The sequence below is a fragment of the Benincasa hispida genome, chromosome 10, assembly GCF_027475165.1.
Source record: "Benincasa hispida cultivar pf3 chromosome 10, pf3_genome.v1.1, whole genome shotgun sequence".
Classification (NCBI taxonomy): Eukaryota; Viridiplantae; Streptophyta; class Magnoliopsida; order Cucurbitales; family Cucurbitaceae; genus Benincasa; species Benincasa hispida.
Genome location: NC_143487.1, coordinates 49,765,790 through 49,837,878, shown reverse-complemented (window position 1 = coordinate 49,837,878; position 72,089 = coordinate 49,765,790). Strand labels below are relative to the sequence as shown.

Sequence of the window (72,089 nt, the reverse complement as noted above, 5' to 3'; positions counted from 1 at the left end):
TTTTTTTTCGGTAAATGAAAAACTTTTGAAAGATTTTTATACTTTTTGAGGGTTGATCAAGCATCAATGTTTTAATCAATTAAAAGGTTTATAGGATATGTATTGGAATTTATATGAGAGGTTTATGAAGGTTTGAGATTTAGACTACCGGATTGAACTATGTAGTCTAGCATATGGGTAAAGACTAAGGATAACTGATTTATAGGTTTTAAAAACATATTTTGATTTATGCATTCAGTTTTATTATATATACTCTTAGGGTTTATTAAGTATCCATGACTTAATCGACGTGTTGGGTTTCTCTATGCTTTAAATAATATTAAATATATTGGAATATATATAAGAAGCGTTTATATGATATATTTTAGTAGAAATGATCAAAAGGTAAGGTTAACTAATATATTCTACAATGTCATATAAGTATTCAATGAGGCTTACACCACAAACTTTGGTCCTAATCATGTATTTCTTTCAATCAATTTGCTTGATATATTCTTTCAATTGAACTATAGGAAATGTCAATTATTGTTTACATAATGGGGTAATAATTAACATATATGTTCAATTTTTATACGGAACTGTTAATTATTGTTTCTGTACTAAAGTATAACTAACATATATGTATAATTTTTATACAGAAATGCTAATTATTGTTTATGTACCAGAGTATAATTTATATGGAATGTCTGCTATGGGAAAATGTTTATCCATATATATTGTAATGTTATAGAAAAGTTTTATACGAACGGAAGACTCGAAGCAGAACTGAGTATAATTTATATGGACTATCTGCTATAGGAAAATGTTTATACATATATATTGTAATCTCGAACGGTACTGGATGATGAACAACAAACTCAAACAATGTGTGACTCAACTTGGATAGCAGACGCGACACGACTCGAATAAGGGTGGACACGTAGCGAACAGTTGAATGGCGGTTAACGGGCATGGACAGCAGACGGTCGAACAACGACAAAGATGAAGAATGGGAGACTTTTAACGATATATATATCCTCAAGTATGATAAATACTGTCATATATCATATATATTATGATTTATGTTGAAAATTGAGTTCATCTAGGATTTATATACTGTACTAGATATTTTTGTTTGTATCCGACTACTATGAATTTATGATATACACTGTGATATAAATGAAATCTATAATATATACAGTGATTTATATTAAACATTGAGTACTGAAACTTTTGAATGATTCAACCATCTATTTGAGTACATTTATATTTCATATATTAGTTAGACTATTTGTAAATATATAAATACAATATTCTAAGGTATATTCAAACAAGACCATGAATTCGCCAGAAAAACCAACAAGTTGGAAATTAGTTGTATTTGAGTATATGTCAAATATATTTATCAGTATATTTCATATACTGGTTAGAACATTTGCAAAAATTTATGATGTAAGCTGCGATTTAGGTTGAACTTTTAGTCAATTTGTGATTTATTGAGATACATTTCTCTTTATTGTATTTCTTTTGATATATATTGTGTTATATATTCATTTATTGATATAAATTTTGTGTGAAAGGTATTTTTTTTTAGACTTCCTATTTTATGATATATAATATACCGTGATATATTGAAATTGTTAAATTAATTTTGAATTACATCTCTCTTAAGGGTTATCGTTAAATTTTGATATATTGAAATTTTTTATTACTTAAATGGAATGTATGATGTATAATGTGTTATAAATGAATTCATGATATAAATTGTGATTTATTTAACATTGAGTCAAATTTGTGATTTATATACTGAAGTATATTTCATATAATGATTAAAATACTTTCAAACATCTAACACATTGTTCTAAGTTACATTTATAATAAAAAAATGCTTCATATGTGAAAAAGTAAAAGAAAATCAAATTAATTGCAAATTGAAAAAAATTTCTCAATTAATTAATAATCTTATATATTCTCTTTCCAACACCCTATTTAATATATTTTATCATATTCTCTCTTCATTATTAAGAATATTTGGAAAATATGAAAATATTCCCATCCTATTTTTTAAGTAAATCCTTATATTGAAAATATCCCAAACTTTAAACATTTACGAAAATAAGGGTCTACAAGTATAATTATCCCAAATCAAATTACCCAATAAAAAACGTGAATACTAGCTTTTAAAAACCCAATCAAAATATTACACGTGTCTTTAGCTCATTGGTTCTATCGTTTCCCTTTCTTCAAGCAAAACACAGATAAGGCGTGGGGAATATCTCCTACAACATCAGAAACAAACTCCCAAATCTACACCGTTTGTTTCTCTGTGGGACCGGCCAATATTAGAAAAGAACGGTTAAAATCGAAACCCTAAAGCTGAATTACAATGGAAACGGTTACACAATGGTTTGACTCTCCTCACGAAGCATCAGCATAAAAAGGCATTCTCTCATAGTCATATTCATCTTCTTCTTCTACATTTTCTCACCTTCGATTCTTAGCGGTGAAAATGGTAAAGTGTTTCTCTCTCATTGTCGCTCTCTCTCTCCTCGCCGTGGCGGCGATCGGCGCCGAGGTCTTCTCCGGAGAATCGGACGGAGATTTTATAATCCGTCAGGTTGTTGACGACGGAGTAGTCAACGGAGGGAGTAACGGCGACGATCTGCTACTCGGAGCCGAGCACCACTTTTCGCTCTTTAAGCGGAAGTTTGGGAAATCGTACGCTTCCAAGGAGGAGCATGATCACCGGTTCAGGGTATTCAAAGCCAACTTGAGGCGAGCTCAACGCCACCAGGCCCTTGATCCGTCTGCTACTCATGGCGTCACCCAGTTCTCCGATTTGACACCATTGGAGTTCAGAAGTTCGTTTCTAGGGCTTAGAGGTCGTCGTCTTAGACTCCCGGCGGATGCTAACAAGGCCCCTGTTCTTCCTACTGATGATCTTCCAACTGATTTCGATTGGAGAGATCATGGCGCTGTTACAGAAGTTAAGAATCAGGTTTGTGTTTTTTCTTTTTGTTTCCCTGAATTTGCTTTTATCTTTTTTTGAATTCGGGATAAGAGTCGTTTTTGTTTAATTTTGACATGGAATATAATTCTTCTGATTTGTGTTATATCATCGGCTATTTCGTTTACGTTAGCTACTTTGAACTCGGTCTTCTGTATCTGCTATTCCTTATGTTAGCGATAACTTCCTACTGATTCTTTTAGGAACAGTTATGACTTTTATTTATTGAACCGAGGATTTGATAGTCGTGATTGTTTTTGTTTTTTGTTTTCTTTTTAAGGGTTCGTGTGGATCCTGCTGGAGTTTCAGTACAACTGGTGCTCTTGAAGGCGCGAACTTCCTCGCTACCGGCAAACTTGTTAGCCTTAGCGAACAACAGCTTGTAGATTGTGATCACGAGGTAGTCTTTGATTTGCTGTTCTTTAGTGAAATTTGCAGCTTTTTCGTGTAGATAATGATCATTTATAGTTTTGTATTGGGTGGCATATGTTCTTTGCACATGATTCCAGTGTTTTAGAAAGCAATAACCCTATATACGACTCTTGTTTATGTTGATGGTTGCCCTCTATTATGAGATGCCGTGAATATGTTTGTTACTGCTGTTGCATACTATGAGGCAATTCATAAATCTTTGGGTTTTTTTAGTATTGGCTGCAATTAGATGATCTGTACTAGCAAATTTGGCAGACTCGAGAAGATTCATGTGCAAGCTTTGGCCTTGCAGGTTGCTTGAACTACTTGATAAATAATTCTTCTGTACTATATGAATGATTTGATTTATTTAAACTTGTGGGAATTAGGAACTTCAATTATATATTTGATATTGCTTAATGTTGATGATCATTTGTGGAGATAACTAAGTTTCTGTTGGTTAATCACGTGTTAAATGATTCTTGCATATATTACATTCATGTCAATCCCAACATTAAGGAAGGTGTTTCTTTCTATTTTTCATACAAATTAAAGCAAATCTATACTTTTTTTCAGTGTGATCCAGAAGAAAAAGATTCCTGTGATTCTGGCTGCAGTGGAGGGCTAATGAATAGTGCATTCGAGTACACATTGAAAGCTGGTGGACTTATGAAAGAGAAAGACTACCCATACACTGGTACAGATCGTGGAACCTGCAAATTTGACAAGAGCAAAATTGCTGCATCAGTGGCCAACTTCAGTGTTATCTCCCTTGATGAAGAACAAATTGCTGCCAATCTCGTGAAGAATGGCCCTCTTGCAAGTAAATTACATTCAACCATGCTTTCTTAAATCCCATTCTTTTTCTTTAGCTTAGTATAGTTGCTGACTGCTTAATTTCTTTTGAATGTAGTTGCTATCAATGCTGTGTTCATGCAAACATATATAAGAGGGGTCTCTTGCCCTTACATTTGCTCAAAGCATTTGGATCATGGAGTTCTGTTGGTTGGTTATGGATCTGATGGCTACGCTCCCATCCGAATGAAAGATAAACCATACTGGATCATTAAGAACTCTTGGGGAGCTAACTGGGGGGAGAATGGATACTACAAAATCTGCAGGGGTCGCAATGTCTGTGGAGTCGATTCCATGGTGTCGACAGTTGCCGCAGTTCATACCGCCGCTAACTAGTTTCCGAACAAAAATTGGTGGAGATCACTTCACATCTACAATTTCTGTATATATTGCTGCAATATGATCACCTGCCATTTCAAGAATAGGATGTCTCTCTAAAAGTAAAATTTGAACTCTATGTTTTATGTTGGTTTAGAAACTTGATAAAAGTAGCATAATATATGCATATTTATATTTAGTTCAAGCTATTGTGGAGAAGGATTGCTGTAAGGAAACAAACAAGACTCTGTCTATGTATTGTGGGTTGGCTCACCTACTCAATTTGACGTGTGATGCCAAAGAAAAACTCTCCCAATGTAAATGTCAACATTGATAGCGAAAAGATGCTTTTCTGATGTGTTATCTCTTATCTTTTCTGATGCTGAACGTCAACATTGATGATAATGATAATTAGTCTTGTTTATTGTTTAAGCTTATTAAAGTAAATCCATTTGGAAGCATTCTCTTTTTCTATTTGTTTTCTTCATAAATGTTGGTTGTTGTGAACTCTCTCAATTGTATATTGAAATGTTATTTAAATTGAATTGAAGTTCTTTTGAGTTGTGACTTTGAATTATATTGACTAGAGCGAGTATAGCTTAATGGTAATTGGTGTGATTTTTCTCTCAATCTTTTGCAAATGATGTGTGCTAAAAAACAAAACAAATTGGCTATCTATTAAAGTCCAACACAATGAGCTATTACATGTGGTAAATATCAAAAGATCATCCCCAAGGCAAAGCTCACCATTGCCAAGGACTTGCTTGAGGGGAAGCAATGCTCACCAGTACCAAGGTTCCTTATGGGGAATGTTGTATGATTTAGAAAAATAATGTTGCTTATTTCGATGGACATTCTTGTAGGTCTCGTGATCAATTTGCAAAATATCACATTTGAAGTGGTTCAAAATAAGTTCTTAAAATATCATTTGATATGGATTCTTAACATGTCATTTGATCATGCATGGTCTATGAACTTTTAGACAATAATTAAATTGTCCTTCCATGATAAAAAATGAAAAGAAAAGAAAAACTAAAACCCGTTTGGTAATTTGGTTTTTTATTTTTATTTTTGAAAATTAAGTCAATTTCATTCACATTTCTTATAATGATTTTGCATCTCACAATAGTTGAATTCTTAGCCAAATGATTTTGCATCTTCCTTAAATACAATGGTTGAATTCTTAGTCAAATTCCAAAAACAAAAACTTTTGAAAGCTACTTTTTTTTGTTCTCAAAATTTGACTCATTTTTTAAATCATTGGTACAAAGTAGATAACAAAGAAAGAAATTTGGAGGTGAAAGTAATGTCCATAAGCTTAATTTTTAAAAACAAAATAAAAAAACAGAATGGTTATGAGACGGAACCTAAGTAATAGATGATTGGACAAGTCTACAAAATAAATATAAATTTATAAAAAAGACTTGTACCATTAAAAACAAGACTTGTAGGTTAGTGAATTATTACTTCATTCTAAAATACTCACAACCTCGCTCATTATGTCTTATTTCAATGGACATATTGTACATATTGTATATGATCTTTATAAGATTCTTAGACTATCATTTCATTTACATAAGATGTTTAAACCTTTACCCTTTTACTTGTATTATATATTCTTTACAATACAAATATCCCATGTAGCAAGTACTTGAAAGAGTATTTTTTTACGATAAAATACTAGTATATAAAGTTCTAAGTTTGTGTCCATTTGGTTATTGAAATTTGAAGTGTGCAATAAGTCTATGAACTTTTAATTTTATGTCTACGAAATTCCAGACCTCGTGCCCTTGCTTCTCCAATAGCACACCTTAAATCTCATGTCTGACAAACATGCCTTTGCATGAGAAATACAAACCACAAGATTAGACCCACCATCGTCATAAGAAACACACCCTTTAGAACTCAAGAGCACGCCCAACTGTACGGTTTTGAACAACATATCCAAGCAAGGTCGTAAAAAGCACTTCTCTACAACTGATGTTCAAATGCACGAAGTCATAGAAGTTCTAGAAAGAGAAGGATGCAAGAGAACAAAATAAGCAAACGGAAGCTCACAAAAATGTTCATTTTTCACCAAGCAAGAAGCTCTGGCCGTATTACAGAACGAAAATTGGAGTAAGGGTCCTGCAAGCATTAATAAGATGTCATGTCATCCCTAAACAATGTATTCATATAAAGCCCTCCTGTATTTGATCTCATCATACCTATCATGAATAGCCTATTCCAAAATTCTGAAGACATTATTACAGATATATCACAATCGACTAGACAAAAAAAAAACGAGAAGAAATTCTAAGTAGCAGACAACAGAAATTCTTTTCAAGGTAGCTTCGATAGCTGTTTTACTCCACTTCCTTTTACCTTCCACAAGGGGACATGAATACTCAACAACAAAACTCCTGTTCTTCAAAAGATAAGTGAGATAATTGGGAGAAGATATAATTCCCAGAGTTTGATCATCGATTTTGGGTGGGAGAACAAAGTAAACCAGAAGCATCTGCTCCAATAACAGCAAGATCACAAACAGAGCAAAGTTGCCCTTCCTGACCTGGTACAAACCTGGAACTACAGTAAGGGCAAGAAACGTCCTTCTGACCTCGGTAAATTGGCACATAAGTTGAACCACATGTCACAAAAGGGTTTCTAAAATCATAATTCAGTTGGGAGGCATCTGTCATATTCCTCTCTGCAGCCTGCAGCACTTGCCTCGCTGTCTTAGCTTGATTCTCAATTGAGGGATTAGTCTCAAGAAGTCTGCGAGCGAAGTTTGCAGCACTGGCAAGGTTTTTAGCCTTGTAACAGACAGTCATAGCATTTAATAGAGCAAGCCTCAAATGCGGCAACTGAAGGTTGCAGTGGGTAAAATAGGCTGCAAGCTCCATCTGGCGTACTGGATTGTCCTTGAGTTCCCTCCTCTTCAGTTCCATTTGCAAACCCAAAACATATTCTTTAACGATAATAATTAACTCCTTTACCTCATCCACTTCCCTCCTAGACTCGACAACAATGAGAGGGATGGTATGAAGAATAGTAAGAAAAAGACGAAGAGCATCAGAAAACTTCCCTGATGTTGTGGCCTTGTAACCAGCTTTAAGCTTCTCCTCCAACTGAGTGAAACTGTAAATAAGTGCAGGAGATCCTTTTGCATTTGCATTACTAGATTCACTGAATCCTCGTTCCACTGCTAATGATATTATGGGAGCAGATGAAAAGGCACGAAGATAGGTTTGACTCCCAGCATGAAGATCAAGGAATATGGGTCTCAAAGGAGCAAAGTTTTTAATTCCTAGTTGCCTGTTAAGCAACCGCATTGCTGTATCAAAATTACCGGCTGCAGCATGCTCTGCAGCAAGGGATGACCTCTGTATCCAAGCCTGGTTGGCAGGCAGGCCAGGAGTTGGAGCCACAAAAACTGAATTGCGAGAACTGACCGATACTTTTGGAGTGTCAGCTTCAGGTGGGAGCTCCAAATCTTCAAGGTCCCATCCCCCTTCTTCCTCATTTTCTTCTCCATCTTCCTCAGCCTCCAAAATTGCCGTCACATCCCCATTCTGTAAGCCATCAACATCAACCACATCCAGCTCCTCACCCCAATCACCATCTGCAACCTCATCATCGTCTACGTCAGCACGACCCGCACCCACATTATCCAGCCCACCTTCAAATATTCCTTTCATGACTCTCAGAAGTGGCCAATCACCACCGCACATGACTGGAGTAGGAGGCAAGAGGAGGGATGCAGTCTTGCCTTCTGTTAAATATGGAATGTCATCTCCCAATTCGGCAGCTAGCCTTTCAGCTACATCATGTAAACCATGGGTTGATGCTGTGATGTACGCAAGAGGTAGGTGGCCAACATTCTCCAAGATCTTTACGCGCTCACGAACATCACCAAGATATAGAGCATTGTGAAATTGACCCATGACATCATTCTTAACTTCAGCAATCTTTAACATCTTGGATAGTTTCGCTGTGTTGCCAGTTATGAGATAGAGGAATGATAACCTCTCAAAATTTTTTGTCTTCTGGTAGGCGTATTCCACGATGCCTGCATTGCCCTGACGAAGAGCCTCCACACCCAGTCTATACCAATGATCTTTCTCATCAATTGCTGTAGCAGATGCAACTGCAATCTGAATGTTTCCACTCTCAAGAGCCAAATTGAACCTGGTTCTCTCATCCTTCACAAAGTGAAGTGCAACTTCAGGAAATCCCTTTTGTTGCAAATATGCAATCATTGCTTGCCCACAGAGCTGTGAGTTCCTTATCATGCTCATGACATGGTCAAATCTCTTCTTCAAGAGAGAGAGTTTGAATATGTATTCTGTTGCATCAATAATCAAAGATCGAACTGTTCCATCCCTATCCAAGCAAAAAAGAGTATTGCCAGAAACCTTTGTAATATATATTGGAACATCGAGGGTTCTGATTATACCACTATCTCCATTGGGCAGGCAATACTTAATGTGGTTTAGGGTCGTGTAAATAAAAACTCCATTATCATCCCATGCTCCACTTTTTACGCGAATTGTTTCATGAAGTGTGCACTGGTGAACAAGCTTCTTGTTAGCAATGATAATTGCATGTTTGCTAAGCAATGCAACACTCTCCATATCATTGGACCAAACAACATACTTAACAAAAGGGGTTTGAAGATCACCAAGAATAATCCTCTGTTGAAGATCATATATAACAACTCTATCCTCTGCTCGGCACAATATATTACCAGTTCCAGCATAAAATATTGCATCTGCAGTAATGGGAATAGGGACCTTCTTAACAACCTCATTTTTAAGATTTTTTAACAAGACTTGGTTGTGACTTTTATCGAGTACGGCAAACCTATTCCGAGCCACAAACACTGCTGATCCTCCAAGTCCTCTCTTTGCATCTTGGAAGCTATCGCTTCTACCAAAGCTATCCTTAGGTATGGTGTAAAATTCATAGCACCCCCCATCCAGATCTGAGCAAATAAGAACTGTATTTTCTGTAGGGCTAAATGAAAGGGTCCTTGGGCTCTGATTCAAGCTAGTGGAACCAGGCCTTCGAATCGGGATGACCTGTGAATCTTTTTGAGTGGAGAACTCATAGAAGCGCAAAAAGCGGTCCTTCACATAAAATAGAGAATCGCCACTAATAGCAAAGGCTGGTCTTTCTCTCTCCAACTTAAAGACTATCATGCCACTGTCATGCCCAGCTGCCAACAAATTCATCTCAGGATGAGCAGCAAGAATCCAAAATCTATCATGCTCCCTACGAAACGTCTGAAGTCCAGTTCGCTTTGTAGCATCCCAAATACGAATGCTTTTGTCCTCTGAGTTGGAAACAATAATATCTTGTTTAGCATGGAACATCACACATGAAACATTATTCATGTGCCCCCTTAGTGTGTCCACTTCCCATGCTTTTGTGTCTACAAATAAAAATAATTAAGTTAGCTATAAAAGTCACTTTTTATCCCATTCCATGTGAGATGTTGCATTGATAAGGCTTACTAGCAACTTTTAACCCATTTCCTTCCTTCTATTTTTGTTTTGTTCATGTTGAGTGAGATAAACCAAGAGGAATATATAACATAATGGTTCCTGCAAATTCTATACTAAAAAAGTGTAAAAGTCCAAAAGGTTTGTCTATTCAATGAATTACTCAATAAATTTCCAACCCTTGTCCAAGCCACTCCCTATTACTTAACAAATAAATTACAAGCAGATAGTATCTTATATCTTGTTGAACATAAATGCTCGGTGGATAGAGAGATGATGTGACCACTCTCCTACAGTCTATGAACTAGAATGGTTGATCATAAACAAATATCAGGCAGGATGACAAAATGAAATCTCAAACGTAACCAATTCAAGCTAAAAACTAGACTCTATGGAGAAAGCGCATGTTCTTAGATAAGTACCGTTCATTCGCCACAATTTCACCTGTCGATCATCAGCCCCAGAAACAATCAACGGCAAGGTAGGATGGAATGCTGCCCAATTAACCCCTCGATCATGACCTTCCAAGACATATTTAACAACAGCATCAACTCCACCAAATAGATCAGCATTCATTTGACTCAGCCGCAAGATATCATCTGCTGGAGATACGGTCTTCTTCCTCAAGGCACCAATGTCCCAAACACGAACAGTCTGATCTAGGGAAGCCGACACAACAAGATCTTCCTTAGGGTGGAATGAAGCACACATTACGTAGTGATTGTGGCCCGTCAACACAGAGATACATGTACGTGATTGCCAGTTCCATATACGAATAGTCTGATCATCACTAGCACTCACAATCCATGGATACTCATGGTGAAATTGCACAGTACGTATATAATCCAGATGTCCAAGAAGAGTAAATAGACATCTATGAGTCTTATAGTTCCACACTTTAATCTTATAATCATCCCCTGGAAGAAGAAAAACCATCAGTATTTTAACACAACAAATCTCATTTATAAGAAGTGCTTGAAATGACATAATTTACAAGGGCATACTAAAAGGCAGCCAAAGAAGAAGCTAACCAGAACTAACAATACAAAAGAAAGGACTTCACTGCAAAAGGATAAGGTGAAACTCTACATCAATTTGGGATAATTTCAGAAACCATAAGTAAAAGTATCAATAATTGCTCAAGTGATAGCACTCAGCAATAACTATTCTAAAGCAGAGAAGAGGAAAGATGAAACCTCCAGACACAAAAAGAGGCTGCGACTTGTGAAAGTGAACCCCACGAACAGGCCCCTCATGCTCATCAAATCTATCAATAAGCGTGCCCATCCGGTAATCCCATAGCTGGATCACTCCGCTGTGAAGACTTGCAAGGATCCATGGCCTCTTACTGTGGAAACTCAACCCTTTGACTCTATTACTCTTGGTTTCAAACTTCGTCAGCATCTTCTTCTTCACCCAATGAATTCTGCAACAAAACACGTCGCATTAAAACCCAAAACAGATTGCCCTTAATCTCCCACACCCAAGTGCCAAACTCCCAGATCATACAATTCCACTTGCCAAACAAACTTACCACTAAAGAAAACAAAAGACCTAACCATGCAAATTGGTGCCAGATCCACACAAACTTAGAACAAAAAACAACGTCATTAGCAAGAATTCATCGTAGTTGTACCTCAGATCCGATCAGAATGCAAGAAATGAAGAAAATCCCAGAATTACATCAACAATCAACACTCCAGCAGAAGAAAATAAAGCGTAAAATGAAAAAGAAAGGCGCAAATGAATTGGGAAATGGAGAGATTTAGAGGGCGTAAGATGATGATTTGTGAATGAGAAAATAAAATAGTAGAAAAAGAGTAACAACGAAGGAGGGCTCGCGGTCTTCTCCTGGATCTGGCCCTCGAGTGTCAGCCCCTCATATTTTAAGGAAAATGAAAGAAAAGAACAAGGATTAAAATTTTTAAGTTACAGTATGGATTTTAAGAATTAATTGATATATTGTTTAATAAATTTATAAACAAAAGCTAAATTATCCCAAATATCCTTAAAACTTTTTAAGGATTAGTATTCCCCCAATTTTGTTTCTAGTTTCTATTTGATCCATAAATTTTAAAATATTACGCATTTTAGGCCTCATTTGGTAACATTTCGTTTTTTTTAATTAAGTCTATGGATACTACCTCTACTCCCAAATTCATTCTTTGTTATCTACTTCCTATCTAATTTAAAAAACTAAGGCAAATTTTAAGAACTAAAAAAAAGTAGCTTTTAAAAAGTTAATTTTTTTTTTTTTTGAAATTTGGTTAAGAACTCAACAATTGTACTTAAAAAAGATGCAAATCATTGTTAGAAATGTAGATAAAATAGACTTAAATTTCAAAAACAAAATGAAAAAAAAATCAAATGGTTACCAAACATGGTCTTATTTTTTAAGTTTTGAGTTTTATTTCAATTTAGTCTCTAAGTTCCAAAATGTTACAATTTTCATTGAGATTTGAGTTTTGTTTCTATTTGATCCATGAGATTTAAAAATTTACATTTTAACCTCAATTTTTCATTAGATACCCACTTCAATTGTTGACATCAATTTCTATCAATTAATTAAAAATAATTATGAAGTGAAATTTTAAATTTAATTTTAATAATGATAAAAAAAAATAGTAAAATTTAATTAATGAGTTCCACAAATACTTACTCTCTCGAGTAACGAAGTGCATTTACTTCAATCAACTGGTCAGGTGGGTTCAAACAATATACTTTATGCAAATATCAAGTAAGTAAACTTCACAAAAAAAAAAAAAAAAAAACTTAGTAACTCAACAGATGAAAATGTTGAAATAGAGATTGAATTGAAAAAATATGTTTTTTTACATAGAATCTCAATTCAATTAAGTAAGATAATGAATGAAAATGTTAAGTAAGGAAGGAGAGTCAAGTCGTAGGATTCAATCTCTTGTTCTCTGTGGCTCGTTTTTGTGCTTGTTGTTGACAACTAAGTAGAAAGAATGAAGGAGATGTCTCTCTCGAGCATTTCTCTGACAACACTTCGTTACCAACAGTGAAAAATGGCAATTGTTCCTTTTTTTTTTTTCTTTCTTTCTTGCAATCGATAGAGATGAAGGATTTACAGAAGTTCTAAGCTCTAAAATCTCTAAGTGTCTAAGTGTCTAATTATCTAACTCCCTCTGCTGTAGGAAGATTCTCCTTATATAGGCAATTAGCTCAGCCACTTGGTGATATGACTGCATTAAATTCCATACCCTGAGTTAGCTGCTTGCAATTATGCCTTGTTCAGACGCTGTCAGTCAGTTGTCCATGCTTGTAAGTTGTGATTTGACGTTAATTGTACGAACCAAATGTATCTTGCATCGGATTAGCTGGACGCATGCTCCTTGCGTTGGCTTTGTCTGCAACACTCAGTAAATTCTTCTCATTCCTATATTAAAGTGTGTTAGTGATGCAATTTTTACTTAAAGGGTATTTTTGCATGATTTTCACATATATGCAATTTCATGCGTTTTTCCTTTATTATGAATGTGTTTACATCATTTTAATCCTAATTATTCTAATTTTGAGAGAACAATAACTTGTATTTATACAAGTTATCACACTCTCAAATTTTGAACAATGCATGTCCTTAAGCATTCCCAAAATAATTCCTTGGTATACTCACATAGCCTTAATGCAACTAACTCCACCTCTCATCATGTCTTTTAACTTAGAGTGTCTGAGATTGAAATCTAGAAGTGTAATTTTGTTCCCTTTCTAAAGAAATATATCCTTGATCTCTTATGCGGTAAGCACATTCCTTAAAGTTCTTTTGCTTTCTAAAACATTATCGTCTTTCAAGTTCAGAAATGCGTTAGAAGATTTCTCCTTATAAAAAATCTTTTTCAATATAAGTTCTTATTACTCTTTAACGATCACTCATGTGTCGATTCAAGTAACTCAAGTTCGTTTTGGCTTGTCCCACAGGGGTCATGCATGTTGGGGTTGATGCCCTAAATCTCGTAGGGTTCCATAGTCTGTAATTGTAATGTACAAACATTTTATTTATTTAATAAAATATGCGATGTTTTATTTCAAAAATTAGTTGCCTTAACCATAAACCAATAAACTAACATCCAAGGTTATCTTGTAGCTTAAACATGTATGTAGAGACATACAGATGGATCATGTTTAAGTGATAACCTAAATAGTCTGTTGTATATGGATAAGGCTAGATAACTTATCCTGGTGACATTACGAGTATGACCCACTTTGTAGATGTTACAATTGTTGTAAAGTGCTACAAATGATATGATCTTGATTATTCATGTGAAGACATGTGAGCGGAGATATTCTATATAAAGAAGTTTGTATAAGATCGGACCACAAAATGTTCAGTCTCATTATATAACGCCGTTTATAATAAAGACTTACATTTCACCAGGATGACCATAGGTAACATGACCTGAATCTTGAGTGAGTTGTGAACTTCTGCCTATGAAGGCAATCCTTTGATTTGTATGGGTGAGAGTAACCAGATCGCCGACTCAACAAGCCTACCATTTTGAATATTCGTCTGACTGGGGAGTTAGGAACACAACTACACAAGAAGGAATTCACTTCTTCCCCAATGTCGGGGCAAGTAGATAAATTATTCCCTTAAAGGCTAATTTTAGGGCTTGAACTATAATTGTATAATTGTGAAATTTGGAACGATCATTCCGCTGTTCATGGAACTCCCCATGTCTGATTTTCTTCAGTATCATAATATAAATGTTATAATTTAAGATGCATGATTTAATTTTATAGCATGCTCATGCATCATATAATATAAATGTTATAATATATACATGCATGCATTAATAGCATATCCCTGCATCATTTATATTATAATGTTATAATATATGGTTCAATGTATGTATAGATGTATGCTATTGTATGTTTCATTACTTTATTATATAAATGTTATATATGTTAATAATGAAATGAAATTGCATGAAGCATGACAATTCTTTATGTTAATTTATAAATGTTATAATTTACTAAAATATGTCAAACATGCAATGTATGGTTTTAATTTATTTCTTTTGTTTATAATTGTTATAACAAAATGAAATTAGAAATTAAAATCAATAATTAAGAGTTGCATGCAAACCTTAGGTTATAATCATCTTTTAAAATTGTTTTAAAACATGATTCACATCAACCTAAGATCACTTTTCTAATATATCATAAATTTAAGTTTAATATTTTAATCGGTTTAATAGGATTACATTGATCTTAATTAAAAGATTAAACATTGTAACAAATTTATCTATAAGGGACCTTTTGACTAAGACTAATTCTGTCTAGGCTGGGGTATTTAAATTGACAGAAATCAGTAGTCGAATTTTTCTATGTTAAACCCTAGGTAAAACGCTCAGTGGGAGAAAAATGGGGTATATGATACTTCATTTCATCCTATCCATGTTTCTCCTTAAATTTCACAACGTTAGATCTATACTCGATCTCGAGGCACCATAGGTGTCCCCCTATGGGTGGCATTTATATAGATCAATATCAAGATGAATGGATAAAGTGTTTATAGTAATTGGGAGCTGGACGTGTGATAAACATCCTTTGGTCTCTCTCATTAGTTTAAAGTAAAGTTTCATGCATGGCCTCGTGGCACCATGGGTGTCCCCCTAAATGCTGATATTTTTGCATGAGACTTTATTCAACCTCTAGAAATGGATAGAGTTGCTTTAGTTTCATGTCCCAATTGATTTTTCCCTACGGTTGGATCATTGGGGTGGAACTCTAGGACCTAAAATGAGGAGTTACACTTATAACAATTGTTAAGCAAGTTTAACAAATTCTGGACTGACAATGGTGACTAATATTGACAATAACAAGAAGTTGTTCCGTCTATTAGTTGAGATTATCTCATTTCAGTGAAGGGACACTTGATTACTCTATGGTGACTTTTGTCCTGCCTCACTGAAACATCATTGCAAAATAGATGTCACTTAGGGTAAATTAGACTATTTTGCTAAAATTGATTGGTTGTCTTTATGGTTTAATGCAAATAAACTAATAATAAATAATTTGTATAGTTTCAGCAATCTTTTATCAATATGTCTTTCGCTACCTTAAATCTACTCGCCACTGATAAATTAATGGATGAAAACTACTATTCTTGGAAAAACACGATCAACACAATCCTTATAATCGATGACCTTCGTTTTGTCCTTTTGGAGGACTGTCCTCCCATTCCAGCTCCTAATGCTGCTCGAAATGTTCGAGAAGTATATGAGTATTGGATATGGGCAAATGAGAAGGCCCGAGTGTACATCTTGATGAGCCTTTCCAAAGTCTTGGCCAATAAGCATGAGCCCATGCTCACAGCCCGTGAGTTCATGGAGTCCCTGAGAGGAATATTCGGACAACCGTCAGCATAACTCAGACATAACGCTCTTAAACACATCTTCAATGACCGTACGTAAAAAGGGGTATCTGTTCGAAAACATATTCTCAACATTATGGTCCACTTCAATATGGCGGAGATGAATGGGTCTGTCATTGATGAAGCCAACTAGGTTAGTTTCATTTTGGAATCTTTACCTGAAAGTTTCCTACACTTTCGTAGCAATGCTGTTTTGAACAAGATTGACTACAACCTAACCATCTTGCTCAATGAGCTATAGAACTTCCAATCCTTGATGAAAAGCAAGGAACAGAAGGGTGAGGCAAATGTTCCTTCATCCTCTAAGAATTTTCACAAAGGTTCGACCTCTGGGACAAAGTCTGTACTTTCTTCCTCTGACACAAAAAAGTGGAAGAAGAAGAAAGGTGGAAAGAGGAAAGATAACCCACCAGCTGCTGCCCAAAAGGGCAAGAAAGCCAAGGTAACAAAGGAAATTTGTTTTCATTGCAACTAGAAGGGACATTAGAAGAGGAACTATCCCAAGTACTTAGCAGAAAAGAAGAAGGCCAAGCAAGGTAAATGTGATTTGCTTGTTTTAGAAACCTGTTTAATGGAGAATGATGATTTTGCTTGTATTATAGGTTTTGGGGCCACTAACCATGTTTGTTCTTTATTTTAGGGAATTAGTTCATGGCGGCAACTTGATGCTGGTGAGATGACGATGTGAGTTGGAACTGGGCATGTCATTTCGACTGTGGCAGGGAGGTCCCCAGTTAACTTTACAGAATAAATTCATTTTACTAGAAAATGTGTATGTAGTTCCTGGAACCTAATTTCTATAAAGTGTTTACTTGAACAATCTTATTGTATCATTTTCCATGTAATAAAATGTTTATTTCCAAAAACGGTGTTGATATTTGTTCTGCAAACTGGAAAACAACTTTTATGTGCTAAGACTGTTAGCAACTAAAGTTCTCTATGACACTGAAATGTTTAAAACTGCGGTAACTCAACATAAAAGACTTAAAATTTCTCCTAAAGAAAATGTCCAACTTTGGCACTTAATATTAGAACACATCAATCTCAATAGGATTGAGAGATTGATGAAGAAAGGACTTTTAAGTGCGTTAGAAGAAATTTCTTTGCCTGTGTATGAGTCATGCCTTAAGGCAAAGTGACTAAAAGATCCTTTACTAGAAAAGGTCATAGGGCCCCAAAACCTCTAGAGCTGGTACATTCAGACCTCTATGGTCCGATAAATGTTAAAGCAAGGGGAGGTTTTGAATATTTCATCACCTTTACTGATGATTATTCAAGATATGGGTATGTTTATTTAATGCAACACAAGTCTGAATCTTTTGAAAAGTTTGAAGAATTCAAAACTGAAGTTGAAAATGCATTAAATAGAACAATTAAGACATATCGATTTGATCGAGATGGAGAGTTTATAGATTTAACATTCTAAAACAATTTAATAGAACATGGAATTGTATCCTAACTCTTAATACCTGGTACACCTCAGCAGAACGGTGTATCAGAAAGGAGAAATCGAACCCTATTGGACATGGTTCGGTCTTTGATGAGCTACGCTTCCTTACCTGACTCATTTTGGGTGTTATGCAATAGAGACTGCAGCGTATATTTTAAACTACGTTCCATCTAAAAGTTTTACCAGAATACCTTTGAAGTTATGGAATGGTTGTAAAGCTAGTTTATGTCATTTCAGAATCTGGAGTTGCTCAGCACATATGCTTGAAGCAAATCCTAAGAAACTGGAATCTCATTCAAAATTTTGCTTATTTGTAGGCTACTCCAAAGGAATGAGAGGTGGTTTCTTCTTCGACCCTAAAGAAAATAAAGTGTTTGTATCGACAAACGCTACTTTTCTTGAAGAAAACCATATAAGGGAGCACAAGCCTCGCAGTAAAGTTGTGTTGAATAAACTTTCCAAAGAAACTACTGAACCTTCAACAAGAGCTGTTGAATAACCCAACACCTCAGTAAAAGTTGTTAAAGTTGGATCATCTAGTAAATCAAATACACCTCAAGTGTTGAGGGAATCTCGACGCAGTAGGAGGGTTACAAACCCACCTATTCGTTACATGGGTTTAACGAAAATCCTAGCTATGGTAACTGACGTAGATGTTGAGGTTCCATTGTCTTACAAGAAGACAATGGAGGATGTTGACAAAGAGGAGTGGATCAAAGCTATGGATCTCAAAATGAAGTCGATGTACTTAAATTTGGTTTGGGATCTTGTAGATCTACCTGATGGGATTAACCCTATAGGTTGCAAATGGATCTTCAAGAGAAAATGGGGTGCTGATGGGAAGGTGAAAACCTTCAAGGCTAGACTAGTGGCAAAAGGTTATACCCAGGTTGAGGGAGTCGACTATGAGAAGACTTTATCACCTATTGCCTGTTGGGGTTGATGCCTTAAAGTCTCGTGTTCTGTAGTTTGTACAAACGCTTGTGTTATATAATATATGATATTTACTTCACATCTTGTATTTAGCTCAATTGCTTGTTTTATTTGCTTTACCACAAACCAATAAACATAAAATCCCTGGTTATCTGTATATGACTCAAGCATGTATGTGGTGACATACAAGTGGATCATGTCTTGAGTGATAACCAAAATGGTCTGTAGTATATGGATATAGGAGGAAAACCTTATCCTGGTAATGCTACGGATGTAGCCCGCTTTGTGGAATAGTCACAAGTGTTGTGACTTGTCACTGATGATCTGATCCTGATCATTCGTGTTGGGGACATGCGAGCGGGGATGTCCTATACAAAGAGTTTGTATAAGACCTAATCACGAAGTGTTAACGTCTCGTTATACCACACTGATAACTGGCAGAAATGCCAGTTATTATAAGCCTTTTATTTAGAATTATGAGGGCTAACAGGTAGAAAACGCAGTGATAATACTTAGAATTTGTGAAAAATTGAGTTTTGCATCGATAAGAACCTAAAACCTCACTGACCCAATATTATGCGTTATTCCGTGTCAAAGTGTCTATTTTTGTAGCTATCGCAAGAATCAAACACATGCGTTTGTAATAAGCAATCATAGATAAATGCATGTGCTGAAGCCAGGCGACTGCAAAAGACGAACGTAGACGGCAACCCCATGCGTCCAACACATGGAAGTTGCAGTAATCGCATGCGTCCAATGCATGGAGAATGCGGTGAACAAATAGAGATTGGGGCCACGGATTGACAGCCATAATAGAAGATTGTAAGATGGGTAGAACGCGTTGATAACTTCAGCTAAATTCAGCTCGGATGCATACCTTGGGAGTATCAACAAGATAAGGCGATGTGACAATGTCCATACCGCGACAAAAGCAGCAGTGAGCCATACCTTCATCATTACAGCTGTCGGCGTCCTAATTCTATAAATAGCCCTTGAGACCTTCATTTTGAGACATCTGAGCTTCTGCCTCAAGGCAGAAGTTTGTGATCACAGATGAGAGCTTGAAAGAGATTTCCAGTGAGAATTCTTCATCTCCACAACCTAGACCGAGTGACGATCGGAGTATTCGCTGGAGATAGAGCTCGAGAGAGACATCTCCACCATTCAACCATGGCACCACCGACAGCCTTGACGCAGAGTCCTTCATCTCCTTTCTAATCTCTGTATTGTATTATATTTTAGCTTGAGATATTAAGATATTTTGTGATCAATGCAAATCTTAATTCCTTCATTACCGTCTTCTTTATCATCATTTCTATCATAGTTTATCTTCAACATTTATTTATCCAAGAAAATCGCATGCTTAATCGTGTAGCCTAGAGATAGGACACATATAGCAACCCACCGAGAGGTGTGCATTGTGCGAGTATAGTGAGTTAATCCTCTTTGCTTGGTGAAAGGCTGTGGCACGCCTGTCTATGGGATGCTGCATTGCTTGTCTATAAGTTAAGTAGCCGCATCTAACTACCTTAGAAGGTAAGGGATGGAACGCAATAAGCAAGGTTCGTATTATTCCTATAGATAGGCACAATCTTATGCTCGACGCAACCATACACTATAGAGATATAGTCATGCGGCTGACCACCGAGAGGTGTGATGTATTAGTGCAACGAGCTGGGATTACTAGGGCGATTTAAGATAGTAAACATTACTATACGCTATTGGTTATTGTATTTCTACTTATACTCATTGCAAGTCTTCTATTGCTCAATCTGTTTAGTTAGGAGTAGGAGTAGTGTCTAAAACATTTAAACCTTCTTCGTTTTATTTTTATTCTTATTCATCACCTCAAACGCATCACTTCACAAATATTATTGAGTGACAAGTCCCCGTGTTCGACCTCGGATTACCTGAGAAACTTGCGTTTGTGTTATACTTGGCGCAAGCGTAAGAATACTTGTGATATGAACGCGTGATCATTGCATGCTAAGATTAACGCATCATCATTCCTACGCATGGGAGCAAACACATCAGTTATGTCTAACGCATGATTTCATGTTCAAACCCATCCGTCCTTAAATGATAAAAACAAAACAAAACAAAACACGTCCTTAAATTATCCCAACAAACACTGTTCATGATCAAGACTTTACTTCACTAGGATGACCATAGGTAACATGACCTCAATCCTGAGTGAGTTGGGAACTCCTGCCATTGAGAGCGGTCCTTTGATTTGTATGGGTGCAAGTGGCCAGGTCGCCGATTCAAACCTACCATTTTGGGGATTCATCTGATTTGGGAGTTGGGAACTCAGCTACACAATATGGAATTCACTCCTTCCCCGAGGTAGGGGTAAGTAGATAGATAGCTCCCTTAAGGGCTGATTTCGAGGCTTGAACGATGTAGCGCCACACACATTCTCTTGGCCCGAGAGGTGTTCACACATAGTTGGACTATGTTGTATTATTCATTAGAGGAATCAATGGTACTTAAGGAGTGAGATGTAACTGCAGGGGCAAAACGGTAATTTGGCTCAATTGTACTTATGAGCATCTGTGAAGGATTATCGTACTCATGATTGGTTATATCCGCTGGACACAGAAATATATCTGTGGTAAGAAGAGTTTAGCTGTTGGTCTTTAGTGAAATGCCTGACAGTTAACGGATGGTGGATCTCGTGGCTAAAGAGTTTAGTCAGCTATTCATGGACCGTTGGAGCTTCGAGCCACAGGTCCATTAGGTCCCCTGGGTAGCTTGGATAAAGTCGAGAAGCAGTGTTTGGATTAATTTGAAATGTTTAAATTGACAATAGAAAGTTCGATTATATATGATATAATTGGACTGGTTAATTATATATAATATAATTGGCTAAATGTATGAGATACATTATTTTGGAGGAAATTAGATATAAATATGATTTATATCAAGTAGAGGAGAAAATACTATAGTAGATATGTGATATCAAACTATAGGTTAAAAATATAATATGATTATATTTATTATTAATTAATTGGTTAATTATATGATAATTAAGCCAATTTTTCACGTTCGGACGTGGGTTAGTGGGGTAACGTCGGTTATTGTAACCGATGAATTAAAATGAAAATAGTTTTCATTTTGAATCACCCGTCCAAAAAGAAAAAGAGATCGCGCTGGTGAAAAGTAATCGGTCGCTTAAGTATTTCGAGAGCCTATACGATAGTCACTCTCCGCCTAAACGATCGTTCACCTCGCACCTAAACAATTGCACACTAGTTCCTACACGATCGGATAGCTTCCCTAAACGATCGTAGTGTGTGTCGAGTTTGCTAAACGATCGTATACCATTTCCTAAACGATCGTTTAGTAAAATCTACACGATTGTGTAGTTTCTCCTAAACGATAAGCATCGTGCTATATGATAGTGTCTTTTTCTCTTCTATTTGCTTATCGCCTACACGATCCGTGTTTCCTCCGTTGACTACCAAATTCACTAAAGATCACGCTTTGGGTTCTCACTCCGAGAATACTTGGGGCTCTTTTCTGGTGGTGTCGTCCCCGCAATGTTCGTTCGTGCGGTTGTTCGTGCTGCTCTAGTCGACGCTGCTGCTGGGCGTTGGTTGATCAAGTGGAGGGTTCCGCTGCGTTGAGTTCCAAAGTTTGAAGACCGTTTTCAACTGGTATGGCAACTCATTCCCTCGTGTATTTCTTATTCAAAGCATGCCTTTAATTGACTGTTAATGTGCATAACTATATGTTTGAATGTACATTGTTGTATTTCGGTCACTGTGAAATTTGAGCGACCCGAACATGCTCATGGAACTCTTCGATAAGAGATCCTTCATTACCATGTTAAAGTCTACCCGAATCCTCTTGTCCATTTCCTCATATTATGATTATGAGATTTGGCAAATGGACATCAAAACCGCCTTTCTAAATGGAAAGCTTGAGGAGACCATCTACATGGAGCACCCAATTCCAAATGAAAGATTTGGGGGAGGCTTAGTTTGTTCTAGGAATTTAGATCTTTAGAGATTGAAAGAACAAAACGCTAGCTCTGTCTTAAGCATCATACATTGACAAAATGCTTGTCAAGTATTCGATGCAGAACTCCAAGAGAGGCTTACTATCCTTCAGACATGGAGTGATATTGTCTAAGGAGCAGTGCCCTAAGACACCTCAAGAAGTTGAGGAAATGAGATGGAACCCCTATGAATCGGTGTTGACAGTTTGATGTATGCGATGTTATGTACGAGACCTGACATCTGCTATATGATGGGAATAGTCAGTAGATATCAGTCTAATCCAGGATATGATCACTGGACCGCCATTAAGAATATCCTCAAGCATCTACGGAGAACGAGGGACTACATGCTCGTGTATGGTTCTTAGGATCTGATCCTTACAGGATACACGAACTTTGATTTTCAGACTGATAAGAATTCTAAGAAATCCACATCAGGATCAGTATTCACTCTTAATGGAGGATTAGTAGTTTGGAGGAGCACCAAGCAATGGTGCATTGCTGACTCCACTATGGAGGTTGAGTACATAGCAACTTATGAAGCTGCTAAGTAAGCTGTTTGGCTCAGAAAATTCTTGACTTATCTGGATGTCGTTCCAGACATGTCAAAACCCATCATACTTTATTGTGATAATAGTGGTGTTGTGGCTAATTCTCAAGAGCCTAGGAGTCACAAGCACTGGAAACACATAGAGTAGACATATAATTTCATTCGAGAGATTGTGTGTCAAGGGGATGTGACAGTCACGTAGATAGCTTTGGAGTACAATGTTGCTTATCCATTTACAAAGGTCCTCACGACTAAGGTGTTTGAGGGTCACCTGCAGAGTATGGGTCTATAGGACAAGCCACTTTTAGATTAGGGTAAATGGGAGATTTATACAGGGCAGTTTGTGCCCTAGTTTATTTGATTTGTGTACTTTGTATTTTAGTATGACTTTTATATTGTACGCCCCACTAGCTTTAGGTCAAGTGGGAGATTGTTGAGTGCCCTAAATCTCGTAGGTTCCCATAGTTTGTAATTATAATGTATTTATGTAATAAAATATGTGATGTTTTATTTCAAAAATTAGTTGCATTAACCATAAACCAATGAACTAACATCCAAGGTTATCTTGTAGCTTAAACATGTATGTAGAGACATACGGGTGGATCATGTTTAAGTGATAATCTGTCTGTGGTAGATGGATAAGGCTGAATACCTTATCCTGGTGACACTATGAGTATGGTCCGGTTTGTAGATGTTACAATTGTTGTAAAGTGCTACAAATAATCTGACCCTGATAATTCACGTGGAGACATGTAAGCGAGGATATTCTATATAAAGGAGTTTGTATAAGACCAGACCACGAAATGTTTAGTCTCATTATATAATGCCTTTCATAATAGATACTTACATTTCACTAAGATGACCATAGGTAACATGACTTGAATCCTGAGTGAGTTGTGAACTCTTGCCTATGAAGGCGATCCTTTGATGTATGGGTGAGAGTGGCCAGATCGCCGACTCAACAAGCCTACCATTTTGAGGATTCATTTGATTGGGGAACTGGGAACACAACTACATAAGAAAGAATTCACTCATTCCCCAATATCGGGGCAAGTAGATAAATTGTTCCCTTAAGGGTCGATTCTAGGGCTTGAACAATGTAGTGCCACACCCTCTCCTGGCCCAAGAGAGATTTTGGTCATAGTTGGACTATAATTTATTGTTCATTAGAGGGATTAATGGTACTTAAGGAGTTAGATGTAACTATAGGGGTAAAACGGTAATTTTATCCCAATTGTACTTATGAGCAATTTGTGAAGGGTTGTTGTACTGTTGATTGGTTATATCCAATGGGCACAAAAATATATCTGTAGTGTGAAGAGTGCAACTGTCGATCTTTAGCGGAGTGGCCATCAGTTAATGGATGGTGAATAATTTAACTAAAGAGTTTAATTAATTATTTACTTATCGTTGGAGCTTCAAGCTACAGGTCTATGTGGTCCCCTCAGTAGCTCAATGGGAATAAATGAGAATCAGTTTTTGGATTAATTTGAATTGTTCAAATTAATTGAGGGAATTAACTACATATGATATAATTAATTAAATTTTAATTATATGTGATATACTTACTATAATGTATTTGATACATTATAGTATTAACTATTTATAAGAAAATAAATATTTGAATGTGATTTAAATATTAATTATATGAATTTAATTTATATGACTAAAGTTAATATAAATGTGATTTACATTAAAATCCATTAGTAAGATAAAAGAAACTATAGGTTATATTGTATATGATACAATATCAAAACTATAGGTTATATGTTATATTTGATATAACATATAGTTTAATATATATTATATGATAAGGTAGTTATGATAGAATTACCGCATATACATTTAAACATACTTTCATAATGCTAAAGGGATCAAGAAATCATACCAGATGAAGATTTCTTCTTCACAGTGAGTCTGAAGCCCAACCGTCTACCTCGAACAGTCACCACTTGGACGAAAGGAAATGGAGAAGACAACACCACTCAGAGCCCTCAGTATTCTTGGAGTGAAAATCCAAAGTGTGGGCTTTATTCGGATTTGGTAGAGGGAAGGAGGAAGAGAGACCATACACAACGATCAAGCAAATGGGAGATGCGGTCGTCTATCACATAGACAATATTCTTGATCGTTTAGGTGAAGTATATGATCATGTAGTAAAAGTAAACGATTGGCTAGACGATCGTGTAAGAAAAGGTAGACGATCGTCTATACGATCGTGTAGGAAAAGGGTGAGCGATCGTCTATACGATCGTTTAGTAAATATTAGGAGCTAAACGATCGCTTAGGAAAAAGGTAAACGATCTTTAGATAATAGCGCACGACGGTGTAATCAATATGCGATTGCTTAGCAATATCGTATATGTAAGCGATCGTGCAGTCACTATCGTATAGGCACTGATTTTCTAAACGATGACACTATCTTTTTCACAATATTTGCGCACACCGAGGTCAACACACCATCTGCTATTTATAATGCACTCATTCATTATTTCGAACGAAGAGGCGCCTTCCTATTTCCTTTATAATCGTCCCATGAATGTGATCTTATCACATTCATAACTTATAAATTAATATCATATATTAATTATAATATATTCCTCTACTAGATATAAATCATATTTATATCCAATTTCCTCCAAATTAATGTATCTCATACATAAAGTTAACTATATCATATTTAATTAACTCGTTCAATTATATCATATATAACCAAACTCCCTCTTGTCAATTTGAACATTTCAAATTGACCTAGAAATTGACTCTCAACTTGTATCCAAGGTAACAAAGGGACCTTATGAACCTATGGCTCGAAGCTCCAACGGTACGTGAATAGCTGACTAAACTATTTAGTCACGATATCCACCATCCGCTAATTACCAGGCATTCCACTAAAGACTGATAGTTGAACTCTTCTTGCCATAGATATATTTCTATGTCCATTGGATATAACCAATCACCAGTACGATGTCCTTTCAAAGATGTTCGTAATTACAGCATGCCAATTTACCTTTTTGCCCCTGTAATTACATCTTCCTCCTTAAGTACCACTGATCCCTCTAATAAACAATACAACATAGTCCTACTATGTGTGAACACCTCTTGAGCCATGAGAAGGTGCGTGGCACCACATCGTTTAAGCCCTGGAATCAGCCCTTTAGGGAGTTATCTATCTATTTACCCTTGCCTCAGGGAAGGAGTGAATTCCATATTGTGAAGCTGAGTTCGTAGCTCCCAAATCAGACGAATCCCCAAAATGGTAGGTTTGAGTCGACGTTTTGGCTACTCGCACCCATGTAAATCAAAGAACCGCCCTCAATGGTAGAAGTTCCTAACTCACTCAAGATTGAGGTCATGTTACCTATGGTCATCCTAGTGAGGTGAAGTCTCAGTTATGAACGGTGTTATATAACGAGACGTTAACACTTTGTGGTCAAGTTTTAAACTCTTTGTATAGGACGCCCCCGCTCGCATGTCTCCTACACGAATGATCAAGATCAGACCATCTGTGACAAGCCACAACACTTGTGACCATTCCACAAAGTGGGCCGCATCCGTAGCGTTACTAGGATAAGGTTTCCCTCCTATATCCATATACTACAGACCATTTTTGTTATCACTCAAGACATGATCCACTTGTATGTCACCACATACATGCTTAAGTTACATACAGATAACCAGGAATATTAAGTTTATTGGTTTGTGGTAAAATCTAAATGTGCAAAGTCAAGTAGTGAAGTAAATATCATTTATATATACATCATAAGTGTTCGTACAAAGTTGTTTACAAACTACTGGACACGAGACTTTAGGGTACAAACCCCAACACTAATAGTGCACTCAATTGACGTGTGATTTGGGAAAATTCCTTGTCAAATCTTCGATAGAAACCTACACTAAAAAGCTTCTTAGAACCTTAACATTTGCAGGTGCCGACAACTTTGCAATCACATCTATCTTTGGGTCATCAACTTCCGATCCTGCCTTTGAAATCGCCAAGCACAATACCTTCTGTCACCATAAAGTGATATTTTTCCCAATTAAGCACTAAATTGGTCTCCTTGCATATGGCAAGGATAGCTTCAAGATTGTTGAGGAAGATCAAGTAAGAGTCTCCAAAGACCGAGAAATCATCCATAAACATTTCAACAGATTGCTCCAAAAAATCTGAAATGATAGCCATCATACATCTTTGGAACGTTCCTGGTGCGTTATACAGCCCAAAGGGCATGCGTCGGAATGCACGTTCCAAAAGGACAAGTAAATATTGGCTTGTCCTAGTCTTTTGAGGCGATGAGGATTTAATTATAGCTAGAGTATCCATCCAAAAAGCAATAAAACTCCTTTCCAACCAGTCTGTCTAACATTTGTTCAATAAAGGGGAGTGGAAAATGGTTCTTCTTGGTCGATGCATTCAATTTCTTGTAGTCCATATAGATGCGCCATCCAGTAACAGTTCTGGATGGAATTAGCTCATTGTTGCTACTAATGACCACAATCGTGCTGCCTTTCTTTGGCTCCCATTGCACTAGGCTCACCCAACTACTATAAAAAATGGGGTAGATAACCCCTGCGTCGAGCCACTTGATTATTTCTTTCTTCATTACCTTCTTCATAAGAGGATTGAGCCTATGTTGGGGCTCAATTGATCATGTCTTCCCTTCTTCTAATCTGATCTTGTGCATACAATAAGATTTGATCCCTCTGATGTTAGCCAACATTCAACCTATTGCGCGCGTATGCGCCTTTAGTATCTGCAATAAAAGTTGTTCATCAATAGGAGAAAGTTTAGATGAAATTATAATAGGTAAAGTATTTGTTTTGCTAAGAAAAACATATTTAAGATGGTCCGGAAGAGGTTTAAGTTCAAGCGTAGGTGGCTCCTCTAGAGAAGGGAGTGTTGTCTTTGATTGCCGCTCATGTCGCTGATCTAGACATAACGGCTCAAATTTTCTTGTGCCCTCACTCAACGCATGAACCTCACATCCTTAGTCCATTTCCTAGTTCTCTCTTTCCTCAAGTAGTTGATCTGATTTAATAAATGGACAAGATTCTATGTCATCGAGGAACTTCAATGCATTAAACATATTGAATTGTACTTCCTGCTCGTCTATACGTATGGTCAATTTCCCTTTATGTACATCAATGAAAACTTTTACAGTAGCTAAAAATGGGCATCCAAGGATGATTGGATGTCTTTGTCAGCTTCATAGTCTAGGATAATGAAGTCTACCGTAAAAAAAAACTTGTCAACCTTTACTATTACATCTTCGATCTTCCCCTGAGGGTATGTGATGCTGTAGCATTATCGTGGTAGGCGTTGCTTCACTAATCCTGAGCTTTTTGAGGATTAAGAGGGATATCAAGTTGATACTAGCTCCCAAGTCACATAACGTATGACCCACATCTATTCTTCCGATTGAGCATGGGATTGTGAAGTTACTTGGGTCTCTTTACTTCTTAGGAATATTTATTTTGAATAGTACACTACACTCCTGAGTCAACATCATGGCCTCAAGCTCATTGATCTTCCTTTATTTAATAATCGATATATGTTCTAATGCTTCAATGAGTGTAATGTTGATGTATAGCTGCTTAAGAACATCAAGGAAGCATTTGAACTAATTTTCATTATTCTTCTTTTGTAGGCATGGAGGGAAAGGTGCATCTAGACGCACATCAGGTACTTCCACTGTGTTGGACGTGCTTAGTTGAGAATGACTACTAGAGCCAGGTGCTCTTTTTGATCAAACTCTTTTAGGTGCTGTAGTTACTTGAGATGTTTGTACAAGTGTGTCTGTAAATGTTGTTGAAGGATGACGATTATCTTTTCTTGGGTCTTTTCTCTTTTCTTCCACTAATGGCTACTGCTGCTCAATGTCACTGCTTGACTTGCTCTTTTCCATTGTTCTTTCTGGGTGCTTCAATGTTGCTGGACAAGGAGCCATGCGGTTAGCTCTTCAGCTCACTTGCAATTTATCCAACCTGCATCTCCAAATTTCTAATTGACGATGCTTACTTTTTAATAACGCATCATTTTGGGCTATGTACTCTTTCAACAGGTTCTCAAGAAGAGAAGACAAACTCGACGCATTGCCTTCTCTATTGAAAGACTGGTGTTGTGGTTGCTGTTGCATGGGTTGGAATCCAAGTGGCGGTCCTTGCCTATGTTGCAGATGCATTTTAGATTGATCTTGATTCTGTTGGTGACCACCCCAAGAAAAGTTCACATGTTTTTCCTATCCAGGGTTATATATATTGAATAATGGGTTGTTCTTTATGAACAAACTGATTGCAGATTTCTGGGGTAGTCATTATAGGCATGCGACTCTCGTAACCCACACAGCTTAACATGGGTTGCCCGAATGCGTCGATCTGATGCACGCTCTGCGTCTGGGTTGCATTGTTCATTGTTAAGTTCTTCAACAAGTTTGTCATTGTAGCCACTTATACTAAAAGATTAGTTATTGTGTTAGTGTCAATCATACTCTATTGCCGCCGCTTATTGTCTGTTCTGGAATCATATGCGTAGTCAACCCACTCCATATTATGTTTGGCAATTCTATCCAAAATCTTCTTGGCTTCATTGTAAGACTCACTACTACAAAAACCCTATTATTTGACACTTGAAACTTTTGAGTACTTGATGTTTTTATTAAAAAAAAAATCAAGTAACATGTAAATTTGATGAAAAACATCAAGAATATTGAAAAAAAACAGAGGTTGACAAAAATTTCTGGATTTTTTCATTCCGTTTTTACTTGACATTTTATAAATGTCAAGTAATTTGTTTTAGGGTTTGATATATGCTTTAGGGTCGAATTAAAAAAATCCCTAGATCTTTTTTCTTCCCCTTCTTCTTTGTGCAAGACTCCTTCGATATTTTCCTCCATGTTTGTCTCTTAGCCTTCTCTCTTGATCTTCCACTTTTTGCTCCTACCGCTTTCTCGCCTTTTGTTTAATACCTCCGTTGTTGTCTTGCCTCTTCTTCCATTTTACCACTTTCCATGTGAGTTTTTGCTTAAAACCATTTGAGGATCGAATTTTGATCTTCTATTGCAATGGTATTGGTGAATTGGGTAAACTGAAAAGCCATTTGGCTCTCATATATTTGACTTTACGCACACACAAACCTTTGTCTATCTTTTTTTTTTTTTTTGCAAAGGAAATCTCCATCTTTCATTTTGCTTCCTCTTGATTTGCACTGAAGCTCATTGTTTTGACTCGTTATTCTTTGGTTGGCTAGAAAATATTAGATATGTACATAAACAATCATTGACTATTTATTGAAATTTACACTAATAGTTTTGTTCATGTTTTTCTAATTTTAGTTTTAATGTTATATGTTCATGTTTTGTTAATTTTAGATGTTCGTTTTAATTTGATGGCTTTGTTGACACTCTTAAGTTTAGATATGTTAGTTAAGTTTAGTGGTTTTAATTGTTCAATGTACGATTAAGAGTGTGATTATAGTTTAATTTGGGATTTATGATGTGATTAAAGTATGCTTTTGAGGATTTTTGTTTCATTAAATTACTGTTTTTCATTGCTTTTTTATTTTTTATTTTTATTTTTATATTGTGCAATTAGTAGCTTGATTTTTTTTCCTTCTTTGGATTTGGTAAGGCAAATGGAGGTAAGTAGAGGTTTAATATTGCGTACTTATCTAACTAAGTGTATGTTGTGTTTTATGGTTATTGAGAAGATCTGTTTCTCATTGCCCTTTTTACTCTCTATCATGTTCAGTGTGTTGAAAGATTTATTTTTCATTACCCTTTCTTCTTGACTTCGTGTAATTATAAGTAGCTTTTGGGAGTTGAAGTTGAATTTTCACTTTTGGGAATTCTAAAGGGCATGTTTATGGGATTTTTTTTTCTTTTGAGATTTAGATTGTTGGAGTTAATGTCCTAAATAGAGTGTATCTTGTAGTTTGTAAAGATAAATTATATATCTAATAAAATAAGAGGTATTTTATTAATGTTTAGACTGCATTAAATCAATCTAATAAACTAAGATCCAAGGTTATTTTATGAAACTTAAATATGTATGTGGAGACATACAGGTGATGTGTTGTGAATATGACGAAATAATGGTGTATATTGTGATGGTGGTGTATGTGTTGCACATGCAAGTTTCCCTAGTAAAATCCAAGTATAAATCCTACAAGGTTTCCTGGTAAGTCTAAGATCGAACACAGGGGCAATTGAGACAATATGCGACGGTAAGTTTTGATTCCTTTGCGGTGACAAAAACAATAAGTTGGTTGCTATGTTTGTTTAAAGTATGAATACTATGCGGCGGAATTGAGTAAAGAGTTATTGACAGCGAAAGTTACGATGAGTATGCGGGGAATGAGTTAAGAAGGGTTTTAGCTAACACTTCCTAAGATTGCGTTCAAGTTATGCGATCATGCTACACACACACAACAGCATGTCATCTCTCAATACAAATGCCATAGCTCCTAATTTTAGGACGCATGCGATGTATACGATAATGTCTATAGGACTTATGTCTAAGCCTCTATTCTTGTCTATGTGATGATGAATGATACACACATACACAAGGCGACCGCATACTATCATATCCTATTTCTAGGGTGCATGCGATGCATGATAGCAAACAGAACTTATCTCTAAGTCTCTATCTCTTGCTTATACGGTTCTAATCTGACTTTCTCAAGCCTAGATTCTAACCTGACTCTCTCAAGTCTAGGTTCTTTCTTTATATTACTCTCTCAAGTATCTCTAAAGGGTGATGGACGCATACATAAGACAAGATGATCGCATAAAATGAAGATCTTAGGTCATGCTAGCTAAGTGCTTCTCAACCCATTTGGAAGTTTAGTTACTCATGCGCAATGTGAAGAGATTGAACAGATGTAGAGATGCAAATTCCATTTTATAAATAAAATCGGAATACAAAACGACAATGAAAAGTAGGGATAGGATGCATGGTAGCAATGTCTTGCTCCCCGAGGCTTTTACACTGTGTTTTACTCTACTCTGCCCAAAAGAATGTTCTTGCTTTCGCAAGTGTCGACCCTCTCTCTGTTCTCAGTGCTTCCCGACAGTCTTTTGAGCTAACCAGGAATGATCTTTCAGTGTCTTCTTTCTTTGCTCCTCTCTGCCTTCTTAAGTATATGAATTACAGATAACGACTATCTATGATCTATTCTCTATGTATATGGAAAATGGGAACTAGGACTGGAACTCCCAAAATTTTGAACTCTTTAACGAAGGTGGCCTTCGATATTTATAGAGCTTCAGGGTGAAGAGCTTTTCTCTCAAATGATTGCAATGATGGAAAGTCATTAAATCTCTATCTGATGCGCCGATTAATGGTCACCAAAAAGTTGAATGTACTTGCTACAGTGTGTCGTTAACGGCTTGTCAACTAAATTCGGATTCGACAGTTATCAGCTTTCTATCCCATCATGATTTATTAAGCTTTCACCTTGATGCGTCGTCTTTATGCGGCCACCTTCTTGAGCAGATCTTCACGAGCGCATACGATTGCATAGCTTTGCGATCACAATCTTCTAATGCGCTTGAGCGCCAGATTTCTTGGATCGCAATTTGCTTTGCGCCAATACATTTTCCTGCACAAAATAAGTAAATTAGCTACTTTAATGCGATGGGCACAAGCGATCGCAATGTTCTCAACTTAATTCTTTTGGACACAATTTTACATGTTTTTATAGTCGCATCCCCACATTGTTTTATATCTTTGCGTTGTAATAACATGCATTTCTGTCTGTTATCAACAGGTGGATCACGTTTAAGTGATAACCTAAACGGTTTGTATGGATAAGGCTAGGTACCTTATCCTGGTGGCACTACGAACACGACCTGCTTCGTAGATGTTACAATTGTTGTAAAGTGCTACAAATGATCTGATCTTGATCGTTCATGTGGAGACATACGAGTGGGGTATTCTATACAAAGAGTTTGTATAAGATCAGACCGTAAAATCAATAGTCTCTCTCTATAACATTGTTGCTAGAAAAGACTTATATTTCACTAGGATGACCATAGGTGACTTGACCTTAATCTTGAGTGAGTTGTGAACTCCTGTCTATGAGGGTAATCCTTTGATTTGTATGGGTGAGAGTGGCCTTGTTAGCCGACTCAATAAGCCTACCATTTTGGGGACTTGTCCAAGTAGGGAGCTGGGAACACAACTACACAAGATGAAATTCACTCCTTTTCCGACCTTAGGGAAAGTAGATAAATTGCTTCCTCAATAGCTGATTCCGAATCTTGAATATTGAGGCCTCAATCTATCACTGGCCCGAGGTGTTAGCACTAGAAGAATTTCGGGCTTTAATGTCGGTTAACAACCGACATTAAAGCCCTTTAATGAAATTTGCAACCGACATTAAAGGGCTTTAATGTCGGTGCAGCTGAAGCCCAAGAATCAAATGAAGCCCTTTAAACCGACATTGAAGCCTAGAATCTATCCGTTTTATCAATTATTTTCTGTTTTTTTAAATTCCGTTGTCGAATCCATTTTTTCAATCAAAAAATATAACATGATACATCATCATCAAATACTGTGGCTATGACATATTATTTATGTAATAGATTGCAAATCTATTACATTTAATCCACAAATTCTGCTATAAAATTTATAATTTAAAAGGTCGCACAATAATCTAACCCTTGAAAACACAAATTACAAGTAATACAAACATTATGAGTTTACTTTCCCTCTCCACTTGGTAAGTATGGATCCCTTCATAATTCTTCTTGAACAGACCCCTCCAGCTTCAACAATGTGTGGTTATAGGCATCTTTGTCTGACCACTGTTGTTCAAAGGATAGGTTTAAGACAAATGATTGAAAGTGAAAATGTGATCAGAATTCATATTCAACTAACCGTGTTTATTGGGAATGTATATAAGTGGTACATTCAAGGCAAAATTCTTGTAGTGAATGTGTTGGATCTAGAGTTCCCCAAGAAAAAGCATAAAGAGGTTGTGATACCAAATCTTTACTCCTTTGTTGCATTTGCAAAACAAGAAAACTCAATAGTTGAATAAATGAGAGAATCTTCTTTTTCAAGATCTTGAAGAAGAGAAGCTTGGTTACCTAGATATGAGATACGAAGACGATGGAAAATTTTCAGCAGCATAACGATGAAGTTGGACTCATCAACTAAAAATTATTAAAACTGTGAGTCAAACATTCCTTTAGAGTATTTAATTAGCATAATGCACATGTTCTCAAGCCAATCAAAATGCTTTTTACTCCAGGAGAATCTATAACTGCCATAATATAGCTGAGACTCTAGTAAATATTCATATGTGGAGTACAACTTTCAAAACAACTCAAAGATGCCATACCTGCAACAATTTCCTAAAGCAACAAAAGACTATGAATATAAAATAGAATCTTTACCAAATTCACATTTAAAGGGAATGCATCCAAATCTATAGTCTTCAAAGGTTGCTTTAACAGTCAATGGTAGCCTCAGCAAATAAAAACATATTTATCTACTTGCTCTCAATTATGCACATACCTTCAGGCGGTCTCTCTGCTCAGAGTATTTAAAAAGGATTGCTTCTCCTTATCATATTTACTAAGCCTCCAACGCATGACACCTCCTACTTTGGGGTGTTTGCACCATGTTTTGCCACCACCTACTCCCTTGACATTCACCTACTCTCATGCCACACACCTACTTGTGTTGTCCTCTTCATGCATAAAACTTCCTTTGCATGAAACTTAATTTATCTAGCTCCTACTAACTCAAGTCTAACCATCTCTCGATATAGACATTTGTCCGGATGAGTTCATCAATCTTGCATAATGCAGGCCTTAGCAACGATCTATCGTTTAGTTCCTGCATCTATCGCTTAGCTCCAACAGCCCATCATGTAGCTCAATCGTTTAGTAAACGATCTCGCTCTCAATGATATTGTGTATAGCCTATTGTTAGCTACCGTGCCCATCGTTTACCTCCATCGTTTAGCGCTGATGCCTTATTGTCTAATGCATCCGTCTATCGCTTAACGTCATCACCTATCGCTTAGCATTTCGCCTATTGTGTAGCGCGTCTGCTCATCGTCTAGCGCAGCACAACTATCATCTAGCACTCATACCCATCGCGTAGCACCATCGTGTAGTCTATCGCTTAGCGCCTGTGCGTCGCTTTAACGCTCAACGCTACCGTCTAATGCTATTATCCAGCTTCTACATTTATCGTCTAGCACTTACACTGATTACTTTGCTTATCGTATAGCCTGATCGTCTAGTATGTCACTCCTCATCGTTTAACGCCGCGCGCATATCTACACAATCGTCTAGCGCATCGCTTAGCTCCGCATATCTGCTATATGATCGTCTACCTCATTGTTTAGCTCCCCGTATTGCTACACAATCGTCCAGCGACTGCCTATACGATCGCCTACCTCATCGTTTAGCTTCCCACATTGCTACACGATCGTTCAGTGCCCGCCTACACGATTGCCTACCTCATCGTGTAGCGCTACTCACTTACTAGACGATCGTCTACCTCATCGTGTAGTGTTGCTCATTTGCTACATGATCGTCTACCTAGCGCCTTGCGCTCAACATTTCGTTTTCACTGCTCTTGCTCACGCATACCCAACGCATGAGCAACTCTTGGCAACGTCTCTTGCCAATACTTCGGCCAATCATGCGTTCAACCTCACAAGCGCATGGTTGCCTTTCTACTCATCTTATGCGTTAATGTCTCCGACACTCAATGCATGGGTCCTTTTTTGACTTTACACTTAGTCAAATTTCATCAATTAAGGCTTAACTCAAAACTACTCAAGGAAAATCTATTCAACACTTAGAAATTTCCTTCTCTTCAACAAATTGAATTTCAAAGGCCATAGACACATAAAAAGGCCCAATTTAGAAGCAGAGAGACATACTGAAGTGAAACCGCAACTGGCTTTCATTGAGACATTTACATAAACAATTGAGAGGTATAAACATAAGAACAAAAATTGTTGTGAGTTTAAAAGAGGAAAGAGAAGAAGAGTATACTGATTTGGATGGCAGTGCGGTGGATAAAGACAAACGGCGGCAGATCTGGAGACACGCAACGAGGGAAAATCGAACAACGAATGGTGGCACACACCACATGGTAATATGAACTTCAGATATGGAGACACATGATTAATGTATCAAGTTTGGGTGCTTATTTATCAAAGCTAGAGTATAAGACACAGGAAAATAACTAAAGAAGGATCAGCAGATTCGGGCTGTGGCGCTTCGATAGAACGAGCTTCATCCATAACCAGATTCGGGTTAGTTGTGGCACTTTGACAGAACGAGCAGCAGATCTGGGTGACTGGGTGCGATGACGCAGGTTGCACGATGAACAGACCTACACGGAAGCCAGATCACACCACGACAGACTTTTCACCCACGATCGAAGGATGAATGGCAAGGGTTTGGAAGGGAAAAGTGAGAAAGAAGAGGGTCTGAAGAGAGAAGTGTGAGAATGAGAGGAAAAAGAAAATAGAGGGAGAGTGGGGAGGGAAAAATGAAAAAAAAGGGGGGGGGTGCGGGCGGGGGAAGGAATAGAAAGTGAAAGGATAAATTAAGCGAATCTTTAATGTCGGTTTAAAATCGACATTAAAGGTACCCCAATAATGTTGGTTTAAAACCAACATTAAAGATCCGTTTTTTTTAAAAAAAAAAAAACCAACATTATACATCCGATTTTACTTTTTTTAACTGACAATAAAGCCCAAAATTCTTGTAGTATAGTTTAGTTGGACTATAAATTGTTTGTTCATTAGAGGGTCGGTGTTATTTAAGGAGTTAGATGTAACTACATAGGTAAAATTGTATTTTAGCCCAGCTATAGTTATAAGCAATTTGTGAAGGATCGACTCACTTTGATTGGTTATATCTGTGGACACATAAATAAATCTATAGTGTGAAGAGTGCAACTTTCAATCTTTAGTGGAGTGACTGATAGTTAATGAAAATTGATTAATTTAATTAAAGAGTTTACTTAATTAATCTTATATCATTGGAGCTTCTAATTTGTAGGTCCATAAGGTCCCTTTGTTAGCTCACTAAAGGATATATAAGAGGAATGGTTTGAATTGTTCAAATCAATTGCATATTAATGAGATTATGGTTAATTATAGATGTGATCTATGATTAAGAGAGAAAAATATTTGAATAAGATTCAAATATTAAAGACATGTATACATATAAATATGTGATAATTATATGTTGATTAATTCTATATTAAATATAATTTAATATAGTTGTTTAATTGATTAATTAATAGTTAACTAATTAATTAATTGATTGATTTTTGAGAAATAAAGATAAATAAACATGTGATGTTTATTTATTTATTAAGTAATTATATATATTAAATTGGATTTAATATATATGGTTATATAATTATTGGACTAATTAATTAAATAAAATTTATTTAATTAAATTAGAAGAGTAGGAATAAGAAAGACTAGAAGAATGGGATCATCCCTCCTCTCTATAAATAGGTCTTCATGACCTATGTTTGTGGCATAGTTGAATTGAGAATTTTGAATCCTAGCCTCCTACTACTTCTCTCAAAATCTATGTTTTTTTCTTTACTACTTCTTCTTCCTCTTCCAAGTTTTGGAGATCACACATCCAATTCTTAGGATCCAATAGAATAAAAAAGTTTCACTTACGGTGGTGTCCCTTGATCATTGAAGAGACGTTCTGGAGAAGACGCAGAGGAAATCATGAAGAATTTGGGAATCTACAAAGGTAAGTTTTAGCTCTTCCCTCTTTTATTCTCTTAAATATATGCCAATCTTGATTGTTTATCCATTATGTTATTATTTTTATACCGTATTTTGTTTATGTAAAATCGAAAACAAAATTGCAAGGCAATCACATTCTTCTGCTTGTGGATTAGAATTTGGGATTCGATCCATTCATAGATTTTGTTAGTGTAGAATTTGAGAGATGAATTTTAGACATTAATCCCATTCTAATGTTTCAAAGAGAACTAACTTTTATATTGAATGTATAATTGAAGTTTTAATTCAAATTTATGTGGGGTTAAATTTCTATGGCTACATTGGTGGAAATGATGAGCTTCGTGATTTCTTAGTTCTTATTGGAGTTTTAATCATCAAAATTAATTGTCCGTGGATTTCTAATGCATAATTTGGTTTAAGAATTTTGGGTTACTTAGCATGAAATTGGAGGAATTGAGAAGAAAATTATTCCAGTTAATATTCTATTAACATGTAAACAATGGGTTAAAAAGCTATTGAGGATTATACCTTTAAGTTGGCCTCTTAACTTTGAGCCTCAAGACCCATGAGCGACTTATGCCTCTAATGAATAGGCCTTTGTATTGTGAGAATACATTAAAATCTTTATGCCTCGTCTACTTATGATGATATCGTCTATTATCTTGATTCATTACGAACATCATCTCTAATAGATATTAGATACGTAAAGGACATGTAAACTTCTTGTCCTATGATGCTTTTCGTCATTTTAAAGTTTACTTTATTTTATTGTTTTGGTGGCATTACTTGGCAATAGGGCTATTGCTATCTTTCGATCCTAGAAAAATATTCAAAAAGGTCGAAATCAAATATTATGGAAAACCATAAAGGCAAGTATAGACATATTTATTCGTTAATTAAGTTATATATATGTAGGTTATTTCTAGTGTGTATGCAACATAAATTATTTTAGTATGTAGTATTGCAGTATCCTTTACAAGTTGGAACCACTAAATGTGGATGCTATATGATGAGATACATGAGAGATATTATCACCAAATGGAGCAAAGTAGTCACAGATTCAGTATGTTGTTAATTAATACCTATTCACATTATTCTCAATAGTTCAAATATATAACATTTGACAAAACAAGTATTGACTTCAATATTTGGGCTTTATATTAGATTGATACGAGAGACTCGTACAGTCAATTTGAGTTGGAGGAGGTGCGAGGTAGAGCTAGCTGAATTTTTGGGTTCTTACATGTGATGGTGACGATATGCATTTTTGGATATTGACATTAAATTTTGTGAAGATATGGGTTGTTGATATTGAATATAGGGGTAGAATGTTCATTTGCTAATTTTGGAAACGTGTGTGTTGATCATATGTGATACTTAGATCTATATAGTTGGCATAATTTTTGGAATTGTAGATATTTGGGTTTATTCTTTTGGGATTGAACATTCTTTTTGAAATTGTTCATATGCAATGGTCGGGTTGATAGTCTTCTATATAACTTACAATTAGCTAGATTGTTCATATATGGACTTTGTTATGAATTTTGTAAACATTTTATGTTGTAAATATATATATATGACGACAACTATATTCAAGGATATATATGCACTTTTGTTAGCTTGATTGGTGGAAAGTTTTGAATGATTGAACAAGTTTAAAGAGTTCAATATGTGTGCTGTTTGTTTATTTGGTTAATAAAATGATCATCCTCTGTATCATTGTTAGACTTCAAAACAGGAAATTATATAGGTAATTTCTAATTTTATATATATATATATATATATATATATATATATATATATATTTTAAAAAAAACAAGCTTGACAAGCAAAACGTGTCAAGTATTCCTTAAGTTGTCAATTTTTTGGTGTCAAGAAAAAAAATTACATTTGACAAGTAAAAACTATCAAATTATGAAAATTTTGATCCATAATAAATGTCAAGAATTTAGATACTTGATACTTAAAATAAGTCAAGAGATCCCATATACTTGACAGTTATAACATATCAAGTAAATTACATCTTAACACTTTTAGATAGTAAAAAAATTTCTCTTATTCTTTACACTAGGTTACTTGACATTTTTAAAAATGTCAAGTAACACTGGTACTTGACTGCGAAAAAACGTCAAGTAATACAGTTTTATAGTAGTAACTTGTCCATAAGGCCGCCTGTAGCGCTGCGTCTGCTGCCATCTGATATGGTCTATTCAGTCCTCCATAAAAAGTCTTCATCTGGAAAATTAGAGGCAATTCGTGGTTAGAACAGTTTTTTACCAGCCTTTGAATCTTTCCCACGCGTCATTGAGTGTCTTAGAGTCTCCTTGTTCAAAATTCATAATCTCCCAACGTCTCATTGCATTGACTGTAAGAGAGAAGTACTTTTGCATGAACTTCTTTACTAGCTTGCCCCACATCGTTATCTCGCCAGGCTCCAAGGAGCTCGTCCATTTCTTAACGTCATCTTAGAGTGAATATGGGAACAAAGATAGTCTAATTTCTTCTAGCGTGATTCTAAGAATCACGAATGAATTATAGGTCCCCAAGAAGTGTTTCATACGAGCGTGTGGATCTTCCCACGAGTACCACCAAATTGTCTTGTCGTCTGTAACATTTGTAGCATGACATATTTCATTTTAAACCAAGTCCCATTAGGCATTAGATAAATGATCTCTGGCAAAAAGTCAAACAACACGGACAACGCATATTCACACATCGGACGTGTGCTGTTATTCGCCATGGGGGTTGGATTTGCGACAACATTGGCTAGCCGTTGAGCCAAATCTTGGTTATTTTGGTTGTTTGCCTTTTTTTGTTGCCTTAACCTTCAAAGTCTATTTGATATTTTTCTTTGAAGATCCTTTCAATCTCTAGGTCGTATCTGAGTTTCAAAGCTCTTGTTCGGCTCATAAAACGTTTACAAGTCCAGGCTTAACTTATAATAGACCTTTGATTGAAAGTCTTGTAAAAAGATGCAATGACCAAATTTAAATTAGCTACGTTGCTAGAATCCCCGACAATAATGCCAAAAACTTGTTATGTTTGTGCTTTTGAAGAATTTTGTGGAAAAATGAACGATCTATTTCTTGGAGTGAAGACAATGGTATGAGTTGGACAGATGATAAATTAATGTTCAATCACACTTTGCCAGTTGCATACAAATTTCTTGACTAGACACAAGTATAAATCTAACTTAAGTGTCCTAGTAAGCCCAAGGTCGAACACAGAGAATCTAGTGTAGACTAACGCAATGTGGTCTACTGATATGTTTGCAGTAGTTTACTAATTAACTGTATGCGTTGTTGTATACACTGAACTAACTTAGCACGCTTGCAAGAGGAAGTAGGAGTTTGGATAAAGAAGAAGAGGGTACATTAATGAATGGACCATGCGTTAGATGATATATGTTGATTCCTTAGTTATAACAATAAACCTATGTATGCACATTGAAAATGAAGTGGAGATGGTAAAGATGCCTGCTAGAATCTAAGTGCATGTGTGCGATGCGTTTAGAGTCTGTTCTTTAGTTTATGCTCAACACCTCTCGATGTGAATGCCACATTTATCTTGTCTCTAAGATGCATGCGTTAGTCAAAATGAACAGGCAAATGACATAAATAACTTTATCTCTAAAATTACTCTACGCCCTAACTTGATGAGTTCCACAAATACTTACTCTCTCAAGTAACTAAGTGCTTTTACTTCAATCGACTGATTGGGTGGATTAAAGAGATATATTTTAAGCAAATATCAAACAAATAAACTTCACACACACAACAACTTAGGAATTCAACGGATGGAAATGTGGAAATGGTTGAAATGAGATTAAATTGAAGAAATATATTTTGTTACATAGAATCTCAATTCAATCAAGTAAAACAATGAACGAAAATGTTAAGTAAGAGAGGAGTCAAGTCGCAAGGTTTAATCTCTTGTTCCCGTTGACTCGTTTTTGTGCTTGTTGTTGACAATAGAAGAGATGAAGAAGATGTCTCTCACGAGCTTTTCTCTGGTAGCATTTCGTTACCAATTGTGGAAAATGACAATCGTTCCTCTTCTTTCTTTCTTGCAATCGACAGAGATGAAGGATTTATAAAAGTTCTAAGCTCTAAAATCTCTAAGTGTTTAACTGTCTAATTATCTAATTCCCTCTTCTGTAGTCAACTTCTCCTTATATAGGCAATCAACCCAGCCACCTGGTGATGTGACTGCATTAAATTCCATACTATGAGTTAGCCGCCTGCAATTCTGTCTCATTCAGATATTGCCAATTAGTTGCCCATGCTTGCAAGTTGTGATTTGATGTTAATTGCTGGACGCATGCTCCTTGCATTGGCTTTTTCTGCAACACGTAGTAAACTCTTCTGATTCCCGCATTAAAGTGTGTCAGTGATGCAATTTTTACTTAAAGGGTACTTTTGCATGAGTTTCACATAAATGCAATTTCATGCGTTTTTTTCTTTATTATGAATGCGTTTTCATCATTTTAATCTTAATTGTTCCAACTTTGAGAGAACAATAATTTGTATTTCTACAAGTTATCAGTAGTTGAGTGTGTGCTAATAGTCAAATGCATTTTTTATTTGACCATTTATTGTTTTGGTATATTTTAAGGAAATTATTTTAAATGGCAAAACTCTGAAAGACGTTGATAGATGTCTATCAGTGTCTATTGGTATCAATCGTTGATAGACAATGACATTTTGCTATATTTGTAAATATTTTGGTTCATTTTACTATATTCGAAAACAATCCTATATTTTAAGGGAGAATTTGATTTTAGGATTTTGTGAGATTTTATGTTTTAACTTAAAATTTGATTTCTATTTTGGTTGTTGAGAAAATTGGAGTAAGAATTGGAAAAAAAAAAAAAAAAAAAAAGAGAGAGAAAAATGAAATGCCTATATGGAAACAATAAGGATATCCATACAATTCGTTTTACAATCAATTCCTTTTTAACTCAAGAAAACTTCAAACATATGTATCACTATACTAATAGTAGGATCATTTTTAGACTTTTTCTAATTTAGAGTTATTTTTGCAACGAGATATTAATAGTTTTTGTTCATTTATTAACAACGAGAGTATTTTTTTAGATCTTTTTTTAAAAATTGAAAAGTACTTTTGAAACTTTAAAATTTCAGAGGTATTTTTGAAACGAAACTCTAACGATTTCCATCCAAAACTAAGATAAGAGAAACTTTGAAGTCTTTTGAAAAGTTAAAGAGTATTTTTGAAACTTTTGAAAGTTCATGGTATTTTTTTACACAAAGTACAATGTTCAAGGACATTTTTTATAATTTAAAAGAAATCATATATAATTCTAAAAAAAAAAAAAAAAAAAAAAAGAAGAAAATATATGACTTTATTTGAAAATAACTCAGGTATTAATTTAGAGAAAAATGTTAGAAATCAAATTGAATAATTGATAATTTCATTGAAATGAGCGATTTTTTCGTCATCTCTTCTTCAGATATAGATATGTATATGTTAAGAATTACTAGGGGGTTTTTAACAAAATTGAGGAATTCTTCGTGATCTGATGCAATTGCATTGCAAGATTGCAAGGCAGTTGGATAGATCTTCAAATAAGCAAAAGGAATATCGGCTATAAACGAGACATGAAATCAAGGACTCAAAACACGAAGAATTCCTCAAAGAAAGTGCAAAACTTTGTTTAAGTGCACAGTTTTCTGTTTTTCCATAAATTTTCAATTCTTGTAGTCCTGTAATCCTCTCGAATTCTTGCTATTGCTTTTTTGATCACCCGTATCAAAAGATTTATGGCGTTAAGATCCAACTGTCCTTGAAAGAGAAATATGGATTGATTGAAGGAAGTTGTAGTAATCTCTCGGGTCGAGTTCTTTGCTTTTTTTTTTTTGTATATCAATTTCTGCAATTTACTATTCTAGCACCGTGGATTCAGTTATTTCATATTTTCCTTCATATTTCTTTACGATTTTACTAAGTTCCTCTCAAGAACAAGTTTTGTACTTTCTTTTAGTACAAGTTCATAATTGATGTTTTTCATTCTCTCTTTTCTTTTCTAATATGTTTTTCTCTTCAAAATTTGTTTTTTTTTTTTTTTTTTTTTTTGTTCCATTATGAGCTAAAACCCTTTATTGGTATTCAAATACACCAAAGGAGAACATGTCTTTCATGCACAAGAAGTAACTTTGCTCATTCCCATAGCATGTTTTGTTTTTATTGAGTTTAATTCCATTATTAGTCTAGATAGAGTTGGGTAAAGCTTGGTTTTATAAAAGCAATAGAGGAAAAGTTTTAGGCAAAATTTGTTTTTTTTAGGACCTTGGATTGTGTTCTTATGACTTAAACTCCTAAAGATCCATCATAGAGAGTCAAATATGTATTGAATCGATTCACTATGCCAAAGTTTGAGTCAAAATTGTAATTGCATGAAATGTGACATTCTCCAAATTGAGTTCCTCTTTGATTTCATTGCCTTTAGTTTGTTTTTGCACACACAACCATCTGCCTATCTATTTTCTTAATTGACAATTTCAACTTGAAATCTTAAAATAAACACAAATTCATGTTTTGAGGCAAAAATAACTTCACGTGGACTTCGGATGTTGAATTTTTTTTTTTTCGATAATCAACTTGATGTTGCAAAATAAAGGGAACTAACTGATACGAACCAAATCTATGTTGCACAAAAAAAGACATTCCATATTTTAAAAATATATATTATTTAGGTTAAAAAAATTGCAACTTACATCCGACTTCAGAACTCAACTCAACACTCCAAAAACGGACTTTTTAACTTAGATTAAACAATTCTGCACCCCAAACTCAAATCTCTTAATTCCACACTTCAAAACTCAACTCACAACTTTCAATTTTATGTCTATTAGGTTCTTCACGTCATGTCTCTCGCCGCTTCAATACCACACCTCAAATCTCACCATGCCTTGGCACGAACAACACGAGCCACGAGACTAGACCCACCATCCTCATAACAAATACGCCTCTTTAGAACTACAGACACGGTACTATTGAACGTACTCGTAAGAAGTACACTTCTCTACAACCAAGGACTATAATCAAAGAACCCAACACATGTTTAAAAGTCAAGTTCTGGAAAGAGAGTTGCAAGAGAACAGATAAGCAAAAGGAAGCTCACAGACATGTTCATCTCTTACCAAGGAAGAAGCTCTGGCCGCTTTACAGACAACGAAAATTGGAGCAAGGGTCCTGCATGCATTAACCTGTAAGATGTCATGTCATCCCTGCAAACAATCAATTCATATAAAGTCCTCCTGTATTTGATCTCATCATACCTAACATGAATAGCCTATTCCAAAATTCTGAACTTTATTACAGTGATATCACAATCAACTAAACAAAAAGAAACAAGAATACTTGGGTAGCAGACAACCGAAATTGTTATCAAGGTAGCTTCGCTAACTGTTCTACTCCATCACTTTCATTTACCTTCCACAAGGAGACGTGAATACTCAACAACAAAGCTCCTGCTCTTCAAGAGATAAGTGAGGTCATTGAGAAAGATATAATTCCCAGAGTTTGATCATCGATTTTGAGTGGGAGAACAAAGTAAACCAGACGCATCTGCTCCAATAACAGCAAGATCACAAACAGAGCAAATTTGCCCTTCCTGACCTGGTACAAACCTGGAACTACAGTATGGGCAAGAAACATCCTTCTGACCTCGGTAAATTGGCACATAAGTTGCACCACAGATCACGAATGGGTTTCTAAAGTCATAATTCAGTTGGGAGGCATCTGTCATGTTCCTCTCTGCAGCCTGCAGCACTTGCCTGGCTGTCTTAGCTTGATTCTCAGTTGAAGGATTAGTCTCAAGAAGTCTGCGAGCGAAGTTTGCCGCACAGGCAAGGTTCTTAGCCTTGTAACAGACAGTCATAGCGTTTAATAGAGCAAGCCTCAAATGTGGCAACTGAAGGTTGCAGTGCGTAAAATAGGCTGCAAGCTCCATTTGACGTACTGGATTGTCCTTGAGTTCCCTCCTCTTCAGTTCCATTTGCAAACCCAAAACATACTCTTTAACGATAATAATTAACTCCTTTACCTCATCAACTTCCCTCCTAGACTCGACAACAATCAGAGGAATGGTATGAAGAATAGTAAGAAAAAAACGAAGAGCCTCAGAAAACTTCCCTGATGTTGTGGCCTTGTAACCAGCTTTAAGCTTCTCCTCCAACTGAGTGAAACTGTATATAAGTGCAGGAGATCCTTTTGCATTTGCATTACTAGATTCACTGAATCCTCGTTCAACTGCTAACGATATTATGGGAGTGGATGAAAAAGCACGAAGATAGGTTTGACTCCCAGCATGAAGATCGAGGAATATGGGTCTCAAAGGAGCAAAGTTTTTAATTCCTAGTTGCCTGTTAAGCAACCGCATTGCAGTATCAAAATTACCAGCAGCAGCATGTTCTGCAGCAAGGGACGACCTCTGTATCCAAGCCTGGTTGGCAGGCAGGCCAGGAGTTGGAGCCACAAAAACTGAATTGCGAGAGCTGACTGATACTTTTGGAGTGTCAACTTCAGGTGGAAGCTCCAAATCTTCAAGGTCCCATCCCCCTTCTTCCTCATTTTCTTCTGCACCTTCCCCATCCTCTAAAATTGCTGCCACATCCCCATTCTGTAAGCCATCGACATCAACCACATCCAGCTCCTCACCCCAATCACCATCTGCGACCTCATCATCATCTTCATCAGCACGACCCGCACCCACATTATCCAGCCCACCTTCAAATATTCCTTTCATGACTCTCAGAAGTGGCCAATCACCACCACACATGACTGGAGTAGGAGGCAAGAGAAGGGATGAGGTCTTGCCTTCTGGTAAAGATGGAATATCATCTCCCAATTCAGCAGCTAGCCTTTCAGCTACATCATGTAAACCGTGGGTTGATGCTGTGATGTATGCAAGAGGTAAGTGGCCAACATTCTCCAAGATCTTTACGCGCTCGCGAACATCACCAAGATATAGAGCATTGTGAAATTGACCCATGACATCATTCTTAACTTCGGCGATCTTTAACATCTTGGACAGTTTTGCTGTGTTACCAGTTATGAGATAAAGGAATGATAACCTCTCAAAATTTTTTGTCTTCTGGTAGGCGTATTCCACAATGCCTGCATTGCCTTGGCGAAGAGCCTCCACACCCAGCCTATACCAATGATCTTTCTCATCAATTGCTGTAGCAGATGCAACTGCAATCTGAATGTTTCCACTCTCGAGAGCCAAATTGAACCTGGTTCTCTCATCTTTCACAAAGTGAAGTGCAACTTCAGGAAATCCCTTTTGTTGCAAATATGCAATCATTGCTTGCCCACAGAGCTGCGAGTTCCTTATCATGCTCATGACATGGTCAAATCTCTTCTTCAAGAGAGAGAGTTTGAATATGTATTCTGTTGCATCAATAATTAACGATCGAACTGTTCCATCCCTATCCAAGCAAAAAAGAGTATTCCCAGAAACCTTTGTAATATATATTGGAACATCGAGGGTTCTGATTATACCACTATCTCCATTCGGGAGGCAATACTTAATGTGGTTTAGGGTTGTGTAGATAAAAACCCCATTATCATCCCATGCTCCACTCTTTACGCGAATTGTCTCATGAAGTGTGCACTGGTGAACAAGCTTCTTATTAGCAATAATAATTGCATGTTTGCTAAGCAATGCAACACTCTCCATGTCATTGGACCAAACAACGTACCTAACAAAAGGGGTTTGAAGATCACCAAGAATAATTCTCTGTTGAAGATCATATATAACAATTCTATCCTCTGCTCGGCACAACAAATTACCAGTTCCAGCATAAAATATCGCATCTGCAGTAATGGGAATAGGGACCTTCTTAACAACCTCATTCTTAAGATTTTTTAACAAGATTTGGTTGTGACTTTTATCGAGCACGGCAAACCTATTTCGAGCCACAAACACTGCTGATCCTCCAAGTCCCCTCTTTGCATCTTGGAAGGTATCACTTCTACCAAAGCTATCCTTAGGTATGGTGTAAAATTCATAACACCCCCCATCCAGATCTGAGCATATAAGAATTGTGTTTTCTGTAGGGCTAAATGAAAGGGTCCTTGGGCTCTGATTCAAGCTAGTGGAACCAGGCCTTCGAATTGGGATGATCTGTGAATCTTTTTGAGTGGAGAACTCATAGAGGCGCAAAAAGCGGTCCTTCACATAAAATAGAGAATCGCCACTAATAGCAAAGGCCGGTCTTTCTCTCTCCAGCTTAAAGACAATCATGCCACTGTCATGCCCTGCTGCCAACAAATTCATCTCGGGATGAGCAGAAAGAATCCAAAATCTATCATGCTCCCTACGAAAGGTCTGAAGTCCAGTTCGCTTTGTAGCATCCCAAATACGAATACTTTTGTCCTCGGAATTGGAAACAATTATATCTTGTTTGGCATGGAACATCACACATGAAACATTATTCATGTGCCCCCTTAGTGTGTCCACTTCCCACGCTTTGGTGTCTGCAATAAAAATGATTAAGTTAGCAATAAAAGTAACTAATTATCCTGTTCTATGCGAGATGTTGCATTGATAAGGCTTACTAGCAACTTTTAACCCATTTCCTTCTATTTTTGTTTTGGTCATGATGGGTGAGATAAACCAAGAGGAGTATATGACATAGTGATTCCAAATTACTCAATAAATTTCAAAACCTTGTCCAAGCCACTCCCTGTGACTCAACTAAACAGACTCTCAAAAGTAATCAATACAAGCTAATAATTAAACTCTATGGAGAAAGCACATGTTCATAGTTAAGTACCGTTCATTCGCCACAATTTCACCTGTCGATCATCAGCCCCTGACACTATCAACGGCAGGGTTGGATGGAATGCTGCCCAATTAACCCCTCGATCATGACCTTCCAAGACATATTTAACAACAGCATCAACTCCACCAAATAGATCAGCATTCATTTGACTCAACCGCAAGACATCATCTGCTGGTGATACGGTCTTCTTCCTCAAGGCACCAATGTCCCAAACACGAACGGTCTGATCAAGGGAAGCTGACACAACAAGATCTTCCTTAGGGTGGAATGAAGCACACATTACATAGTGATTGTGGCCCGTCAACACAGAGATACATGTACGTGACTGCCAGTTCCATATACGAATAGTCTGATCGTCACTAGCACTCACAATCCATGGATACTCATGGTGAAATTGCACAGTACGTATATAATCAAGATGTCCAAGAAGAGTAAATAGACACCTATGAGTCTTGTAGTTCCACACTTTAATCTTATAATCATCCCCTAGAAAAAAGGAAAACCATCAGTATTTTAACACAACTAATCTCATAGATAAAAATTGCTTGCAATGACATGATTTAAATCAGTAACCCCCCAGATAAACAATGCAATTGAAAGGTGCAAACTATTCTGTTCCTCCTTTTGAAAAATAGGCATGCCATGGATTTCTGTTTTTCAGTTCATACCGAAATTATCAACCTCCACGGTCATTTATGAACCATCATTCTCATTCTTAACATATCAAGCTTTACATCAATGTCCATGCATGAAGCAGATGCAAATAGGTAAAGTATTCAATTTTCCCATATTTAATCATTTCAACAAATGAGTAGGAAAATTACCTGCAAAGAACAGCAGAGAAAGGGACAAAATCTTTCAGAAACTAGTTGGAGAAACAAAATTCGAGGTCTGTCAATTAACTTGGATAGTTCCAAAAACTGATAACAAAGGTATATAACATATATCAACATCAAAATTCTACTACGTGCATAAACTGGGTACCTCTACATTCTTTTCATGAGAAGAAAAATTTTCATTGAGAAACATGATAGGATATACAAAGGCGTACTAAAAGACACTCAAAGAAGGAGCCAACCAAAACTAACTATACAAAAGAAAGCACTCCACTGCAAAAGGATAAGCTGAACCTCTACATCAATTTGGGATAATTTCAGAAACCATAAGTAAGAATATCAATCATTGGTCAAGTAATAGAACTAATCAATTACAGTTCTACAGCCAAAATAAAAAGAAAATAATAAATAAATAAAAGGAAGGACGAAACCTCCAGACACAAAAAGAGGCTGAGACTTATGAAAGTGAACACCACGAACAGGCCCCTCATGCTCATCAAATCTATCAATAAGCGTGCCCATCCGGTAATCCCATAGCTGGATCACTCCGCTGTGAAGACTTGCAAGGATCCATGGCCTCTTACTGTGGAAACTCAATCCTTTGACTCTATTACTCTTGGTTTCAAACTTCGTCAGCATCTTATTCACCCAAAGAATTCTGCAGCAAAACACGTCGCATTAACGCCCAAAACAGATTGCCCTTAATCGCCCACACCCAAGTCCCAAACTCCACCCCCGGATCACACAATTCCACTAAGCAGACAAAATTACCACTAAAGCAAACAAAAGCAAAACCCGCCACACCACACGGTTCCCTATTACATTACACGAAATTCAAAACGAGTAACCCGCAATTCGAATTCCAGACATTAAGTTCTTCAAGTAGAATTCACGCCAACTTCCAAGCAACCAAACAGTATTCATTTCTAAACCTAACCATGCAAATTGGCGGCAGATCACAGACTTGGAACAAAAAACAGCGTCATTTGCAAGAAATTCATCGCAATTGTACCTCAGATCCGATCAGAATGTAAGAAATGAACAAAATCCCAGAATTGCATCCACAATCAGCACTCCAGCACAAGAAAAGAAAGCGTAAAATGAAAAGAAAGACGCAAATGAACTGGGAAATGGAGAGATTGAGAGAGCGTAAGATGACGATTTGTGAATGAGAGGAAAAAAAATCTGACAACGAAGGAGGGCTCGTAGTCTTCTCCTGGATCTGGCCCTCGAGTGTCAGCCTCCTACAAATATTTTGAGTAAGATTGAAAAAAAAAAATAGAGATGTCGAATTTATTTCTTTGTTACAATTAAAAAATAATTAAAACAATTCTATTTTAGAGATAGAAACTAACATGAAAAAACAAATACTCATTATTATTTATTATTATTATTTTAGTACACGATGTAGATTGAACCTTCAACCTCGATGAATCATCCAGAGGCCAACATGGTCTTTTAATCTTAAATCTATAGCTCGTATGTTTGTGGATTGAATCAATTAAAATTTTACATTTAAAATTAAATTAATTTAAGTTTCAAATTTTAAAATTAATCTATATTCCACATTCTAGTGATAGATTATATTGCTAATAGAAGTCTGTACTTCTAACTTTTGCTATGTTTGCAATTCTTTAAAAATGTTGCTATACACTTAATTATTAGTTTTAAAACTATTATTCATTGCAATTACAAAAAGAATGTTGCAAGATACATTTTTATTGAGTGTTGTCTAGGCTGTATAATAGATTAGTGTAACACCCACGTTTTTGCGAATGTTTTTTCCCATTTGGTGTTGCACATTATCGAGGAGGGCAATACTTTTATCATTCTAACTTATTTTTTACTTCTTTTTGAAAAAAAAAAATACATAATTGATCCTTTTATTTTTTCATCGTCCTTACTTCTTTTAAATATACTGAAAAATGTAATTATCCATCACATATCAGTATATAGTTACAAATTGTTTATTCACCCTTTCAATTTGTTTATTCATGGACTTATCAAACATATCCTAATTTATTTCTAAAAAATTCAAGTATATATCGAATATATTGTGCTATATGTATCAAACGCACCTTGTTAAGTTCCTTGTCGATTATTGTTTTCGTGTATGAGGAGAGCAATTTTCATACTTTTGAAGAAATCTCCTTTACATGCATTTTTTTGTATCAATATTATTACTATATATATTTTAAAAATAATTGAAAGGTGGGTTGAACAGTATATTGGGTCAAACTTATTCATATTAAAAGATATATAAAATGTAACGACTCAACCCCCTAGGACTTAAGTTAGGCCATTACTAAATACATGCATGCATGGAACTCAAAACGACACTCGGTTATGGCGAAATAAATACTAATTAAATAAGGTAAGTTCAAAAGGCTTTCATTAAATTCAAATACTAAAACAATAGTAGGGTACCCATAAATCATAAAGGACAATAAATAAGTCTGAAAAACGATTCTTAAACGTAAGTTTTAAACATCAAAACTAAAAGTTAAGAGAAACATGAAAAGAACTTTAAATCTCATGATGCGGAAGCATAAAAACTAGTCCTAGTAGCTCGATCACGAATTCCGCTTGTCCATCGCCGGTGCATCTCTACTCTTACCTGAAATAACAACATGAGAAAGAATAAGTATAAAATAATCAGTAAGTACCCCACTACTGGGGTCAAGCTGGGCATCTATGTCCTTTAGATACCCACATCTGGTGAAATATATAAACTGCTCTAGTCCTCATCGGACACATATGCACATGAAACAAGAAGGAAACTAAGTCATATCCTACTGTAGTTAAGTATGTCCACTACATCTGCTGAATCCCGAAGGAGATATAAACTGGTGAATCTCGAAGGAGACACAAACTGGTGAATCCCGAAGGAGATACAAACTGGTGAATCCCAAAGGAGATACAAACTGGTGAATCCCGAAGGAGATACAAACTGGTAAATCTCGAAGGAAACACAAAATCTAATGGGCATCTAACTAATCAGTAAGGACATTTGCACAATCTCAACATCATAATCATCACTATATGAATCTATGACATACATATAAACCTCAACATCATGGCTCTACAACATACACATATACCTCAATATCATAGTTCTACAACATATATGTATACCTCAACATCATCAGATCAAATATAACCATGGAAGCACATATCATTTCATACTAACATTCAAGTGTCTAGGTGCATAAATAAATAATTCGGATCTCGTAACAGAACATACTTTAATCATGTTATACTATAAATCTTTCATGTTGTCATTCTGCCATCACCTTCATTTAACATGCTAGAATACATCTAATGTCTGGCCCATGGGCAGTTCCAGTAGTAAGATTACTTACCTCAAATTACGCCTAAGTGGCAAGCAATTTAATCTTTCTCCTCGCTTAGATGAATCTTGAATCAAACCCAAAGTATAGCTTATTCCAAAACTGCCTTCGATCTCTCAAACAAATGCCTCAATCTAGGCAATTCAATAATAGTGGTTAGAACCTAAAAACCCAACAACAATATTTTAATTTAATTCTTCGAAGGCTTAATATACTTACCAAAATGTTGCTTGATCCAAAATTAGTTTCGAACTTAAGTTCGTTTGCGAACCCAACTTAATCCTTCACAATGCCTGACAACATACTTCTACTTAAAATTCCACCAGTGCTCGAATCTATGGCCCAAACACAATAGATATTAACAAATGGAAGCCAAAACTTGATGGATAATAAAAATCTTCAAGAAAACCCATAAAAGTAACACCACCTTAGGTAGATGGAACGACGACTGGGTGTCATAGCTGTGCGGATGTGAGCGGTTGGGATTCTGCAGAGGCGCGATGTGTGGCAAATGCTCAGCTTCCGATCTGGGCGGCGGCTAGAGTCTCGGCTAGAGGAAGAAGAAATTGAAGGGGGGTGTCGGCAGGTGCGTGAGGAAGGAAAGGGGGTGGGGTTTGACTTTTTATAAAAAAAAAAAAAAACAACAATAATAATAATAAAACAAAAAAGGAAAGAAATATAATTACATTTAATTCCTTTCCGTTTTATACTATTAAATTCCTTTCCGTTTCAAAAGAAAATTAATTCCTGTCATTAATTTCCAATTTGAATAATTTCACGCTAACAATTAAATTCCCGCACTTATACTTGAAGTCTAAAATTCCAAAAATGCCCTCCAACTAATAACAATTACTGAAATTCCAAATAATAAAGTTACTGAAATTACATTATTACTAAAAAAATGTACGGGATATTACATTCTTCTCTCCTCAAAGAACTTTCGTCCTCGAAAGTTCATTCTTGAAAAAGCTCTAGGTACTGGGCTCTCATCTCATTCTCTCACTCCTAAGTGGCCTCCTTGAACTGATGATTCTTCCACAGGACTTTCACAAGCATAATCTCCTTGCAGCGCAATGTCTTTACCTTTCTGGTGAGAAATTCTACAGGCTCTTCCTCGTAGCTTAAGTTGTCATTCAACTGCAATGGCTCAAAGTCAACTACATGGGATGGATCTGCATACCTTCCTCAAAATAGAAATGTTGAAGACATTATGAACTGAAGACAATGTTGGAAGTGATGCCAATCAGTAAGCTACAGGGCCAATTTGCTCTAAGACCTCAAAAGGCCCAATGAACCTCGAACTCAGCTTTCCTTTCCTGCCAAACCTCATAATACCTTTTATAGATGCCACCATTAAGAAAACTTTATCACCAATCTCAAATTCCAGGTTCTTATGTCTCACATCGGCATAGCTTTTCTGTCTGCTCTAAGGTGTTTGCATACGAGCTCTGATCTTCTATATTGCCTTATTCGTGGTCTGCACTAGCTTAGGACCTAGCAACTTCCTCTCACCTTCTCACCCCGGCATACTGGAGACTTGCAACTCTTTCCATATAGGGCCTCAAATGGTAATGTGCCAGTGGCAGTCTGATAGCTATTATTATATACGAATTCCACTAAATATAGGTGAGAGTCCCAACTCCTTGAAAACTTTAGTGCACAAGCGCACAACATATCTTCCAATATCTGGTTCAGACGTTCTATTTGACCATCAGTCTATGGGTGAAAAAATTGTACCAAAATCCAATCAAGTACCCACTGCTAACTGGAGACTCTTAAAAAAAACTAGATGCAACACGAGCATCATCATTTGACATAGCTAAAACTAGTACCAAAAGAGATGTAACAACCCCTTCCATAAATAACTATGAAACTTAAGATGTTGAAAATCAACAACACTTCTACATGTCCGAGCTAAGAACTGTGAAAATGGTCATGAAGTTAAGAAAGTCTTATATACTAAAAACATATATCTGAGCCTACCATGTCATAGGGAAAACTTCATATGTGCAGTGAAGAAACTGGTCATACTATATAATGCGTCATTTGAAGATACGTACCAGAACAAATCTAGTAAAAAACTGCTTCTACTTTAGAAGCGCCAACTGTGATGTCTTTTCTAGGGTCTACATGTCTGAGAATAACTCTGTCTAATTAAGTCTCACATTCATGAGAAATTAATCATGAGGCTCTATGCTGTCATGAGCTATAAAACTTGCTTGAGCCATCCTCATATTATTCTTTAGACTTGAAACAATCACATATCAACAATCACATATTATTACTTAGACCCCACTACGAACGAGTCCAGAATTCCCCCCGAAAATGAGGTTTTGAAGTCCCTGGATGCTAAAGCATAAGTCAATTGATAACACATTTTCATAACCTCGTAATAACTGTAATTGATCCTTGAAGTCATTTTTTTTAACGATAAAACCTTATTAATTCACAAGTCCTAGCTTGGATTACTCGTACTCCCTAACGCTAGTTAACTCATTGCCCATGCAAGAGAATACATACTATCTTGTAATGCTCCAAATCCACTTTTAGTAACTTCTTACTATCAACTCAACTTTATTGCCAAGTCTATCCCTTATAATGGTTATATTGGAAGATCCAACTTACTTACTTTTGTGCATATACCATTATTGTCTACCTCGAGTTGGATTATTTTCTTTTCTCAATCAACTGATGGTCTTGTTAGTTCATGTTTCCAACACTTGCACACAAAGTCAAAATCCTTTAAATCTTACTAATGCCCTCAACATTTTACGTCTTAACTAATGAAGCCTCAATATACCATATCAATGGTTCTCGAACATCTACTGTTACTAGTAACTTCATTTTAAATTATCCCTTCTCAACCTTCTATTTCGGTAATAGATTCTTGTGTTAAAACAAAGTTCCATACCAATCACCTACATAAGCTATCTTTCCATCTAACACATATTGTCCTAAAGTCCCACATGATAATGAGGTATTCTTCTTTTACACCAAAACAAATACCTTGTAACCCCTCTTATCAAGCCTTTAAACCATACTTAACTAGGAGTTTCGAACACATTAAATTTCTTTCTCTTTCCAAAAGAGTAAACTTTCTTGGATACTTTTCTCTCATTCACACTTATCTCTAATAAAACCACTAAATTCAAGAAACCTCCTTTTTTTCCCCACTTTCCATGTAGAACATAATCTCTTTACTAAATTATATTTTACTTAACTCCTCCATAAATCTTATCTCTCTCACTAAGAATTTCCATCTTGTAGAATTCCTTTTTGCCAATTTGCATACGTTTAAACTCCAAAAGACTTTTGTTTCTTCAAATCTGCCTAACTTGGATCTCCTAAACACAATAAGGCTCTGGGTTTAGTCTAGGTATACTAAAATAATCCTTCAACCTAAACAAATAACACCTTGCTTTAACCCCTTTAAGTCCAAGGTCATGTCCAACAATTTTAGCTTCCTTTAATGACATCTACCTAGCTAGATATTCCAAAAGAATTCTTTATATCGTTACACATACTTTTCCTAGTTCATCAAGTTGTAGTATTACCCAAATGATTATGACTTATGAATCCTTTCTAAAATTCTTCTCGAAATGTTGGGTTTTTAATACCTTAAAACCTTCAATAAATTTATAGACTCTTTTCTTTTCCTCCTTATTCATAAAACAACTTTTAACCTTATAATTGAGTACTGGCCTGTGTATTTATACTACCACCGATTGCACTATCCCACAAAAACATAACACTAGTCCTTGATCAATTCTTGTCTCGACATTTTTATTCATTGGCTTAAACATTTAAATACCTTCATTCCTAAATTGTCATAACTCTACATAGTTTCATCAATCTTTAGTATCTCTGAACTGAGGCATATATTTGTTCGTTCCTAACACAATTTCCATGAGATAAACTAGTACTAAGTGACCTCATAATTTACTCTTACTTTTCTCCTTTTGTAGTGTCGTACCTAATAATCCTCTTATAATAACTTCTAACGAGTCACTGACCTAGCATTAGAATATAACTAGTGCATTTAAGCTAAACAAATATTTTAATGCACAACTACCATAAAACTTGTAATTGATAAGACGTACCTGGCGATGACGAGGAATCCGTTCATGGGCCACAGGGATAATCAAGACTTACATAGTAAGTCAGTCTACAGAACCCAAAACATGGGCTCTGATATCAATTGTAACGACCCGACCCCCTAGGACTTAAGTAGGCCGTTACTAAATACATGCATGCATGGAACTCAAAACGACACTCAGTTATGGCGAAATAAATGCTAATTAAATAAGATAAGTTCAAAAGTCTTTTAATAAATTCAAATACTAAAACAATAGTAAGGTACCCATAAATCATAAAGGACAATAAATAAGTCTGAAAAAAGATTCTTAAACATAAGTTTTAAACGTCAAAACTAAAAGTTAAGAGAAACATGAAAAGAACTTTAAATCTCATGATGCAGAAGCGTAAAAACTAGTCCCAGTGGCTCGATCACGAATTTCGCTTGTCCATCGTCGGTGCATCTCTACCCTTACCTGAAATAACAACATGAGAAAGAATGAGTATAAAATACTCAGTAAGTAACCCTACTACTGGGGTCAGGTTAGGCATCTATGTCCTCTAGATACCCACCTCTGATGAAACATATAAATTGCTCTAGTCCTCATGGGACACATGCACATGAAATAAGAAGGAGACTGAGTCTTATCCTACTGTAGTTAAGTATGCCCACTACCTCTGTTGAATCCCGAAGGAGACACAAACTGGTGAATCTCGAAGGAGACACAAACTGGTGAATCCCGAAGGAAACACAAACTGGTGAATCCCGAAGGAAACATAAAATTTAATGGGCGTCTAACTAATCAGTAAGGACATTTGCACAGTCTCAACATCATAATCATCACTATACGAATCTTTGACATACATATAAACCTCAACATCATGGCTCTACAACATACACATATACCTCAACATCACCAGATCAAATACAACCATGGAAGCGCATATCATTTCATACTAACATTCAAGTGTCTAGGTGCATAAATAAATAATTCGAATCTCATAACAGAACATACTTTAATCATGTTATACTATCAATCTTTCATGCTGTCATTTTGTCATAACCTTCATTTAACATGCTAGAATACATCTAATGCCTGGCCCATAGGCAGTTCCAATAATAAGATTACTTACCTCAAATTACGCATAAGTGGCAAGCAATTTAATCTTTCTCCTCGCTTAGATGAATCTTGAATCAAACCCAAAGTATAGCTTATTCCAAAACTGCCTTCGATCTCTCAAACAAATGCCTCAATCTAGGCAATTCAATAATAGTGGTTAGAACCTAAAAACCCAACAACAATATTTTAATTTAATTCTTCGAAGGCTTAATATACTTACCAAAACGTTGCTTGGTCCAAAATTAGTTTCGAACTTAAGTTCGTTTGCGAACCCAACTTAATCCTTCGTAATGCATGACAACACACTTCTACCTTAAAATTCCACCAGTGCTCGAATCTGTGGCCCAAACATAATGGGTATTAACAAATGGAAGCCAAAACTTGATGGATAATAAAAATCTTCAAGAAAACCCATAAAAGTAACACTACCTTAGGTAGACAGAACGGCGACTGGGCGTCACGGCTGTGCGGACGCGAGCGGCTGGGATTCTGCAGAGGCACGATGCGCGGCGGATGCTCAGGGTCCGATCTGGGCGGCAGCTAGGGTCTCGGCTTGAGGAAGAAGAAATTGAAAGGGGGGTGCCAGTAGGTGCGTGAGAAAAGAAATGGGGGTGGGGTTTGACTTTTTATAAAAACAACAACAACAACAACAATAATAATAATAAAACAAAAAAGGAAATAAATATAATTACATTTAATTCCTTTCTGTTTTATACTATTAAATTCCTTTCCGTTTCAAAAGAAAATTAATTCCTGTCATTAATTTCCAGTTTGAATAATTTCACGCCAACAATTAAATTCTCACACTTATACTTGAAGTCTAAAATTCCAAAAATTCCTTCCAACTAATAACAATTACTGAAATTCCAAATAATAAAGTTACTGAAATTACATTATTACTAAAAAAATGTGCGGGGTGTTACATAAAAGTTTAGACAATTATATAATTAGATCAGTTTAGTTAGGTTATAGGATTAACAACACATAAGACTACAAAAGCCATATATTTCATTTATGCCTAACTTTTCTATTATTTACAAGAATGCCTTGGTGGGATTTTTAATTACACAAATATTAGGACTCAATTACCTTTTAGTCTCCAACCTGTAATTAAAGATCATAGGTCAAAGCGAGAACAACGAAGCTTCTCTGTCCCCGTCTCTACCCCCTATTCCATTTCTTGTCCTAAAAAATTTCCTCATGGGGATTGGGTTCCGCGTAGGGAAAAATTCCCCATCTTGATTTTTCTTTAACGATTTTTTATTTGATTTCAATCAAATATATATATTTTTTAACAATTACTTAGTATTTAATTCTTTAAATGAGTCATTTCCAATAAAATTTTTGTTTAAATAAAATATTGTCTATTTTTCTAATAAAAATAATAATACATTTGCAATTTGAAAAGATATAATTAAAATGATAAATTCTCATAATTTCTAAAAATTAAAATTCAACAATTAGAATAGTTATAACTTAAATGAATAGTCTAAGAACATTTCCCTGTTAGAACATTTTAATATAATCCCCATCCCAGCCCTGAATGGTAAATGGGGAGGAAAAATTCTCCACTCCCTTACCCATTCCTCGTGTATTCGGGGTTTCTCACCCCGTTTAGGGCGGTCCCTATAGGTTTTTTTTGGACATTTCTACTTGCAATCATTTACAAGAATTTTAAAAGGAAAATTGAAAGGACTCCTAAATGACGTGTGCTTTTTAAGAAAAAATATATCATTTTTTAAAAAATCAATGAATATGTACCAATAAAACTCATGATCGGATTATTGCGCACAAACTTTTCATCTTCTCCATCTTCAGTTTCAGACACATGATTAAGGGTAATGTAATGAAAATGAGCTAAAAATTTTACCCCCTAACAACTCAAGATCCAGCTGAGGCTACTTCAACCAACTCCCCTCTCTAACAAAATAGAGGTTTCAGTTAGAAGAGTTAACCGAAACAAATTAACTACCTCTGTAAACTGAACTCAATGTGTATAAATATTCAAACATTACTAAATCATAAATATTTTGAAACATATGAGTGGTTAGTTGAGAGAAACGATCTCTAATATATCTTAGAAGCATTATAAAGAAATTTTCATACCTTCAATAGTGGATGTAAGCCTTAATGGCTGAACCACTATAATTAGTATGTAGCTTCTCATCTTCTCTACTCCTTTCTTTAATTGCATGCTTCCTATACAAAATTTTGATCCATGATCTGAGTAAGAAATTATCAAGAACCCTCATGAGAAATTAGAGAGAAAGTAGAACATCGGAGAGAAATTGAAAGTATCGAAATGAAGGGTAATTGAGTGTTGAAGTCTTTTCTTTCTGTGTTGATGTTTATCAACTACATGGCATTTCCTCCATCACATGAATCACTTGAAGGAACTCTAACGGGGAGATAACCTTGAGCGGAAGTGGATCGACCAAAGTCCATTATTCATTGAATGTATAGTTTACAGTAAACAAGTAACAATATATACATTTAAATCTAAATTATAGCATGCTTTAGAAAGGGTTTCAAGAAACCTCACCTTTGAAGACCTTTTCTTTACATTTTCCCTCGAACAAATCACAAACAACTTGAAGACCTTCTTCAAGGTTAACCTCGAACAAGTATGAACACTATCACGATTGTTATCTGGGTATTCTCAGGGTAAGAACCTAGGAATGGTGGGCTTTGGTTATTTTGGTAATGAGGGAAAACTTAATGTAGATGAGGGATTGAGAATTTTCACAAAAAAACTCAAAAAACACAGAACACTTGTGTTGTTTTCTCACACTGTCAAAATCAATTAACTAACCAACAACAACAAGAAGAAAAGCTATTTCTTTTATTCTTCTTGCCAAAAATAACCACCACCCACTGACGTGGGTGAAGAGAAAAGAATGGAAAGGGAGTTGTAACTCTCTTCCTTATTATTAAAATAATAATAATAATAATAATAATATAAATATGAACAAAAATCATATCATATATATATATATACATACATATATTCAATTATATGTTATATTAAATATAACATATAACCTATAGTTTTAATATTGTACCACATACAATATAAACTATGGTTTATTTCTCTTTTAAATGACATTTAATATAAATCATATTTATATTATATTTAACAACTATGAATCCAATTCATAAAAACTATATTTGAATCTCATTCAAATATTTATTTCCTCTCATTAAGTTATAATGTATCTAATACATTATGACAATTATATCACATATAATTGAAACAACTTAATTATATCATATATAATTAAATCCCTCTATTAATTTGAACAATTCAAATTAATCCAAAAACTGATTCTCAACTAAATCCTATTGAGCTATTAAGGGGGCCTCATGGACCTGTAGCTTGAAGCTCTAACGGTACATGAATAATTAATTAAACTCTTTAATTACATTATTCATCATTCATTAACTGTCGGTCACTCCACTAAAGACCGACAATTGCACTCTTCGCACTACAGATATATTTTTTTGTCCATAGGATATAATCAATCAACAGTACGACGATCCTTCACAAATTACTCGTAAGTACAGTTGGATCAAATTACTGTTTTGCCCCTGTAGTTACATCTAACTCCTTAAGTACCACTGATCCCTCTAATGAACAATAGATCATAGTCCAACTTATGTTCATTAGAGGGATCAGTGGTATTTAAGGAGTTAGATGTAACTACAGGGGCATAACAGTTATTGACCCAGCTGTACATACGAGCGATCTGTGAAGAGTTATTGCACTGTTGATTGGTTGATATGGACACAAAATATATCAGTAGTAAGGAGAGTGCAGTTGTCGGTCTTTAGTGGAGTGCCTGACAGTTAACGGATGGTGGATCCCGTGACTAAAGAGTTTAGTCAGTTATTCATGTATCGTTGGAGCTTCAAGTTACAAGTCCATAAGATCCCCTTGGTAGCTCAATGGATTCAAGTTGAGAATAAATTATTGGTATTGATTTGAAATGTTCAAATTGACAAGATGAAATTCAATTATATATGATATGATCGGTATGATGTATGAGATACATCAAGTGGATGATTAATGTAAATGAGATTTATGTACTATGAAATAGAAAAAGAGCTATGGTTTATATGTTTCATGAGATGAAATATTAAAACTATAGGTTATAAATATAATATGGTAAATTGGTTATCATATATATTTATAATAATATTAGTTATTGGATAATTATATATTTTTCTCTAATTATCAATTGAGTGGGAGGTTATTGGTGGTTTCATAGTAACCGTGAGATAAAAGGAAAAATATTTTCCTAAATTTAGTAAGAATTGAGAAAAAGTTTCTATTCTCGGATCGACTCAGGTTTGCTTTCAAGTGAATAGGATTCACTAAACGATAGCTGAAGAGAGACTATACGATAGTTTGCCGTCTTTTAAACGATTGGGCTTTCGTCTATACGACAGACTCTTGTCATCTTCCACTTGCTCAATCATTTACACGATTGTTATTCTTTCAGTCTCTTCCTATAACCAAGTCCATACAAAGCCCACACTTTTGGATTCTCACACTGAGAATACCAAGGTAGCCATTGTGGTAGTGTCTTACTCAATTCGACTGGGTTGAGGTTTTTGGAGGCTGTTCATTGGGTTTGTGATCTTGGAGATCATTGTGTTCGAGTTGGCTGGTGATTGTGTTATGTTGTAGTTGCTGTGTTCAAGCATTCTATGTTGCAGTCTTGGAGATTGAATGAGCGTTCGTGAACGATGGAGATTGAAGATAAGTTTTTAAAGGCATGTATAATTTTTCCCTTGATGTTACTGAAAAGCATGCTGTAATTTCGTATTGTGCATGACCAGTTAGTTTTCGTTTCTTGACTGTAATTGTGTATGTTCAATTTCGAATGGAATTTGGAACGATCATTCCGTTGCTCATGGAAATCCTCATGTCTGAATTTCTTCAAGTCTCTATTGTCAACTTGCCTTCGTCCTAACATTGCATATGTTGTTCACGTTGTTAGTCAATTCATGGCTACTCCTCGAACCGTACATTTTACTGTTGTTCTTTGTATCCTCCGTTATGTAAAAGGAACTTTGGGAAATGGACTTCAGTTCTCTTCCTAGTCTTCCCTGGTTTTGTTCGGCTACTCTGATGCTGATTGGGTTGGTGATCCTACTGACCAACATTCTACCTCCGGTTACTGTTTCTACCTCAGTGACTTTCTCATTTCTTGGCAAAGTAAGAAATAGAGTGTTTTTTCCCATTTTAATACGGAGTCTGAATATCGCACTCTGGCTGATGCTACGTCAGAGCTTTTGTAGCTTCGTTGACTTCTTGCTGATATGGGAGTTCCTCAGTCATTTGCAACTATCCTTCACTGTGAGAATTGTAATGCCATCCAGATTGTTCACAATGATGTTTTTCATGAGCGCACCAAGTATATTGAGAATGATTGTCACTTTGTTTGTCATCATCTCCTGAGTAAAACTTTACTTTTACGATCTATTTCTACCACTGAGTAACCCGCTGACATTTTCACCAAAGCTTTGTCTTCAGGTCATTTTCTCCAACTACTGAACAAACTCAAGCCGATTCCAATCTTACCACTTTGAGTTTGAGGGAGGGTGTGAATATATACTTAGTCCTCTTAGTTGGAGAGCCTTTAGCATGGTTAGAGCTTTTGTAAGCTCCATTCTTAGACTTTAGTGTAGTATTTATACTTATGTACACTTCTTGTAATACATACTTTAATAGAGTTAATATATGTTTTGTGTACTCGGGTAAAATTGATATATACTCTTAAGTACTAAGGTATAACAGATATATACTCTTCATTTATATTCTTAATGTCATATGTTATTTATGTATTGTTCAGGGGTTTGTCAAATATATTTATACTGTTTAGGGGTTTATCATGTATCCATGTATGTTTAATCTCCTTTTTTTATTCTTCTTGTTAGGATGCTAATTCAAAATATATGATATATAACGTTGAGATCCTTGGATTTCTCATTACATGGATTCATGGATTCTTGTTCAAATTCTTCTTGGTGCGATGCTAATTAAACCGTTTTGATTCTTCTTGTTGGGATGCTAACTAAATATTTGTGATCCACCTCTAAGTTGGCTTATTGGATTTCTCACTAGTTTAATAGATTTTTATGATATATATTGTGATATAAATGAGGGTTTAAAGAAGATTTGTGAATTAGGCCTATCAATTTTATGATATATACTCTAACATATATGTTTTATAATTTATCTTCAGTAAATCTATGGTGTATTTACTATGATCCAACTGATTAAGGAATAAGGTTAAATGATATATATTGCACCGTCATATGATTATGGCACGAGGCTTTTTGACGTTTTTCGGTTTTGGCATTCGATTTTATGTTATATACTATGACATGTATACTTTATAATTCATATTAAGTCAATATCTTATTTATGTACTGTTAAAAAATTAATATATACTTTTAATTTATATACTACACTTGAAGAGATCAAATCTCATAGCAAACGCGAATGATCGCTTTTGCTCTGATTTTATTTTTGAATTCACATTATAAAAAGGAAAACATGCATCAAAATGCAGTAAGTTAAACATGAATTAAGAGAGAAGAAGAAAAATACTTGAAGACTTTTCTTCTGTCTTCAACAATTCCTTATCCTTTCTCAACGAATGGATCTCACAGCACATTCAATGACGCCTCAGAAAGATCTTCCCTGTTACTCTCTAGTAAGGATTGGTTGGTGGAAACCTTGTTGAAAGAGAAAAAAGGGAATTAATTTGTAGAGAAATTCATCTTTGTGATATTTTAGAGTTGAGTGCTTGAGAGAGAGAGAGATTTCCTTTTCTTTTTCCCATTAGAAAAAGAACTAACCTATTAATTGCAAAAAAATTACTAATTAAATTGAGAGATTAGAGTTTGTAACTCCCCTCAACCACTCTCATGCAATGCATGCAAGTTAATTTATTATTTAAATTTAAATTTAATTTAATTCAATAATAATTAATTATTTAATAGTTAAATTAATTAAATATCTCATATTTAATTAAATATATATTTGAATTACATTCAAATATACTTCTCTTTCATAAACCTACAGTTTTAATATGAATCTCATTCACATTAACTTTTAACCTATAATTTTAATATGAATCTCATCTATGTTATTTAACATTTGAATATTATTCAAATATATTTAAATTTCTCATATTATATAGTTTATTTTTTAATCTCATTCAAAATAAACTTTATATTATAATGTTTCTATATACATTATATTAATTATATCATATACCACTAACATATATTCCCTTAATCAATTTGAACATTTCTAATTCTTTCAAAACTCTTGGTCTTTGTTTAACCTGTTGTGAGCTATCAGTGGACTTAATGAACCTATAAATTATAAGCTCCAATGATACGAGATTTAATTAATTAAACTTTTCAATTGAATAAATCAACATTCATTAACTATGGGGCACATCACTATATACCCATAGCTGCACTCTTATGCATTGTAGAACATGTTGCATCCATGGATATAACCATTATGAGTAAGTTGATCCTTCATGAGTTGTTTGTAATTACAATGGGGTTAAATTACCGTTTTACCCCTACAATTACCACTTTGTTCTTAAGTACCAATGGTTCTCTAATGATCAATTTGTTTATGGTCTAATCACACACCAAGTCCCTCTCAGGCTAGTGAGAGGGTGGGGCCCTATTGTTCAAGACATGGAATTAACACTTAAGAGAACTACTCATCTACTTATCCCAAGGCGGGATGGAGTAAATTCCATCTTATGTATTTATGATCCCAGCTCCTCACTCGGTTAAATCCCTAAAATGGTAGGCTTATTGAGTCGATGACTCGAGTCACTCTCACCCATATAAATGAAAGGATGAGCCCTCATAGGCAAAAGTTCATAATTCACTTAGGATTTAGATCAAGCTACATATAGTAATCTTGTGAAATATTAATTCTGGTAATATTGTACTGTGGTATAACTTATATTTATTGTATGATATGAGAAATTGTATAATATTTGATTTATATTATGTGGTATAACTGAGATGTACTCTTAATTTATAAACTGAACCGTCATATTTAATGATGTACTATGGTATAACTGATATGGACTATATTGTTGAAGGATAAATTTTGGACCAATCACAAATCACCATTTCATTTACTAAATTAATGACGAAATTTCAAATCATCAAATTTGGACCAATTAGGAGTTGACATGTGTCCCAAATTAAGGTTGAAGACAAATTCTGATGACGCCACGTGTTTTCATCACAAGCGTTGGATTGAGAAAAATTAATTTGGCCCAATTTGATATTATAATTTGGGCTATAGTCCAGTTAAGCTAAAAAATGGGCTTAATTTGGCCTAAATGCCAAAGTAGGCCCAAGTCCAGCTAATTGAGCCCAAGGGCCAGACCCATGGACCAACTAAGCTCAAGCCCACGAGTTCCACTAGAGAATTCTATAAATAGAGGAACTCTCTTCATTTATGAGGGTTGGCAATTCTACACTCCAGAGAACCTAGAGAGAATTCTCTACAATTAGAAGACTCTCTGAATCCTAAAACTACACATCCCTTGAAGACACAAGTCTCCTGAAGATTCAAAGTTTCTTCCAAGGCTTCAACTTCAAGAACATCATGTGCTCCGCTTCCATAAGTAAAACATATGCATTCAACTAAGAGAGAATAAGAGGATCAAATACTAGAGATCAAATCACATCGCATCAAATCAACATCAACATAAGTTCAACTCCACGAAATAAGTTTCTCCAGAAAACTTGTGCGAACTAATTAGCATGCCCAATGGGCATAGCTCATGCTTGGCTAGTGCATAGCTCATGCTCAACACATGGCCTCCTCACCCTCAGCCAACACTTCAGCACCCTTCTCTCCACCTCCACGCCTGTGTAGCACTCATCTTAACCTCAAGATATTTATGGCTGCCATACACTCTTGGTAACATCTTTAACGCATGAGGCCAACACACTTAGCTTCCATACTTAGCCAAATTTCCTACTAAGTGCCTATAAACTTTGCTACCCAAGAGCTTCCATCTTAACACTTAGTACATTTTCCTCCTTCTTCAATCATTCTCAAGCTTCTTTCCTACAAACATAATATTAACTTACACTTAATCTTACTTTAGATGCTAATTAACATACTTAAGTAGGAAAAATAGAGTTTGAGGTTTACACCAACGACGCTTTCGACCAGAGTTTCTAGATTGAAGTTGAAGTCAATAAGTTGATCGAAATCAGGTTTATCCGCGAAGTCAAATACCCAACATGGATAGTCAACATTGTTCCTATCAGAAAGAAGAATGGACAGTTTCGTATTTGTGTGGACTTTCGTGACTTAAACAATGCATGCCTCAAAGATGATTTTCCATTGCCCATCACGGAGATCATGGTTGATGCGACAACAAGGCACGAGGCTCTGTCCTTTATGGATGGATCATCCTGGTATAACTAAATATGAATGGCTCTCGCTGATGAGGAAATGACGGCCTTTCGAACTCCAAAAGGAATATATTGTTACAAGATTATGCCCTTCGGGTTGAAGAATGTTAATGCTACTTACCAACGCGCCATGCAGAAAGTGTTTTATGATATGTTGCACGGACATGTAGAATGCTATGTTGATGATCTCGTGATCAATCCAAGAAATGACAAGATCATTTGAAGGATCTGAAAATTGTGTTTGATCACCTACAAAAAGACAAATTGATGATCAACCCTTTTAAGTGCGCATTCGGTGTAACCTCAGGGAAGTTTTTTGATTTCGTTGTAAGGCATCGAGGGATCAAGATAGATCAATCTAAGATCAATACCATATAGAAGATGCCGAGGCCAAAGAATTTACATGAGTTAAGAAGTCTTCAGAGGCGCCTGGCTTACATCTAGAGGTTTATTTCCAACTTGGTTGGTCGGTGTCAACCTTTTCAAGGTTGATGAGAAAAAGAAAAAAATTTGAATGGGATGAGGCCTGTCATAATGTTTTTGATAGCATAAAGAGGTGCTTACTTAGTCCCTCTATCCTAGGCACTTCTGTAGCAGGCAAGCCATCAATATTGTACATTGTTGCACAAGAAGGAGAGAAGGGAAAAAAGTGTGCTCTCTACTATCTAAGCATAACTTTAACCAGAGGTGAAATCAATTACTCTCATATTGAGCAAACGTTCCTTGCGCTCTTCTTTCCTATCGACAAGTTGAGACACTATATTCAGGCCTTCACAATTCGTCTAATTACGAAAGTTGACCCCATCAAGTACATTATATCTAGGCCAATCATCTTTGGGCATTTGGCCAAATGGGAAATCATGTTTCAGTAATACAACATTCTCTATGTGGTGTAAAAGGCAATTAAAGAATAAATGTCGACCGATTTCTTAGCAGATCACCAAATTCCATCAGATTGGAAGTTAAGTGAAGACCTGCCTGATGATGAAGTTCTCTTCACAGAAATCACGGAGCTTTGGATCATGTTCTTCGATGGTGCAGCACAAAAGAGTGGTATGGGGGTAGGCATCGTCCTCCTTTCACCAGAGAAACACATGCTACCTTATAGCTTTGTGCTTGCTGAATTGTGCTTGAACAATGTCGCTGAGTACCAGGCCTTAATAATCAGCCTCTAAATGGCTTTTAAGATTGGAGTATCATACATAGAGATTTTTGGTGACTCAAAATTGATAATCAATCAGGTATTACTCCTGTATGATATGAAACATGATGACTTGAAGCCTTACTTCATTTATGTCTGATAGTTGATGGAGAAATTTGAAAGCATGACATTGGAGTATGTCCCGAGGATAGAAAATAATATGGCGAACTTGGCTACTACCCTAAAAGTTCTAAACGATGTGTCTCTAAGTATATTTCTTTGTCAAAGGTGGGTTATACCTCCAGTTAAGACTACATGTGAAGAAATGAATGCAATATTAGTATGTTTAATTGATGAGGAAGAACCATGAGCATGGAAGGCTTTCAGATGACCTCCGCCATAAAATCGAGATTCGAAGAAGAGTTGCTCATTTCATTTATTACAAAGGGATTTTATATCACTTCTCTCTTGAAGGGGTCTTTCTTCTATGTCTTAGAAAGAAGGAATCAATTAAGGCTTTGGAAGAAGTGAATTCAAAAGTCTACGACGTGCATCAATCTGGACCAAAGCTTTAGTTCCAACTGAAAAGGATGGGTTACTATTGGCCAAGGATGATCCAAGATTCGATGTAGTAAGCAAAGAAGTGTGAGGCTTGTCAATACAATGCAAACTTCATTCATCACTACCCGAGCTCTAAATCCGATTGTGGCTTCATGGCCTTTTGAAGCGTGAGGACTTGATCTTGTTGGCCCTATAACGCCAAAGTCGTCAGCAGAACATTCTTACATCCTTGCAGCCACCGATTACTTTTCAAGGTGAGTTGATGCTATCGCCTTGAGAGAAGCTAAGAAGGAAAATGTGATGGAATTTATTCATACTCACATCATCTATCAGTACGGTATCCCTCATCGAATTGTGATAAATAATGAGAGGCAGTTCTCCAATGGCTTGATGGACCAGTTGTGCGAGAAATTCAAGTTTAAGCAGTACAAGTCATCTATGTACAACGGTGCTGCAAATGGGTTGGCAGAGGCATTCAACAACACGTTGTGTAACCTGCTGAAGAAAATTGACTCTAAGTCAAGGAGGGATTGGCAAGAAAAGATTGATGAGGCATTGTGGGCTTATCGAACCACTCATCGTACTCCTACAGGAGTTACATTATACTCTCTTATTTAAGAAGTAGAAGCTGCCCTCCCTATGGAAATAGAAATTCCATCACCAAGAATGGCAGTACAAGAGGGATTGATAACAGAAGACAATGCCAAGTTATGGCTTCAAGAGTTAGAAGCACTTGATGAAAAGCGGCTGGAAGCTCAACAAGCATTGGAATATTACCAAGCGTGAATGTCTAAAGCCTTTGATAAGCACGTGAAACCTCGATCTTTTCAAGTCGGTGATTTGGTGCTTGCTATAAGAAGACCCATTATCTCGATGAGGCATACGAGAAATAAGTTCACATCTAAATGGGATGGAGCCTACATCGTCAAAGAGTTCTACACAAATAGAGCATACAAGATCGTTGATCAAGACATATTAAGAATTGGCCCAATCAACGACAAGTTTCTTAAGAAATTTTATGCTTGATAAATGTAAAAAAAAAAAGGGAAAAAAACTCCTCATCGTAAGAGTATAAACTAAATGGTGATCCGACCCTCATTAAGGGCAAGATGATTCAACCCTCTCTAATGGTAAGATGATTCGGCAAGGTCAAATCATCTGGCCCTCGCTAAGGGTAAGATGATCCGACCTTCTCCAAGGGAAGTTGACTCGACCCTTCCTTAGGACAAGATGACCCGACTCTCTTTAAGAGTGAGACGATTCGATAAGGTTATATGATCCCACCCTCACTAAGGGCAATATGATCCGACTCTCACTAAGGGCAAAGTGATCCAGCCCTCTCTAAGGTGAGATGATTCGGCAGGGTCAGATGATCCAACCCTCACTAAGGGCAAGATGATCCGACCCTCTCCAGAAGAAGATTACCTGACTCTCTTTAAGGTCAAGATGATTCAAACCTCTCTAAGGCCAAAATGATCTAGCCCAAATGAATCAGTCTTTTCTAAGATCAGCAAAGGTGGCAGTCGCTTATTGGGACACTACTGCAAGAAAAAAAAATCCCTTTTGCAAGTATATGTAGAAGTTGGTGGGCTATGAAAGAATCACTCCCTTAAGTGCAAAATACTGATTGTTTTAACCTGTAAAAAAAGGGGAAAAGGTAAACGGGGGCAAGTTAGTAAAAAAAAAATAATAACAATTAAATTTTAAATAACAAAAAAGAGGGAAGTTGGAAAGAAAGAGGAGAAATAAAATAAAAAAAAGGAAAAGGGTAAAACTAAATTTAATAATAATATAAGAAAATTTAAATTGCAAATAACAAAAATGAGAGAAAGATATTAAAAAAAAAAAGAAAAAGAAAAAAAACAGTAAAAATAGAAAAGAAGGAAAAAAAAGAAATGAAAGGATTAAAAAGAAAAAAAGAGAGAGGTTAAAAAACGTAAAAAAGAAAAAGAAAAAGAAAAACTTTGAAAAAAAAAAAGAAAAGGAAAAGGAAAAGTAAAAAAGGGAAAAAAGAAAAGTAAAAAAATAGAAAGAAAAGAAAACGGAAAAAAAAAAAGAAAAAAGAAAACCAGAAAACCAGAAAATAAAGAAATCTAAAAAAAAAAGGAAAAAAACTAAAAAGAAATAGAAAAGGAAAAAAAGAAATATATATAATAACAAAACAAGAAACACACAAAATATGAATCGTGGCTCACGAAAACCATCATCGAAGCTCGATTCACGCTTCCCTTCGTCGTCGTCACAGTCGTTTGTGGTCGTGGGTTCCAGCTTCTTGTCGCTATTTGTGAAACCCGAACCCTACTTTTCCTACTTAAATATGTTTATTGTTGAGATTAGTAAAATGAGGGATTTAATATTTAAGATAATATACAATTGTAGGGAAATGGATAAAGGATAAGGAAATGAAAAAGGAAAAAGGTATTGGAAACTTGACTCTTGGATGTTTATAAGTTAGCCTAGCAAGAAGAAATTTTTGGCTAAGTGTTGGCCGTGAAAAGGGTGGCCAAACATAGAGTAAACACTAGGTAAGCATTGAGTAAGCATTAGGTAAGCATCAAGTAAAAG

General features: G+C 35.8%; 4 protein-coding genes across 12 annotated transcripts; 2 read left to right on the top strand and 2 right to left on the bottom strand.

The window, feature by feature from the left end:
* Window positions 1-2,268: 2,268 nt before the first annotated feature.
* Window positions 2,269-4,933, top strand: LOC120088522 (cysteine protease RD19A-like). Its single transcript, XM_039045899.2, has 4 exons — window positions 2,269-2,977; window positions 3,267-3,386; window positions 3,974-4,220; window positions 4,311-4,933. Exons 1-4 carry the CDS (start codon window positions 2,489-2,491, stop codon window positions 4,586-4,588), a joined length of 1,134 nt encoding a protein of 377 aa, XP_038901827.1. The 5' UTR covers window positions 2,269-2,488; the 3' UTR covers window positions 4,589-4,933.
* A 1,676-nt stretch (window positions 4,934-6,609) lies between these two features.
* On the bottom strand, window positions 6,610-12,001 carry LOC120089405 (coatomer subunit alpha-1-like). Of its 3 annotated transcripts, none has more exons than XM_039046858.2 (4): window positions 11,693-12,001; window positions 11,253-11,482; window positions 10,479-10,973; window positions 6,610-9,986 (listed from the first exon to the last, which is right to left on the bottom strand). In XM_039046858.2, the coding sequence occupies exons 2-4, from the start codon at window positions 11,458-11,460 to the stop codon at window positions 7,030-7,032; spliced, it is 3,660 nt and encodes a 1,219-aa protein (XP_038902786.1). In that variant the 5' UTR covers window positions 11,461-11,482; window positions 11,693-12,001; the 3' UTR covers window positions 6,610-7,029. The 3 variants fall into 3 exon arrangements, with proteins under 3 accessions (XP_038902786.1, XP_038902787.1, XP_090161893.1); XM_039046859.2 differs by having other exon boundaries at window positions 11,591-11,973; XM_090305767.1 differs by having other exon boundaries at window positions 11,885-11,957.
* A 32,831-nt stretch (window positions 12,002-44,832) lies between these two features.
* Window positions 44,833-51,097, bottom strand: LOC120089197 (coatomer subunit alpha-1-like). Of its 7 annotated transcripts, none has more exons than XR_016523919.1 (6): window positions 50,804-51,064; window positions 50,223-50,449; window positions 48,947-49,441; window positions 45,597-48,647; window positions 45,305-45,391; window positions 44,833-45,199 (listed from the first exon to the last, which is right to left on the bottom strand). XR_016523919.1 is itself a non-coding variant. In XM_090305991.1 (5 exons), exons 3-5 carry the CDS (start codon window positions 49,646-49,648, stop codon window positions 45,691-45,693), a joined length of 3,477 nt encoding a protein of 1,158 aa, XP_090162117.1. In that variant the 5' UTR covers window positions 49,649-49,779; window positions 50,223-50,449; window positions 50,804-51,058; the 3' UTR covers window positions 45,406-45,690. The 7 variants fall into 7 exon arrangements, 3 of the variants coding, with proteins under 3 accessions (XP_090162117.1, XP_090162115.1, XP_090162118.1); XR_016523920.1 differs by having other exon boundaries at window positions 45,132-45,199; window positions 45,305-45,356; XR_016523917.1 differs by having other exon boundaries at window positions 44,833-45,391.
* A 17,900-nt stretch (window positions 51,098-68,997) lies between these two features.
* LOC120089127 (uncharacterized) lies at window positions 68,998-70,310 on the top strand. The gene is made up of 3 exons (XM_039046545.2): window positions 68,998-69,063; window positions 69,858-70,104; window positions 70,174-70,310. Exons 1-3 carry the CDS (start codon window positions 68,998-69,000, stop codon window positions 70,308-70,310), a joined length of 450 nt encoding a protein of 149 aa, XP_038902473.2.
* The last annotated feature ends 1,779 nt before the right edge of the window (window positions 70,311-72,089 follow it).

What these genes read in the sequence shown, in the direction of transcription:
- LOC120088522 (XM_039045899.2), top strand. Translation starts at nt 2,489, where the DNA reads ATGGTAAAGTGTTTCTCTCTCATTGTCGCTCTCTCTCTCCTCGCCGTG. An exon ending in TTACAGAAGTTAAGAATCAG is followed by an intron (nt 2,978 to 3,266) that starts GTTTGTGTTTTT and finishes TTTCTTTTTAAG; the next exon opens with GGTTCGTGTGGATCCTGCTG. An exon ending in TTGTAGATTGTGATCACGAG is followed by an intron (nt 3,387 to 3,973) that starts GTAGTCTTTGAT and finishes ACTTTTTTTCAG; the next exon opens with TGTGATCCAGAAGAAAAAGA.
- LOC120089197 (XM_090305989.1), bottom strand. Translation starts at nt 50,430, where the DNA reads ATGCTGACGAAGTTTGAAACCAAGAGTAATAGAGTCAAAGGATTGAGT. An exon ending in GCCTCTTTTTGTGTCTGGAG is followed by an intron (nt 49,442 to 50,222) that starts GTTTCGTCCTTC and finishes CCTTTTTTCTAG; the next exon opens with GGGATGATTATAAGATTAAA. An exon ending in GAAATTGTGGCGAATGAACG is followed by an intron (nt 48,648 to 48,946) that starts GTACTTAACTAT and finishes TTTTTATTGCAG; the next exon opens with ACACCAAAGCGTGGGAAGTG.
- LOC120089405 (XM_039046858.2), bottom strand. Translation starts at nt 11,460, where the DNA reads ATGCTGACGAAGTTTGAAACCAAGAGTAATAGAGTCAAAGGGTTGAGT. An exon ending in GCCTCTTTTTGTGTCTGGAG is followed by an intron (nt 10,974 to 11,252) that starts GTTTCATCTTTC and finishes TTCTTCTTCCAG; the next exon opens with GGGATGATTATAAGATTAAA. An exon ending in GAAATTGTGGCGAATGAACG is followed by an intron (nt 9,987 to 10,478) that starts GTACTTATCTAA and finishes TTTTATTTGTAG; the next exon opens with ACACAAAAGCATGGGAAGTG.
- LOC120089127 (XM_039046545.2), top strand. Translation starts at nt 68,998, where the DNA reads ATGGCTTTTAAGATTGGAGTATCATACATAGAGATTTTTGGTGACTCA. An exon ending in CAAAATTGATAATCAATCAG is followed by an intron (nt 69,064 to 69,857) that starts GTATTACTCCTG and finishes ATCATCTATCAG; the next exon opens with TACGGTATCCCTCATCGAAT. An exon ending in GGCTTATCGAACCACTCATC is followed by an intron (nt 70,105 to 70,173) that starts GTACTCCTACAG and finishes CTATGGAAATAG; the next exon opens with AAATTCCATCACCAAGAATG.